The 71,163-nt window shown below is 35.1% G+C and overlaps 4 protein-coding genes and 3 long non-coding RNA genes across 12 annotated transcripts; 5 read left to right on the forward strand and 2 right to left on the reverse strand.

Annotated features, from left to right (window-relative positions):
* The first annotated feature begins 22,792 nt into the window (after positions 1 to 22,792).
* On the forward strand, positions 22,793 to 27,206 carry LOC149391843 (uncharacterized). Of its 3 annotated transcripts, XR_016300110.1 has the most exons (8): positions 22,793 to 23,073; positions 23,708 to 23,805; positions 23,884 to 24,011; positions 24,374 to 24,492; positions 25,141 to 25,475; positions 25,779 to 25,824; positions 25,904 to 26,159; positions 26,955 to 27,206. It is a non-coding gene; the product is annotated as an uncharacterized LOC149391843 (long non-coding RNA). The 3 variants fall into 3 exon arrangements; XR_016300109.1 differs by lacking the exon at positions 26,955 to 27,206 and having other exon boundaries at positions 24,354 to 24,492; positions 25,904 to 26,179; XR_016300108.1 differs by lacking the exon at positions 26,955 to 27,206 and having other exon boundaries at positions 25,904 to 26,179.
* LOC149391844 (beta-fructofuranosidase, insoluble isoenzyme CWINV1-like) lies at positions 26,695 to 30,712 on the reverse strand. The gene is made up of 7 exons (XM_089619249.1): positions 30,419 to 30,712; positions 30,306 to 30,314; positions 28,515 to 29,374; positions 27,896 to 28,054; positions 27,565 to 27,803; positions 27,216 to 27,306; positions 26,695 to 27,134 (listed from the first exon to the last, which is right to left on the reverse strand). Exons 1-7 carry the CDS (start codon positions 30,573 to 30,575, stop codon positions 26,922 to 26,924), a joined length of 1,728 nt encoding a protein of 575 aa, XP_089475375.1. The 5' UTR covers positions 30,576 to 30,712; the 3' UTR covers positions 26,695 to 26,921.
* A 1,948-nt stretch (positions 30,713 to 32,660) lies between these two features.
* LOC149391845 (sulfate transporter 1.3-like) lies at positions 32,661 to 43,578 on the reverse strand. Its single transcript, XM_089619432.1, has 14 exons — positions 43,502 to 43,578; positions 43,039 to 43,395; positions 42,639 to 42,687; positions 42,342 to 42,543; positions 42,084 to 42,258; positions 41,912 to 41,977; positions 41,711 to 41,824; positions 41,504 to 41,620; positions 41,250 to 41,376; positions 40,298 to 40,584; positions 39,685 to 39,875; positions 39,259 to 39,341; positions 39,070 to 39,146; positions 32,661 to 33,002 (listed from the first exon to the last, which is right to left on the reverse strand). The coding sequence occupies exons 1-14, from the start codon at positions 43,559 to 43,561 to the stop codon at positions 32,856 to 32,858; spliced, it is 2,052 nt and encodes a 683-aa protein (XP_089475558.1). The 5' UTR covers positions 43,562 to 43,578; the 3' UTR covers positions 32,661 to 32,855.
* Positions 43,579 to 54,508: 10,930 nt separating this feature from the next.
* Positions 54,509 to 56,490, forward strand: LOC149391846 (uncharacterized). Its single transcript, XR_016300037.1, has 5 exons — positions 54,509 to 54,778; positions 54,879 to 55,230; positions 55,324 to 55,493; positions 55,642 to 55,721; positions 55,796 to 56,490. It is a non-coding gene; the product is annotated as an uncharacterized LOC149391846 (long non-coding RNA).
* A 75-nt stretch (positions 56,491 to 56,565) lies between these two features.
* On the forward strand, positions 56,566 to 59,073 carry LOC149391847 (uncharacterized). Of its 4 annotated transcripts, none has more exons than XR_016300039.1 (5): positions 56,566 to 56,979; positions 57,124 to 57,157; positions 57,900 to 58,018; positions 58,100 to 58,204; positions 58,296 to 59,073. It is a non-coding gene; the product is annotated as an uncharacterized LOC149391847 (long non-coding RNA). The 4 variants fall into 4 exon arrangements; XR_016300040.1 differs by having other exon boundaries at positions 57,949 to 58,018; XR_016300041.1 differs by lacking the exon at positions 57,124 to 57,157.
* A 3,295-nt stretch (positions 59,074 to 62,368) lies between these two features.
* LOC149391848 (protein indeterminate-domain 7-like) lies at positions 62,369 to 65,915 on the forward strand. The gene is made up of 4 exons (XM_089620633.1): positions 62,369 to 62,726; positions 62,904 to 63,468; positions 63,561 to 63,960; positions 64,698 to 65,915. Exons 2-4 carry the CDS (start codon positions 63,237 to 63,239, stop codon positions 65,587 to 65,589), a joined length of 1,524 nt encoding a protein of 507 aa, XP_089476759.1. The 5' UTR covers positions 62,369 to 62,726; positions 62,904 to 63,236; the 3' UTR covers positions 65,590 to 65,915.
* Positions 65,916 to 66,278: 363 nt separating this feature from the next.
* Positions 66,279 to 67,144, forward strand: LOC149391849 (uncharacterized). Its single transcript, XM_089620063.1, has 5 exons — positions 66,279 to 66,415; positions 66,504 to 66,611; positions 66,686 to 66,725; positions 66,786 to 66,884; positions 66,962 to 67,144. Exons 1-5 carry the CDS (start codon positions 66,279 to 66,281, stop codon positions 67,142 to 67,144), a joined length of 567 nt encoding a protein of 188 aa, XP_089476189.1.
* Positions 67,145 to 71,163: the final 4,019 nt, after the last annotated feature.

The following is a 71,163-nucleotide window of genomic DNA, read 5'->3' on the forward strand; positions in this document are numbered from 1 at the left end:
AAGGTCGGGTCCACAATTGGAAATGGCCTAAACTAGATCTCAGAGAGCCAAACTAAAATCATTTCTAAATGAAAATATAGATTTTAAACATATAAAAATATATATTTTTTTTAATTTTAAAGTGTTCGACCCGAACCATGCCTAAACATGGAACATGGCCTGAGTCTCGCTCCGGTTGGGCTTTTTTGAAAGCTTGGGTTTGAGGGCATATACCCTAACCCAATCCCTTCAACGGACTAGGTTCGGCCCGACCTTTTGCCGCAAATGACGTTGTCGAACTAAACGATAGAGAAATCAAAAGAAACGACACCTTGGTTATCAGGTTCGACGATAACAATAACAATCCGACTGAACTCACCGTCCCGGTACGGTTCTCATGATCACTTTAAAATAAAATAAAATAATTAATAAAAAAAGTTTCGATTTGTACTCCTTTTCTATTTTAAGATTATAGTTTGAGTTTTTTTAAGGTCCCGTCTAAGCTCTTTTTAAGCCGGAATCTAGCCCTAAAGGTCGAGGGCTTGATTTTGGGTTGAGCCTAAAATCTTATTCCTTATGCACGACCCTATCCTACCCTCTAATAAAAAGGTTTGGCCGGGTCCGGATCTCTTTTGGGCTTGAAAAAAAGGCCCAGCCCAACCTATAAATATCTAATTATTGCCGGAAAATAAATGATAATGAACTACATTAGTTCTTTGATAAATGTTGCTTCTTGTTTGATATGGACCTAAAACTTCTATCATGTGTATAAGTATTTTTTATTCAATTCATCAATAATACCTAAAATAATATATGTTTTGGATTAAATAATCTATTACATAAATCACAAAGACTGTCCATATTACAAACTGTGGGAAAATGTCTACTCTACTCCGACTCCGAGGGTAACCTCCACAAAGTCAAGCCTAAACTTTCCTTTTAGAGGTTTACCATTCTAGAAAGGGAAAAAGAGAACTCGGGTCTTCAAATATAGCGATGAAAATTCCATTCTATCTGCAAGAAGTGAAGTAAAAAATAAATAAATAAACTTTCAAAAATTAATATCCAAACTATGGAAAGATAAATCCTTTACTTACTTTCGAACAAATGTTCGAAGTTATTTTTTAATAAAATAAAATTCTGACTATTTTTTACAAAGAGCGAAGATTATTGAAATATTGACCTAATTGTCCTTATAATTAACAATTGTGCTCAAAATTCTCAGGTATCGAACACTTGCTCTTTAAGAAGAAAATAATCATAAACAAGCAATTGAGCTTCTTTGTATTCTATTTTAATAAATATGTTAGTAATTTTGGAAAGTTAATTACAGCCTTCAATCGCCAGCTAATGAAATTGTCAATACCGTATAGTAACAACATTCATTCCTTCAAAAAAAAAAAAAAAGTAACAGCATTCAATTGCCAGCTAATAACTCCACGTCTTAAGCTTGCTCTCCAAGAAGTAGAAAAGGAAGGTCATGTGAAGATACTATCATCGTTCCTGATTCGTTCGATCAAAAACTCCAACTCTAAATCCAACGGCCTAGCACACCCCAAAATAGAAAGCAACGGTAATATTTCGAACATCACATCACATCATACTACATATAAAGAACTCGAAGTCTTTTAGCGCACAACTCACCCGCCTTTCTCTCAGTCTCTCTCTAATTGCGATTTTTAGGGTTTCCTCCAAAATTCTCCTCATCTAGGGCTTCTTCTCCGCCGTCGCACTCGCTAGCCGCCCCGCCGAGGAGCCTTGACGCCATCGTCAGTATCTCGCGGCCGATCTTCCAAGCCGGTCCCTCTCAGAAGCCAGGGTTGCGAGTTTACTCGTCCGTAGAGCTAATGTTTGGGATCGGCGGCGGTGACGTTCGAGAGAAACACCCCGGAATAGAGGTCTTCCGGCGAGGACAAGGCTGGAGAGAATAGACTGGTATCTTTTTCTTCTGAAATCGTTTCCAATAGTGAGATTCGTAACAAGACAAGATCATTCGCACATAACAACCAGGTTTTTTTTCAATCTCTCTCTAATCGCGGGTTTTAGGGTTTCGTCGAGAAAAATCTTGATTTAGGTTTCTCTGACTCGCCACCGTCGGCCCGCCGTCGCTCCTTCCTTGCCGGTCATTCTGCGCTGATCCCTCTCAAAAGCCAGGGTTGCGGGTTTACTCGTCCGTAGAGCCAATGTTTGGGATTGGTGGCTGTGACGCTTGCCGACTTCCGGCATGGGAAGAACGATGCTCGGGTGGAGAGAAGAGACTAGATTAGTATCTTTTTCTTCTAAAATCGTCTCTAATTGTAAGATTTGTAACATCATATAAAAAGTCAAGACCGTTCACATATAACAACCGCGTTTCTCTTCTCAATCTCTCTTTAATCCCGATCTAGGTTTCTCTGACTCGTCTCTCTAATCCTGATCTAGGTTTCTCTGACTCTCCACTGTCGGCCCGCCGTCGTTCCCTCCCGCCAGGAATCCTCGACGCCTTTGTCATTATCTCGCGGCCGATCTGTGAGCCGATCCCTCTCAGCAGCCAGGGTAGCGGGTTTACTCGTCCGTAGAGCCGCTGTTTGGGATTGGTGGCAGAGACTCCCGAGAGAACCATGTTGGCCTAGTGGTCTTCCGGTGAGGGCAAGAATAACGCTCGGGTGGAGAGAAGAGACTAGACAACTAATCATTTCTAATAGTAGAAATGTCGGTGTTTCGGGGTTAGGGTTTCATGGGGTTTGACTCTGCCTTTCAATGATTTAAAATAAACTTCTGGTGTTAATTTGAAAGTCATGAGCGTTGAAGGAGACATAATGGGTAATTTTACGAAGTGCGTATGCAAAGTGTGGAATATGCCCTTCCACGAAATGAAATACCTTTCTGCTGTATTGGGTGCCAGGTGAATGATTGGAGTCTATTTAAGAATTTATTTTTTCTCTTTTATGTTTATTCTTACCTTCTTAACTATTTCCCTTTGTTTTAGGAACCTGTGTACGCTGCAAGAAATTTTGGCGACGATGCAATCAAGGAGGCCCCAAAACGGAACTCGTGTACGCTGCGCAGGTCATGATTTCTTTAGTGCGTACAACTCTTTTGTGCTATATAGTTAATCATTTGATCTCTTTGTGTGTTGTTGCTTCACTTTCTTAGGAACTTGGTTTTGATTGCTTACTACATGGTTGGGGCAAAACTACAGGATTGCTGAACATTGGCAGATATTCAAACTGGTTTCATCTTCTATTTTCTTTGTTACGCATTCTTTTGCAATTTGCTTAGTTCATTCATTAGTGTTTGAATGGTGTTGAATGTGTACAGATAATTGGAGGTGTAGTGCTTCATGATAGTCTCTATGCAGAGATGATAGGAAAGAGGAAATCATATGGATGCTTCCTGTGTATCTCATGTGAAACTGACAGCAACTAAGAGGAAGGTATTTTGACCAATTTTTGTATATTTCTGAAACTGCTTTTGGATAAATTTTTGGAAGTGATGTTTATGCCAAATTAGCTAATAGTTATTTTTTTCGGGATTTTATTTTCATGAGGCTGCTGTGAGGAAGGAAATGGCCGATGAAACTGACTGTGAGATGGGTTGCAGGGCAAATTAAATATCTAAAATTCCTATCCATCTCAGTAATATGATCCTGACGGTACATAATATGTTCTCTTGCAATCATTTACCTCGTTATTTAAGACTTATTGCGTTGATAGATATGTAGTGTAGGTGTAAATTCAAGCACTGATTCATTAATGTGCTTTTATTGTTTTTTACCTTGGCAGTTGTGAACTTAACACTGTTGATCTTCCTGGATTTACAAAAGTAGATGTTGATGAGTGTAATCTCAAAACCTTTGGAATTCGAAATCCTAGTTTGGCATTAATGTTTTCAAAACTAAAAAATCTTATGTTTGATTTTATTGATTTTTATAGGGTCAACTTGATAGCATTGTGCGGAACATTGATAATATGGATGAATAATTCATTGAGAAGGTAGTTCGTTTTCAAAATTTATTTGACTCCTTTCAATTATGAAACTGTATCACTTGAGTTGAGCATAGCAATTCGGAACAAATTAAATCTCTTTCTCAGGTCAGTAAGTCGGATCTCAAACCCACAAGTCGCTGGTTCCTCCTCATCGATTTCCTTTGTTTTTATTTTACTCTACGAAATCTTAATCTAAATTCGAAATTCATCAGTTTATGACTCCTTAAAATCAGGCATTCATTTTCCTTTTGACTTCTCTCTCCAAACAAACTCTGCTGATATGTTAATCAACAAATAATGTCACAAATTTTTCAATTTTATTTTATTTTATTTTTTTTTGTTATTTTTTTTAAATTTGTTCAAACCGAATTAACTATGTATCATTGACATTTTTTTATCTGAAATATTATAGAAGCATTTGATGCTTTTCTATTGAAGTATTGATGTGCAGGTATCCCAATTTGGGCTTCGCCAGACGAAATGAAGAAGTTTGCCAGCTCAGGCTTAAAACTAATCTCACAGTCAAATAGATGCATTATTTCTATTGAGGTTCAGTGCTTCTGATTTGCTTTTTTTTTTCCCTGTTGTGCGCCTGTACTTTTTCAGTTTTTTTTTTTGACAGACAAATGAATACGAGCATTTGGTTGAGATTTGTGATGAACAAGACAAGAAGATCGAGGCGCTTAAGATAAAGGTAACATCTGTGCTCTTTCACTTCAATCTTACTTTAATAAATCACGAATGCTCGAGGCAAAGTTAACACCTCTCTCTCTCTCTCTCTCTCTCTCTCTCTATATATATATATATATATATATCTACACTCACATACAACTGACATGGATTATGCGTCGCAGGTTGAGGAGTTGCAGAAGAGGAAGCTTGAGAAGCAGACATGTTCACACAGCAGTAAATAAAAATGTTTTATTTAATCTCAATTAATTGACGATACAATTTTGTTTAAATAAAATAAATAAACATCTCTTTTAACTCTGTGACCATAAAGTCTTTAATGGTTTTAAATATTTGAACTTCTGAGGTTAATTTGAAAGGCATGAACGTTGAAGGAAAGAGAATGGGTAATTTTATGAAATTCAGTGACTAAGAAGGTAAACAGAATAATAAAAATCAGAGTTAAATCTCTCTCTCTCTCTCTCTCTCTCTATATATATATATATATATATATATATATATATATATATATATATATATATATATATATATATATATATGCGAAGTGCGGGATATGCTCCACGAAATGAACTACCTTTCTGTTGCATTGGGTGCCAGGTGAACGATTGGAGTCTCTTTATGAATTTCTTTCCTTTCATGTATTTTTTTTTGTCTTTCTCAACTATTTCCCTTTGTTTCAGGAACCTATGTACACTGCAAGAAATTTCAAAGAAGATGCAATCAAGGAAGCCCCAAGTCGAAGCAGGTGATGAACTCTTTTGTGCATACAACTCTTCTGTGCTATGAAGTTGATCATTTGAACTCTTCGCCTGCGTAGGAACTTAGGTTTTGCTTGTTTACTACATGGTTGAGACAAAGCTACAGGATTTCTAAGCATTGGTAGATATTCAAACTAGTTTAATCTTCTACTCTTTTTGTTCTGCAAAGATTCTCCTATTTCAGTGTGCAGATCTCTCTCTCTCTCTCTCTCTCTCTGAGTATTATTTTTTCATTCATTTGTTTATGAATTTTTTTTTCATGCTTGATTTACAGATCGTTGGAGGTGTAATAAAGCCCAAAGGATGGTCTAGAGGTATGGACTAGTTGACACCCTCTTTTTACTCTATGATCAAATTATAGGTTATTATCAAAGCCAGGGTTGCGGGTTTACTCGTCCGTAGAGCCAATGTTTGGGATCGGCGGCCGTGACGCTCACCGACTTCCGGCGAGGGAAGAACGATGTCGCTCGGGTGGAGAGAAGAGTATTAGTATCTTTTTCTTCTAAAATCGTCTCTAATTGTAAGATTCGTAACATCATATAAAAAGTCAAGACCGTTCACATATAACACCCGTGTTTCTCTTCTCAATCTCTCTCTAATCCTGATCTAGGTTTCTCTGACTCTCCACCATCGGCCCGCCGTCGTTCCCTCCCGCCAGGAATCCTCGACGCCTTTGTCATTATCTCGCGGCCGATCTGTGAGCCGATCCCTCTATCCGCAGCCAGGGTAGCGGGTTTACTTGTCCGTAGAGCCGCTTTTTGGGATTGGTGGCAGTGACTCCCGAGAGAACCACGCTGGCCTAGCGGTCTTCCATCGAGGGCAAGAATAACGCTCGGTTGGAGAGAAGAGACTAGACAAGTAATCCTTTCTAATAGTAGAAATAGGGTTTCATGGGGTTTGACTCCGCCTTTCAATGATTTAAAATAAACTTCTGGTGTTAATTTGAAAGCCTTGAACGTTGGAGACAGAATAGGTAATTTTACAAAATTCTGTGACCAAGAAGGTAAAGAAAATAATCAAAATCAGAGTTAAATCTCTCTCTCTCTCTCTCTCTCTCTCTCTCTCTCTCTCTCTCTCTCCGTATGCAAAGTGCGGGATATGCATTGGGTGCCAGGTGAACGATTGGAGTGTTTAAGAATTTCTTTTTCTCTTTAATGTTTATTCTTCCTTCTCAACTATTTCCCTATGTTTTAGGACGCCATTTACGCTGCAAGAACTTTCAAAGAAGATGCAATTAAGGAAGCCCCAAATGGAAGCAGGTCATGAATTCTTTTGTGCATACAACTCTTTTGTGCTATAAAATTAAAAATTTGAACTCTTTGTATGTTGCTTCACTTTCTTAGGAACTTGGTTGTGATTAATTACTACATGGTTGGGGCAAAGCTACAGGATTGCTGAACATTGGCAGATATTCAAACTGGTTTCATCTTCTATTTTCTTTGTTATGCACTCTTTTGCAATTTGCTTAGTTCATTCATTAGTGTTTGAATGGTGTTGAATGTTTACAAATTATTGGAGGTGTGTTGCTTCATGATAGTCTCGGTGCATATAGATGATGGGACAGAGGAGATCATTTGGATGCTTCCTGTGTATCTTGTATGAAACTGACAGCAACTAAGAGGAAGGTATTTTGACTAATTTTGGTATAATTCTGAAACTGGTTTTGAATAAAATTTTTAAAGTGATGTTTATGCCAAATTAGCCAATATTTATTTATTTTTTTTCGGGATTTTATTTTTATGAAGCTGCTGTGAGGAAGGAAATGGCTGATGATGCGGAAGTTCCAATCCATCTCAGGTTTATGCTCTTGACGGTACACAATATGTTCTCTTGCAATCATTTACATTGTTATTTAAGACTTATTGCGTTGATAGATATGAAGTTTGGGTGTAAATACAAGCCTGATTTATTAATGTGCTTTTATTGTTTTTTACCTTGGCAGTTGTGAACTTAACACCTTTGATGATCTTCCTGGGCTTACAAAAGTATCTGTTGACGAATGTAATCTCAAATCCTTTGAAAATCGATATCCTAGTTTGGCACAAATGTTTTCAGAACTAAAGAATCTTATTATGTTCGATTTTATTGATTTTTATAGGGCCAGCTTGATAGCATTGGACAGAGCATCGAGAATATGGTTAAATCATTCATTGAGAAAGTAGTTTGTTTTCAAAATTTATGTGATTTCTTTCAATTATGAAACGGTATCACTTGAGCATAGCAAGTTGGAACAAATTAAATCTCCTTCGCAGTCAGTAAGTCGGATATCAAACCCATAAGTCTCTCTGCTGCTTCCTCCTCAACGATTTCCTTTGTTTTTATTTTACTGTTCAAAGTCTTAATCTAAATTCGAAATTTGACAGTCTATGACTCCTTAAAATCAGGCGAACATTTCCTTTTTCACTTCTCTCTCCAAACAAACTCTGCTGATATGTAAATCAACAAATAATCTCACAAATTTTTCATTTTTTATTTTTTGGAATTTGTTTCGAAGAGAAAGAACAATGCATCTTTGAATTTTTTTATCTGATATATTATAGAAGCATTTGCTGCTTTTCTATTGATGTGCAAGTATCCCAATTTGGGCTTCGCCAGAGGAAGTGGAAAAGCTTGCCAGCTCAGGCATAAAACTAGTCATGAGGTTCAGTTCTTCTGATGTGCTCTTTGTTTTGTTGTGCGCCTGTACTTTTTCAGATTTTTTTTTTCCTTTGCAGACAAATGAATACGATCACTTGGTTGAGATTTGTGATGAACAAGACAAGAAGATCAAGGCGTTTAATAAAAGATAACACCTGTGCTCTTTCACTTCAATCTTACTTTAATAAATCACGAATGCTTGAGGCAAAGTTAACGGTTTTCTCTCCCTCTCTCTCTCTCTCTCTATATATATATATATATATATATATATATATATATGCATATATACACACATACAACTGACATGGATTACACGTCGCAGGTTGAGGAGTAGCAGAAGAGGAAGCTTGAGAAGCATACAAGTTCACAACAGTGGTGACGACATGTAAATTGATTTCAATTAATTTGCGATACAATTTTTTTATAAATAAAAAAATAAACATCTCATTTAGCTCTGTCCCGTAAGTTTCTGTTTTCTTTTCATCCCCTGACGAAATACATATGTGTTGAACTTCAGTATATTGATGGGTCCGAGAAGAAGAGAAAGGGGCAACTTGATGCTTAAAATTGTAATGGAGTAAATCCAACACGCTGATTTACTGTTTAGTAATGGAGTTGCCAAACTTAGGCGTAAAGTTGTTGACGCCGAAGTAGCCAACTTACCAGCCCAACTTGATGCTTCTGAGAGGTTTGTTCCCTGCCTTTACGAGAAGCTCGACACTTATATTTGTATTTTTTTTTTTGGAAATGAAAGAGGCCATCAAAATGACTGAGGTGGAAGCAGTAGCATAAATCTCTGAAATCGGGAACTTTGTTGCTGTTTAACTTCCGCAAGTTATCCTTTTATATTCTTTTTTTTTTCTATCCACTTCAGATATGAGTGTAAATTTTTTTTCATGATGTGCTAGATGATTGGTTAAGCGTACGAGGATATGCAGACACAGAACCAACATCACTTGTTGCAAGTGACGGCGAGGGATTATTACAATCCCTAAAAGTGTTTTTTTTTTTTTTTAATTTAAAGAAATTTATTTACTGTTGGATGTCTTATTCATATTCGATAAGGAAAAAAAATATTGTCTATATAATCCTTTTTTTTAAAAAATTTTGTTCTTTGAATTAATGCCAGCTTAGTTATGAAAGTGAAAAGAGGAAACCGGCCCCAACGGCTTTAGGAGCCGAGAAGCAGGTAATGGTGAATCAGCCAGCTTCAACACACAAGCTTGTTACTCAAATCTTCAAGAACGAGAATCGCGCGTGAGGAAAAGCAGGTATGCATATATATGAATACGAGTGCTGAAGAAGACAAGTGCTGTGAATGGGAGGGAATCGTGTGGGACAACGTAACCGGTCATGTCACACACCTCCAGCTCGGTGATGCGTCATTATTATCAGGCAACATGTCTCCTTCCTTGCTCAATCTTAAACATCTTACTCACTTGGATTTGAGCTACTATAACTACTCATTTGAACTCTTTGTATGTTGTTGCTTCACTTTCTTAGTAACTTGGTTTTGATTGCTTATTACATGGTTGGGGCAAAGCTACAGGATTGCTAAACATTGGCCGATATTCAAATTTTTAGCTTCTGTTCTCTCTGTTCTACACTCTTTTTGTAGTTTGATTAGTTCATTCATTAGTGTATTGAATGGTGTTTTACAGATTATTAGAGGTGAACTGCTTCATGACAGTTTCGGTGCAGAGATGATGGGACAAAGGATATCATTCGGATGCTTCCTGTGTATCTCGTATGAAACTGACAGCAACCAAGAGGAAGATACTTTGACCCCTTTTGGTAAAACTTTGAAACAACTAAGAGGAAGGTATTTTTTACCAATTTTGGTATAAATCGGAAACTGGTTTTGAATAAGTTTGTGAAAGTTTATAGCCAATATTTATTTTTGTTTCCAGGATTTATTTCCATGAAGCTTCTGTGAGGAAGGAAATATCCGATGAAACTGACTGTGAGACGGGTCCCAGCGAAATTGAACCTCTAGAGTTCCGATACATCTCTGTATTATGCTCCTAATGGTACACAATATGTTCTTTTGTAATTATTTACCTGGTTATTCAAGACTTACTGCGTTGATAGATGTGTAGTGTAGGTGTAAATACAAGCCATGACTCATTAATGTGCTTTTAATGTTTTTGACCTTTGCAGTTGTGACCTTGACACACTTGATTTTCCTGGACTTACAAAAGCAGCTGTTGATGAGTGCAATCTCAAAACCTTCGAAAATTGAAATCCTAGTTTGGCAATAATGTTTTCAAAACTAAAGAATCCTATGTTCAAGTTTATTGAATTTATAGGGTCAGCTAGATAGCATTGTCCAGGACTCTCATTTTGGTTCGATCATTCATTGAGAAGGTAGCTTGTTTTCAAAATTTATGTGATTCCTTCAATTATGAAACGCTATCACTGGAGCGTGGAACAAATTAAATCTCCTTTTCAGGTCAGTAAGTCAAATCTCAAACCCACAAGTGTCTCTCTGCTATTTTCCCCTCACCTGGGGGCCGGGTCAGCTTGCTAAGTGTCAAGTGTGCCGTAGATCCTCATCCGGATCCGCGTGGTGGCTGGAGAGCAAAACGAAGGTGTAAGTATCTGCGTATAAAAGTGCCATGGAGTCAAAACGAAGGTGTAAGTATCTGCGTATAAAAGTGCCATGGAGTCCAGATTGCTTAATTTCTTATTCTTTATTTTTTATGTCTGGCATAAACTTGCATTTTGTTAACATCTTATACCACTTTGCAAGGCAACAGAGCTCACTGATTTAAGATGATCTACCTTCCTTCCTTGTGACTTTGAGTGTAGTAAATGTTAGGGCTCTCATTTTAGCCAGCCCAAGTCATGGTTTAGGACTTACATAATTGTAAAATTTTCAGTTGGTAAAATAATGGGGAAAATAAGGTTTTAAGAGAAATAATAATGATGAAGGATCAGATATCAAGGTCTCAACTATATTTATCTTTCCATGCGCTTCGGACTTTTAAAATGAAATTGTTTTTGTTTCGCTGTTTGCATGGGGGATATGGTCACGCGGGGATGGTTAGCAATGGTTGTTGTGGGAGAGACTCACTGTGGAGTAGTGGGTGTGTTGAGCACCAACCATGGTGTAGCCTATTTCTTCTCTATCTATCTTTTCTTTTTCTCTTTTTGGTTGCCCATTTTGTGTATTGTTCTAATGTCCTCTTTGGAAATACTGTTTTATTCATGTTAATTGCTGCCTGCTATTTTGTGGCTTGGGAGATCCTGGTCTGTAGCTGTGTCTTTAATGCTAGCCGAAATATCTAATGGTATCCATTGAGCATAGCAAGTTGGAACAAACTAAATCTACTTCTCAGGTCAGTAAGTTGAATCTCAAACCCACAAGTCTCTCTGCTGCTTTCTCCCATCGATTTCCTTTGTTTTTATTTTTATTCAAAACCTTTGAAATTCGAAATCTTTGTTAGGCAGTTATAATTGTAAATTGAAGAGTCTTATGTTCAATATTATTGAGTTTTGTAAGGTCAGTTTGATAGCATTGTGCAGGACATCGAGAATATGGTTCGATCATTCATTGAAAAAAGGTAGTTCGTATTCAAAATTTATGTAAGTCCTTTCAATTATGAAACGGTATCACTTGAGCATAGCAAGTTGGAACAAATTAATTCTCCTTCTCAGCTAAGTAAGTCAGATCTCAAACCCACAAGTCTCTCTGCTGCTGTCTCCCCATCCATTTCCTTTGTTTTTATTGTACGAAGTCTTGCTCTAAATTAAAATTCGACAGTTTATGACTCCTTTAAATCAGGCATTCATTTGCTTTTTAACTTCTCTCATCAGACAAACTTTGCTGCTTGTTAAACAACAAATAATGTCACAGATTTTTCTCTTTTTTTTTTTGGAACTATGTATCTTTGACATTTTTTTAATCTGAAATATTATAGAAGCATTTGATGCTTTTATATTGATGTGCAGGTATCCCAATTTGGGCTTTTCCACATCCTAAATCCTATCTCTTCCATGCGAGGCATGCGACAAAGGCGAAGAAGAGATCTATATTGGGTGTTGTGACACAAGTCATGAGGTTCAGACACAAGTCATGAGTTTCAGTGTCTTTGATTTGCTCTTTGTTTTGTGCGCCTAGCTTTTTTCCTTTTTAGATTCTTCTTTTTTTCCCTGGCAGACAAATGAACACGAGCATTTGGTTGAGACTTGTGATGAACAAGACAAGAAGATCAAGGTGCTTCGGTTAACAGTAACACATGTGTTCTTTCACTTCAATATTACCTTAATAAATCATGAACGCTAGAGGAAAAGGTAACACCTCTCTCTCTCTCTCTCTCTCTCTCTCTCTCCACAACTGACTTGGATTACACGTTGCAGGTTTAGAAGTGGCAGAAGAGGAAGCTTGAGAAGCAAGTAACTATAAACACGGTCATACAGCAATGGCGATGACATGTAAATCGATTTCAATGAATTGACTATACTAACTTAAAAAAAAAAAAACCCCCTCTCTTTAGCTACGTTCTGTAGGTTTCTGTTTTTCTTTTCATCCCCTGACGATAGATGTATGTGTGTTGAATTTCAAGACATTGATCGGTCCGAGATGCAGAGCAAAGGGCAAGCCATCAACCTGATTTACTTTTAAATAATGGAGTTGATAGTTAAGCAGCCAGAGGAACTGAAGAAGCCTGTCAACTCAGGACTGTTGACGCCGAAGTAGCCGAAGAAGCCTATATATATATATATATATATGCATATATACACATATACAACTGACATAGATCACACGTCGCAGGTTGAGGAGTTGCAGAAGAGGAAGCTTGAGAAGCAGACAAGTTCACACAACAGTGGTGACGACATGTAAATTGATTTCAATTAATTAGCGATACAATTTTTTTATAAATAAAATAAATAAACATCTCATCTAGCTCTGTCCCGTAAGTTTCTGTTTTATTTTCATCCACTGACGACATACATATGTGTTGAACTTCAGTATATTGATGGGTCCAAGAAGAAGAGAAAAGGGCAACTTGATGCTTAAAATTGTAATGGAGTAAATCCAACACGCTGATTTACTGTTTAGTAATGGAGTTGCCAAACTCAGGTTTAAAGTTGTTGACGCCGAAGTAGCCGACTTACCAGCCCAACTTGATGCTTCTGAGAGGTTTGTTCCCTGCTTTTACGAGAAGCTCGACACTTATATTTGTAATTTTTTTTTTTTTTTTGGAAATGAAAGAGGTGGATCCGTAGCATAAATCTCTGGAATCGTGAACTTTGTTGCTGTTTAACTTCCGCAAGTTATCCTTTTATATACTTTTTTTTTCTATCCACTTCAGATATGAGTGTAATTTCTTTTCATGATGTGCCAGATGTATGGTTAAGTGTACGAGGATATGCAGACACAGAACCAACATCACTTGCTGCAAGTGAGGGCCAGGGATTATTACAATCCTTAAAAGTGGTATTTTTTTTTTTTTAATTTAAAGAAATTTATTTACTGTTGAAAATGTCACATTCATATTCGATAAGGAAAAATATTGTTGTCTGTATAATCCTTTTTATATTATTTTATTTTTAAATTTTGTTCTTTGAATGAATGCCAGCTTACGAAGGTTTCGTTTCAGACTGCTCCGTTTTCTGGTTTTTCTTTTGGACCCGGGGGTCAGGATGTAAACGTCTCATCTTTTTGTTAAGTGGCTTTTGCCTTTTTCAATATATATACTAAGAGGTTACTGTTTCAAAAAAAAAAATGAATGCCAGCTTAGTTATGAAAGTGAAAAGAGGAAACCGGTCCCAAAGGCTTTAGGAGCCGAGAAGCAGGTAATGGTGGATCAGCCAGCTTCAACACATAAGTTTGTTACTCAAATCTTCAAGAACGAGAATCGCGCGTGAGGAAAAGCAGGTATGCATATATATTTTCAACAGCCTATACATGTAGTCTTAATTTCTCTTTTTAAGATATTTGATAGTGCAGATGATGGGTTTCCTGGCTGAAACAAGCAAATCAGCGGAAGAATAGAGACAGCTCGAGGTGGGCCTCAGGAACGCAAAGCTCCAATTAGCCGACTCCAAGTAGGAATTCAAGGTCACCGACTTCCAGTTCTCTCTTCTCTTCTCTTTTCTTGTTTGTTTTAAATAAAACAATGGTCGACCCAAAATTGATACAACCACATTTTGTCTACAATCCGGAACACAACCTTCTCGCTCTCCCCACAACAGGTATCAATTTGGAGTTAAGATGATGATGATCAAAGCATAGCATTAACTCAAACCCCTATGTGATAAACCAGTCACTTACTCACTTGTGAATTTAACTTAATAGAAAGTTGTGATTCACGACTTGTGAGCTAGTAGAGAAGCAAAGTTGATAGAATACACGAATATCTGATGGAGCAATATCGTGCCTCTGTTAATGTTTCTGGAAAGGTAAAAGAAAGGATCACTAGACGCGTGTTGGAGAAGTTGAGGAAGGCAGATATAGAAGCCCACTACAAGAACCGGCCATGACTCTTCAACACGTGAAGCTACTGCAACCGCTTACATACATAATACAACCTCATATCTTACAATGTTAACTTAATAATCCAATCTTCTTCTTCTATAATCCCAATAATGCAAAGATTATCCGATTTCAGTGTGCAGATCTATCTCTCTCTCTCTCTGTTTTATTTTTTCACTCATTTATACATGAAATTTTTTGTCCATGCTTGATTTGCAGATTGTTTGAGGTGTAATAAAACCCTAAGGATGGTCTAGAGGTATGGACTAGTGGACACTCTTTTTTACCAATGTTCAAATTCTGGGCTATTATCAAAGCCCCATACTCAAACGCACTCTGATTTGCAGATTGTTTGAGGTGTAATAAAGCCCAAAGGATGGTCTAGAGGTATGGACTAGTTGACACTCTTTGTTTACCAATGTTCAAATTCTGGGTTATTATCAAAGCCCCATACTCAAACACACTCTCATCTTAAACAGAAATCTATATTATTGTTCGACATGAATCATTTCTTAGGTTGCGAAAGATCCTTCTGGGAAGGAAATCACTGCTATGGAATGGCATATCAAGAACATTTTATCCGAGGCACCCCTTCAGCCTCCGTGAGGGCATTCATACGGCTATCTCCCAGAGCCTGTGGCTCAACATCCCCTACTACGGCGCTCTCACTTAGCTCGTAAAGCCTACTGAGAGACACACAAGTTACATTTTTTTTTTTGCGAAAAAACTATTCATTGATTAGTTTAATTGTTCAAACATTCATGCCCTTTATGTTTGTATTTTAGGTATGTTGATGTTGTGATGACCATTTTCCAAGGGCACTCTTCCTATGTGCAGTATGAATCTCACATAGAATTCAGTCATGTCTCCCAGAACCGCTTTTAGGGAGAAGCTTGTCACTTTTACGAAATCTCGCAGCCGATCGTCTGCACTGACTCCACGTCTTTGAGTGTCGTCGACCAACGGAATTTTTCCAGGAGGGAAGGTCGCGACACTTCCAGGTTTTTTGTGCTTTTGGGTGATCCCGTGAGCAACTTTTGTGGCAATGTGGCAGATGGTGGCGCCCGAGAACCCGGCGCCATTGATCAATGATGGGAAATTGTTACCATAAAGCCTTTTAATGGTTTCAGATATCTGAACTTCTGGGGTAAATTTGAAAGGCTTGAACGTTGAAGTGACTAAGAAGGTAAAGCGAATAATCAAAATCAGAGTTAAGTCTCTCTCTCTCTCTCTCTCTCTCTCTCTCTCTCTATCTATCTATCTATCTATCTATCTATATATATATATATATATATATATATATATATATATATATATATATATACGAAGTGCGGGATATGCTCCACGAAATGAACTATCTTTCTGCTGCATTGGGTCCCAGGTGAACGATTGGAGTCTCTTTAGTAATTTCTTTCCTCTTATGTTTTTTTTGTCTTTCTCAACTATTTTCCTTTGTTTTAGGAAGCCATTTACGCTGCAAGAACTTTCAAAGAAGATGCAATCAAGGAAGCCCCAAATGGAAGCAGGTCATGAATTCTTGGTTTTGCTTGTTTATGACATGGTTGAGACAAAGCTACAAGATTGCTAAATATTGGTAGATATTTAAACTGGTTTCATCTTCTATTCTCTTTGTTCTGCACTCGTTGGCAGTTTGATTAGCTCATTCATTGTGTATTAAATGGTTTGATTGTTTACATATTATTGGAGGTGTAGTGCTTCATGACAGTTTCGGTGCAGAGATGATGGGACACAGGAAATCATTTGGATGCTTCTTGTGTATCTCGTAGGAAATTGACTGCAACTAAGAGGAGGATACTTTGACCTAGTTTGGTAAATTTCTTAAACTAACAGCAACTAAGAGGAAGATATTTTGACCCATTTTTGTAATAATTCTGAAAGTGGTTTTGAATAAATACTTGAAAGTGATGTTTATGCCCAATTAGCCAATTTTTTTTTTTTTTTGGAATTATATTTTCATGAAGCTTCCGTGAGGTAGTAGCCGATGAAACTGACTGTGAGATGGTGGCACATAGTCGATTAAATATCTAGAGCTACAATCCATCTCAGTCTTTATTCTCCTAATGGTACACAATATGTTTTCTTGCAATTATTTACCTTGTTATCTAAGACTGATTGCGTTGATCGATGTGTAGCGTAGGCGTAAATAGAAGCCCTGACTCATTAATGTGCTTTTATTATTTAAAAAAAAAAATATTTTTGACCTAGGCAGTTGTGAACTTAACACTGTTTTCTTCCTGGACTTGCAAAAGTAGCTGCTGATGAGTGCGATCTCAAAACCTTTGAAATTCGAAATCTTAGTTTGGCAGTAATCTTTTTAAATCTAAAGAATCTTATGTTCAATTTTATTTAAGTTTATAGGGTCAGCTGGATAGCATTGTGCAGGACATCGAGAATATGGTTCGATCATTCATTGAATAGGTAGTTCGTTTTCAAATTTATGGGATTACTTTCAATCATGAAATGGTATCACTGGAGCAGAACAAATTGGAACAAATTAAGTCTTCTTCTCAGGTCAGTAAGTCAAATCTGAAACCCACAAATCTCTCAGCTGCTTTCTCTTCATCGATATGCTTTGTTTTTATTTTATTTTATATTACAACGTACTCTTAATTGAATTCGAAAGTTTGTGACTCCTTAAATTCAGGGATATACTTGCATTTTGCACTTCTCTCTCCAAACAATCTCCACCCCCTTCTATGTAAATCAACAAATAATGTCAAACAGATTTTTCATATTTTTTAATTTGTTTCTTGTGCTGTATTATTGTACTCTTCCAGTCTTATACCCTCGGCTATCAAGTAATTTAACAATTCAACTTATAACATACCTCTATTGTATTACGTGCTTGAGCAGGACAGGATAATATGGAAATATGTAATTTTTGCTGAACACGTCACATCTTCTTTGTTCTTCAATGAGTTTTTTTTTTTTTTTTTTTTTTTTTTTTTTTTTTTTTTTTTACTTTTGATTTATTTGATTATTGTTAGGGCTTCAGAAACCTTATTTACACTGAGAGCAAAATGAAGGTTTAAGTATCTGCTTTTATAAGTGCCATGGAGTTGAAATTGCTTATTTTTTATTGTTTATTTTTTATGGATGGCATAAACTTGCAACTATTTTAAAGGTACCATTTTATGTACATGTTCTGCTAACATGTTACACATTTTTGCAGGGCTACAGATCTCATTTTCTTTTTCTTCTGAATTTGACAAACACATAGGTGAAGGTACTCTACTCTCAGAGTCTGGGTTTAAGATGATCTATCTTCCTTCCGTGTATGAACATTTTGTTAAGCTGACTTTGAGTGTAGTAAATGTTAGGGCTCTCATTTTAGCCACAGCCCGAGTCATGGTTTAGGACTTACAAAATTGTAAAAATTTCAGCTGGTAAGATAATGGGGAACACAACAAGGTTGCAAGAGACATCATGATGGAGGATCTGATATCAAGGTTTCAACTTTATATAGCTTTCCACACGCTTTAGAATTTTAAAATGACATTGTTTTATGTTTCGGAGTTTGGTGGATTCAATACATGGTGGATATGGTCACGCGGGGATGGTTAGCTATGGTTGTCATGGGAGACTAACTGTGGAGTAGTGGGCGTGTTAACAACCAACCATGGTGTTGCCTATTTCGTCTCTATCTTTCTTTTCTTTTTCTCTTTTTGTTTTCGCTTTTTGTGTATTGTTCTAATGTCCTCTCCTGAAATACTTCTTTATTCATGTTAATTGTTGCCTGCTATTTTGTTGCTTGGGAGATCCTGGTCTGTGGTTGTGTCTTCAATGCCAGCCGGGAAGGTCAAATGGATGAAGAGAGAATTCTTGTTTTGTTTGCTATCTTGGATTTCAACGATTTATCCACATCCATCCATATAATATGTATGTGCATGAAAATTGTTGAATTAAATGTATATAATATGTTTGTGCTGGAGAGTTAGGTAACTTTTTAACTCGTTTTTGTTTGAAAATTGCTTAGGAATTTAAACGAGGTTTTCTTTATTTTATTTCTTCCAAAAATTTGTCTGTTTAATGGTTATTGAATATTTCAATATTTGCTGCTTTCTATTTATTTCATATTCTCTTGCATCCAAAGCTCTATATCATTTCTGTTTTGTATATTTTTTTTTATATCTATAAGCTTTTTGAACATATGTTTTTGCTATTTTGAAAGCACCAGTATCTATACTTTTCTTGTTTTGACTGTTGTGTTGATTAATTCTACGATCTTTAGCCACCAAATTTTGTATATACTTGGTATAGTTCCTTTGACCAGTGATTTGAGATTTTGCAAAAACCAAATCATTTTATTGCTCTGCTTCTATCCTTGGAAATTGAAGTTCCTTTTGGTGTAATTAGTATCCAAATTAATAGTAGGTTTTATTGTGAAATTATTTCTAAGGCTAGTGGGGTTCGCTGATATCTTTTCTGTTAATTTGTAGATATACTGAACCAAGAAAAAATAATACAATATCTTTGAACTGTTTTCTAATGTTGTCTTATGACTTGCTTTATGGTGGTTATACATTCGAGAAAGCTTTTTCAGTTTCATGTTTTTCGAGAAAAAAGAAGCAAGAAGCAAATGATCGAAGATAAACCCTAGTCAATGACATCCATAAGCACTTGATTTAAACATTAAGTTTGAGTTCTTTGCGCTGCTGGCTTCACTTTGCTGAATCCGGTCGTTGCTTCATATCTGAGGATTATTGCTCCCTTCCGCTCGCGGTGCGTTGTTTAATATGTCAGTTTATGTTCTGTTGCTTTTTGTTGGGTTTGCTTTAAATTCCTCATAACTTTGTTCCTCGTTTATAGATTTGTGTTTTTATCAGTTTATGTTTTGTTGCTTTTTTTGTTAGGTTTGCTTTAGATTCCTCGTAATGTTGTTCCTCGTTCATGAATTCGTTTTTTTCAGTTTAGGAATCTGGTTTTACAACGGCCTGCGTTGATTCTGTTTGCTGCAATCGTAGCTTCTCACATGAGGTTTTGCTATCCTGTATATGAGTTACTGCACCTTTTTTTTCTTCGCTTGCCATGTGCTCAGCATTCTAGAGTGAATGAAGCCTTTCGACACGAAACACCAAGCATTTTTTTTTCTTATTTGGTTTTGTGTTTGCATGATATGCTTATTATTACTTTCAAGTTTTGTTCCTTGTTTACGATATTGCTCAGGGTCTTGACTACCTTACCACTTATTGAGTAATTTGAAATCACCATTTCAGCAGTCGATTCGCGCACCAGCTCCAAGGGTCGATATTATCTGAGGCGAACAACCACGCCACCATGGAGTAGAATGAATAGAGAAACTCCATGTTTGGAGTTTTTCTATTTACTCACTTCATAATTGAGTGAGAAATGGGGTTGGGTTTGAGCAAATCCAACCTCATTTTATGAGCCAAATATGATTAATAATATAATATACGATAAAAATATTTTAAAAAAATGAATATATATACACTAAATTAAAGGGGTCAAAAGGACTGGTCCGGTCTAACTCGACCCTTTCAAGCTTAAGAGAGGCATGACCCGGATCTGATCCTAATATTTTAATTGGAAGGTCGGGTCCAGACTTGGAAATGGCCTAAACTAGACCTCAGCGAACCAAACTAAAATCATTTCTAAATGAAAATATAGATTTTAAACTCATAAAAATATATATATATTTTTTTTAATTTTAAAGTGTTCGACCCGAACCATGCCTAAACATGGAACATGGCCTGAGTCGTGCTCCGGTTGGGCTTTTTTGAAAGCTCGGGTTTGAGGGCATATACCCTAGCCCAATCCCTTCAACGGACTAGGTTCGGCCCGACCTTTTGTCGCAAATGACGTTGTCGAACTAAACGATAGAGAAAGCAAAAGAAATGACACCTTGGTTATCGGGTTCGACGATAACAATAACAATCCGAATGAACTCACCGTCCCGGTACGGTTCTCATGATCACTTTAAAATAAAATAAAATAATTAATAAAAAAAGTTTCGATTTGTACTCCTTTTCTATTTTAAGTTAGTAATTGTCAGTAAAATAAATAAACTTTCAAAATCTAATATTCAAACTATGAAAGAGAAATCTTCTACTTACTTTCAAACAGATCCCGAAAAACTTCACCGGCGGCGAGCTTTTTGCAGTGGATAAGTGATCCAATCACCGGAGCCACGTTGATCGCCTTGCAAACCAAGCCTTCCAAGAGCATGACTCCGAGTTGCAAAACACCTTGTGATGATGACAAAGACCTTCTGATAAGTGAACGTTCAAAGCCTTAAACGCTCCGTTCGAAATAATATAATGAATCACACTATATTATAAACCAAGCAAACTTTAGCTAGTTGCTTATGAAATTTGTACCTTATTAATGCGTACATTATGGGTAAAAATGTATTTCAAAACATTATATTCTCTATATATTTCTCCTTTTGGTTCACCATACCCCCGAACTTTAATTTTCCTATTAACGAGCATTGTGTTTTCCTAAAATACTATTAAATTCATTTCCTACTCCCAAAAAATATATAAATAGGCCATTTTTAAGTTTGGGTTTCGTAAAATAGCACAACTTTCAAAAATTAAGGCAAAATTACCTAAATCTTTTTTTTTTTTTAAATTCAAAAATACCAACACATCGCTAGGTATCCAAACTTGGCTCTGCGCGTCATATCTCGGCAGTCGCGGATCGCCGCATCAACAACAGACTCGATCGAGGATGAGAAGTTTATGATCTTACCGCGGGAGATTTTGACCATGAGACGGAGGATCGACTCAAGATCGGAGCTCGGCAGCGGATCAAAGGCTTCCACGGCGGCGAGTCACGCTGCAGAAGAGTCGAATCGCTAGTCGACCGAGGAGAGCGTTTTGGGTGTGGAGTTTCTAACTTAGGGTTATGGTGACTATCGCCCTAGCGACGGTCAAGGCGAGGAGGATAACAGCGGAGATCGCGATGGGACGGTGTTTCTTCGCTGGATAGGGTTTTTGGAGCGATTAGTAATTGTTGACATCAGATTTCAACAGTTGACGTCAACAGTTGATGTCAACTGTAGACACTATACATCAACAATATATGTCAACAGATGACATCAACTGTTGACATAAGATGTCAACAATTGATTTCAACTGTTGACGTCAATTGTTGACGTCAACTGTTGACATCTGACGAAACTTACGAACTTCGCTGAACAACTTCAAAGATTACCTAGAATCACGAAAACCTTATTTTTGCCCCAAATTTAAACATACACCGAATAAACATACACAAAAACGAAATAAATGGTAAGAAAAAACATTAAAACTAACCAAGTAGAGTCTTTGGCAAAGAGATTCGCTGAAACTAACAAAGTAGAATCCGGGCAAGGAGAAGAGATTCGTGGAGAAGAAAAATGGTTTCGTTCGCTGAAATGTTTGGGCAATGATTTCGATCGTGGTTCAAAGAAGAAGAAGAGTTTTGATTTTGGATGAGTTTGAGTGACGAGATTTTGGAGAGGTATCAGACGTTAGGGAGAGAAGGAGAAGGAATTAAATGATAAAATGTAAAGAATAATTTTTTTAAGGGTATTTAGGGTTTTACACATAGAGGCAAGTGGTGTATTTGGCCAAAATTATTGTTTGGTGGATTATTGGAAATTGTTATTGAGTTGGTGGTAGTTACGGCAATTCCTCTTTTTTAAAACTAAAAGTTAAACATTAATATATATATATGTCATTTTCCTCGGAAAAAAAAAGAGAAATTGCCTAATTTGCCACCAATTTCATAACATTTTCCCACTTTCCACCAAAACGATAATTTTTCCCAAAATGTCACCTCTATGTCAACAATATTAACATCTAATAATGAACGGCAAACATAGATGTCAACATTGTTGACATAGATGGTGGTATTTTGAGAAAAATTAGTATTTTGGTGGAAAGTGAGAAAATGTTATGAAATTAATGACAAATTAAGCAATTTCTCAAAAAAAAAATGAAAGAGAGAGAGAGAGAGTCCCATCCTATTACTTCTCTCCATCCCATAAAATAAACGTAACAAAGATATAGAGAAACTTACATAAAAACTCAATGTAGCTTTATTGTAGTGGGCCCGTGCGAAGAAGGAGAGAGAGAGAGAGAGAGAGAGAGAGAGAGAGAGAGAGAGAGAGAGAGAGAGAGAGAGAACGAATAAGAAATCCCAAATCGAAAACGTGGCACTAAAAAACGCGTGAAATGTTGCGTGATCCCTTCGACATAAGAAAATTAGGACCTATTTGTAATAAAAGAAAGTTGATTGCTGATAAAAAATAGAGGCAGAAAGATGAGGGACTCTGTCAAAATTTGTTTTGAGCTTATTCAAACACCATCTGAATTCTGAACTCAAGTCCTCTTCATCTCTGCCATTCCAAAAGCGAGCACCGAACGAAAGGAAGAAAAATTCGAGCAAAAAGAAAACGAAAGAAAGAAAAAAGAAATGAGAGAGAGAAGAGACGAGAGAGAAAGGCCGAGAGTGCGAGAGAGCGAGGATTTCAGCAAGAACAAGAATCGCCTGGAAGGAGGAAGAGAGTGGCCGAATTCTATCTCACAAGGTTAGCCTCGTGGGTTTCATTCCCCTCTTCTACGAAAATCAAAAACGAATTCTAGGGTTTAGTTTGGATTTTGGATTTTTAATATAAAGCTGTAATCTTGCACTGAGAGCTTGGGTCTTGATTATTAGTTTTTGATTGATTGATGTCCCCTTCTAAATTCTTATTTATCGTTCGAATTGCTGTTTAGTCCGAATTTGGGGTTTTGGATTATGAAAGGGTTTGCTTCGATTATATGAATTTAAAGTTTGAATATTTGGGTTGTTTGCTCTTGGTGCCGTGAGTTTGCCGTGCTTTACATTTTCATGGAACTGAGTTCTTAAGGTTGTCAAAAGATTATTAGCAGTACATCACTTGGACATTGTGAACTTCTCTGTTTAACGATCTTGACTACACATATAATTAGCTATATGCTTTGTAGATTTGTTTTCTGATTTGTGGATTTATATTAGTTACTGATTGGTGAGACATAGAGACTTAGAGAGAGTTGTGTTAATATTAAAAAGTAGTCTTACATATATGTTCTTTTAAACTGACCCTTACACCGATTTGGCCCGTTTCACACACCCCTCTCAGCTTCAGTCTCATTCCATCGTCTTCTTCGTACTTTCGTTTTTTTTTTTTTTTGAAAGTTCAGACTCCAAATTCCCCGGAGAGGAAAAAAAAATGTTTGGCAAAATCTTCACAATGGCCACTCAAAGACGAAGCAGAAGCACAAATGTTCTGCTTCAAAAGGTTTGAAATTCGTCCTAATTTTTTGATATACACCCTTACGATCATAATTTGACGTTATCGCCCCATTTTTATTTCCAGAGAGAAGTTCACAGTAGGAACAAAAATCCATGGAGTACCTAGGCAGAGGCTGGAGTGCTTTACAAGAAGTTGACCGAGTGATTGACTATGCCGACCTTCACGATCAACGCCTTATTCCTCTTCTTAGGGTACTGGTTGATCTTGATTCTGAATTGCATTTTATGATGTTCTTTATTTTATTTCATTTCATGAGTTTAGATAGAAATGTGATGAGCTTTGATAGTTTTTAATTTAGACAATGGTTTTTTTTTTTTTTTTTTTTTTTTTTTTTTTTTTTTTTTTTTTTTTTTAATAATTACATTATTATATGAGGATCGGTTATACTATGCGTAGCATTTGAGAATTGTTCTGATTAAGCTTTTTGATCCCGTGTTCGTGATTGATTGTTTCTTTTTTGGTCGCGATTGATCTTATATTGGTGAAAGAAAGAGCTTGAATTGAATCTATTTTTTGATATGTCAAATTGTCAGTTTTTTCGTGTGAAAATCAGGCTGCGAGAGAGAATTTCGAGTTGGCTTTATCGGCGGACAGCACGAATGTGCATGCGAGATATTGGTTGGGAAGGTTGCATATGAGATATGAGGATACCCCTCTGGCTTGTAAGGCAGTGTAAGTACTCTCATCTTGCTATTTGAGGCATGAGAAAGAAACAGTTTGATTAGCCCTGTCTTTTTTTTTTTTTTTTTTCTATCCAAAGGGTTTTAGAGCAAAAAACTGGCTGTCTCTTTATCTATGACAAATTTTATATTTTCTTTAATGTGGATAATAAATACCATTTTCCGAAAATATCACTGCTTAGAAAAATGCCATATTATGTTAGATGTTATTTTGAAAAGAAAAAAAAAAGTGACTTTGGGGTTGGGTTCACCTAGAGGTGTCAAAAGAGCCCGGAAAGGCTTGGCTTGGGCTAGGCCTGAAGACAAGCACCTCGGGCCCAGCCCTGGACCAAGTTTATTTGTGAAAAAGTGTTGTTACATATAATTGCTACTCTTTTCTATTCTTTTAAGTTATGTGGGACTTACAATTAATTGTTCAATAACCTGAAAAAGAATTACTCATACACTGCTATCCGCATCAGAATTATAGTTTTTCAATAAATTGCTCATGAACATTCTTTTCTCCTTTTGGTATTGGTTGGAGCCAGTTGCTTTTTTATTTTATTTTATTTTATTTTATGAGATCTGTATCTGTTTTTACTATTTTAAGATCTGTATCTGTTTACTTTCTCGACTTCGTGCTGAAAAAAAAAAAAAAAAGGTTTTGACGATCGCTGGAGAATGTGGATATTAGAGGCTGCTCCGCATGGGTCTCCTTCTCAGTTCTGATGAATGGGAAGTCGCTCGAGAGATTCTGTGGCTCGAGAGGTATCCGACAGGGGGATTCCTTGTCCTCTTTCTTCTTCGTTCTCGTGGCATACGCTCTTTCGCGACGCATGTCTCGGGGAGTGCATGTTCAAGCTTGGGAAGCTTGTCGCTTCCCAAAAGATAAATGGGGGATTGGGCTTTGGGAGTCTCGTGGATAGGAACACCGCCCTTCTTGCAAAGTGGTTGTGGCGTTTTCCTCTCGAAGAAGAAGACGCTTTGTGGCATAAGGTCATTAGATCCATTTATGGGCTTCATCAAAACGGGTGGGACCCGGGAATCAAAACGGGCTTCATCAAATGTATATACTTGATGTTTTTCTAAAATTAGTGAAATGGCCAACTTCAAAAAAGAAATATGAACACACTTGATACTTGCAGATTTTTGTAAAATTTGGCTATTTCACTAATTTTAGAAAAACCTTGGCTATCGTAACGGATTTAGTGACTGTGTAAATTGCAAATATTCCAAGCTGAAAGTTAGCTTAATTTGAATTTTTTTTGTGGACTCACAATCCCTTTCGAAAACATGCAGAATCATGCCGGTGCTGCGATAGCATGTGGGGCTCTTCTTCTCAAAGGTTAGTTGTTTCTGTTCGATGCATACTTCACAAGCATAAAAAAAATATATTACATCGATCTAATAGCAAAGAAGCTCAGGCGTCAAAATACCCGAGTCCATACTAAGATTAAGCACAGAGAAAGCTCCAATTACCCAAAGATTGAGACACAGAGATGAAAGCCGTCCAAAGGATCGAAGAGAGATGACAAAAGAGCAGTTCGAGATTGCGGCAAGAGCGGGGTGTGATCTGGGACTGAAATGGTTGGAAATACTCAAAGAGGAAAAAATGCTCGTAGAGTAAAAAAAACTGAGTCTTGATGATATCCTTAACTGGTTATATTTTATATGGGAGAAGTAAGTATTCTTTTGTGCCATGGTTTTGATCCTTAGATGTTGGCTTTACGTTTTTCGCCGACGCCTAATTTAGTTTCTTAAATAATTTTTATATGTATAAATTGCGTAGTAAAATGAGTTTAGGAGAAATGTCTTGCTTGGAGAAGCTTAATTTATGAGGGTGGTCTATTTTGGAGAGTATTTCATCCATGGATCACAATATTCCGCTCTCAGATTCCTCTTTTTTTAATTTGTTTATTTCAATGTTCGGTATCGTATCGTGAGCTAATAATTAAAAGCCCGCATAAATAATCCTCCTATTAGTGAAGAAATAAAGGGAAGCAAGACTGCAAAACTTTTTGTGAAAACCCTTGAGCCAAGTACGAGTGTATGACCATAAAGAAGATTTATGAGCTCGGAGATGGAAATATGGAAGGGTTTTTTTTTTTTTTTTTTAGTGATAGAATTACTATTTTTTTTTCATGGAAATAATGTAAATAAATAAGGTGGTTGTGAAATTATTTTGCTTTTTTTGAGCATTTTGTTTTGGGAAGCATTATTAAGTGATGTGGTATTAACTTGAATATAATTTTTAGTCATTTGACCCTCGTGATTCCTGTGCCAAACTTTAGCCAAATTTTTTAGATGAAATATCAAGTGTCCGAATATTTCCTCAAATTCAATTATCCTCAATTCAAATATTTCCCTATATACATGCAGCTCAATTATTAAAGCAAATTTTAAACACGCATACAGTTTGATCCTAAAAGATATCTAATGCTCCTAATCCATTTTTGGTCGTCTTCTCTTATCCAGGGAGAAGATTTTAGCATTCTTCATGGTCCAAGCGTTAAGCTCAGAGATTTCAACGCTTTTAGTCCCGTAATTGAACGCATACAAATGAGCTTCTCTGCCAATCGCCAGCTTCGGATAAACCCTAGACGTCATGCAAGTCCTTCCTTCCCCGCCAAAGCTCTCAACGATTGATCGATCGATCTGCGCAAAAAGAACATATTTGTTTTGCTTTTTCTAGAGTTTAAATTAGACAACTATATCTCTTTTGATGCATCAACGTACCAAACTTCTTAATGTTATTTTCTCCTTTAGGGGGTCCAAGTCCACAAAAGCCCCGAAGGTGGATTTATCAGGCCCTTCCCTTAATGAAGACCTAATCACTCCAACAAAGAAGGTAAACAAAAAATCAAAATTAATAGCTTCATATAAAAAGGAAAAGAAATAAGATCATCGGTTAACTTTCTGATCGTCAATTAATTTAGAGAATTAACGAGATGAAACGTCATAATACTTCATATGATGTCGAGGCCCGTGAAACTCAAATAAGCACCAATCTAATCTAATGTCGCAGATTTTCTAAGCGTCAATTGGTTTTGAGATGAAACTCTGAAATAGTTAAACAGTGAGTCACCTGCTTTGGTCGCTGCACATGAGAACGACGTACTTGTCACTGCTTTTCAGTATGCGAAAGAATATTGCAGTCTGTTCGGTCAAGCCTTTAGACGCTAAGACCAACAAACCAAACGGTCCAAATTTGCCTCTCCAAGTAGTATTTTTCTGGCTGCACAGCACTTGAGGATCGTCCCAACCCGCCTCCATTAAATCCGCTTCTTCTAGCCCCACCGCATCGAATGAAACTTCCACGTCAGCCTATAAAGAAACCAATCATCCAATGGAAGATAAATTATCAATAGAATAGCTACAAAACTATTTCATATAATATGGTCGTTTTCCTTTTCTACCTGCGAAGCCACAGGCACGGAGATTTCAACTACAGACCCGCCTTCGAGTTTCTTCTTTCGAAGACTTACTTTATCACTTCTTAGTGTTTCTATTTCTTGGATTGGCCACTGTACTAATTGCCTCCCAGAGCTACTAAGAACAATGCTTCTAGGAATAGACTGCACACAAATTACATATAACCTATAAGATTCATGAATACAGATACAATACCGAGACACGCCATCACTTTTTTTTCTGTTATTTTATTGAAAGACACATACCATAAAATCAAAAAAAAAAAAAAAAAAAAAGGAAAATAGTCAATTTAAACGTTTGATATTGCTAAATAGCCAACGTTTCGTAAATCTTAGATAAATAGCCATAAATGATGATGTAGCTTAATATATGGCAATGACTATTTACTTAAGATTTACGTTTATAAATATATGAAAATTATTATTTACCTAATATTTACCAATCGTTGACTACTATTAGCAATATCAAACGTTTAAATTGGCTATTTTCCTAATGAACCCGAGTCAGGTAGAGATCAAGATGCGTATATATGACATGCATTATTTCATATTTGCTCCTGTATTAAAAAATAAAATAAAAATTCAAAATTTTATATTTTTATACCTGAAGGCCAGACCAGCCTTCCGACACGTCATCGGACGGCTGATCAGACTCCCGAATCCAACCCCAGAGAACCCTCCTCCGCTTCTGAGGATCATAAAACGACTTGGACGCGTAAAAAGCCTTGCCGTAATCGTACCTCAGATCAGAACCGGCGTCCAAGAAGTCAGTCTCGGGGACAAAACCGTCCGTCTCGGCCACGTATCTCCCGAGAATATAGTAATCCCGGTCCTTCAAGCTCGCCTTCAGAACGTGCTTCGCCGCGGCCGCGTTCGCGGGGTAATAAGACTCCGACCCCTCCGATCCGCCGACGACCACGGGGTAAAAATCCGGGCACTCCCACATCCCGGTCCGGGCCGAGGAGTGAAGCGGAGACTCGGCTCTCCACCACGTCACGAAGTCCCCGCTCTTGTAGAGAAGCGCGGCTCCGCTTCCTCGGACCTCGGCTCCGACGAGGACTCGCCAGAGAGCGTCGCGGCCGAGCCAGGCGGTGGTGGGGTCGCGGAAGCTTTTCGGGCCGGTGTCGTTCGCGGGGCTCATCAGAGGGTTGTTCGGGGATTTCGTCCACTCGCGGAGGAGCGGGTCGGAGAGGTTTTTGGGGACGGCGAGGTTTTGGAGTTGGTGGAACTGGGCGTCGCTTCCGGTGTATAAGACGGCGAGCTTGTTCCCCGGGAGTGACGTGGCGGAGCCGGACCAACAGCCGTTGATGTCGTACGGCTCGGTGGGGCTGAGGGCGATCTCGAGGTGGACCCAGTTCACGAGGTCGTACGACACCGAATGTGCCCATGAAATGTTGCCCCAAACTGCGCTGTATGGGTTGTATTGGTAGAACAAGTGGTACACTCCATTGTAGTACAGTGGTCCTGTAAAACCCATACGTCCAATTTCAACGTTCACTTTTTTTTTTTTTTTTTTTTTTTAATATATGGCTAGTTTTGCTAACAAAACGGGAATGATATGGAGCAACATATATTGGCACACAAGATGTTATTCATGTATCAAAAAATATGTACGAATCATATGTTATGTTATGGTGAATTTGTGTGTTTGTTACATGCGGAGTTGCAGTACATGTTAGATTTTGTCCAGACTTAATTGGTGATGTGTGTTTTTTTTTTTTTTTGGTTACTTTTTTTGTTAAACCTCAATATATTTTATTTGCTCACGATTTTAGGACATGATTTGACGATCTACCTCAAAAATAAAATCCACATGATCAGGCACGAAGCCACGTTACAATGAGGGGGGGCTATAGCCCCCCCTGAAAAAAAAAAATTTGCACTTTTTACCCACTTTTTATTTTATTTTTACAATTTTTTACCCTCAAAATTTACAAATTAGCCCCCCCTGAATTTTTTTTACAAATTAGCCCCCCCTAAAGTAAAATGCTGGCTTCGTCCCTGCACATGATTGGTGTACGCTTGAGATTTATGGGTCCATTACGCTTGAGATTTAAATATGTGTGTGTGTGTGTGTGTGCAGTATATATAATACCCTTCAATCCTTTATTGTCTTTCTTTCTCCTCGATCTAGTTTGATTCGTATGCTACTATAAACTAATTACGACGTTACTTAAAACAATCGTACTTGTTATGATTAAAAAAATGGAAACAATAAAAGAGCCTTAAAATGGGCAGAGATTGGATCAAGGGATATGTGAAATCGTAGATGAACTTTGACTAACATATGTAAAATCGTAATAAAATACTGTTTTATTAGAACCGTTGTGCGTTAATTAAGATAGAGGCAAATAGAACAATAATCTTGGACAAGCTCAGTTGAGGAAGCACATACCGTTAGGATCTGCACGTCGTCGTCGCGGGAAAGCCAATCGTTAAAAAAAAAAAAAGTTATTTTTGTACGAAAAGTTTGTAAGAAGTTGAGAGAGGAATTGGAAAAAGACAAACCGTTCATCCAGTTCTTAGGAGGTTGAAAGTGAAAGGCAGTTCTGTATGGCTGTTCTTCTGAAGGCAACTGAAACGAGGCTTCACTTCCATGGTTGACCAAAACAACACTCAATAAAACAATTGCCCGAAGCAAACAAACATCTGATCTACACGGCATTTTCTTGATCTGGTCCCAGATTCAATCTAAACCTGGATCTTGAAAAGAAAGATTAGATTTTAGTTTTTTGGCATAAAAAAACCATGATTAGAAAAGTCACTTGACTTTTCTTTTTGGTTTAGCTTGACCTGAAGGCTGAAGACTATATAATAAAGTACTAATGAATATTCAAAGCAAAAAAATAAAAATAAAGTACTCATGACTAATTTGAAAGAAGAAAAAAAAAATAAAAGAAATAAGTTATATACTGTGTTTAATATATTTCACAAAAGTCTAGGAACCAATCAAAGTGGCGCCTTTTTTTGTTAGATTTTGGCGTAACAGACTGTCGTATAGCATGTCGGCATTTAAATATGGCAACGACAAAACGACACATACTCTCATATCCTTATTAAAAAATATTAGGAAAATACTCGATAATTGTTTGTAAAGGAACCATACACTCTGCTTGAGAAGCCCATGAAACCAATTTTAGAGTTGGGACTAAAAAAAAACCGAAAATCAGGTAAATAGCCAATCAAAACATTTGAAATTCTTATATAGTCAACGTTTCGTAAATGTTAAATAAATAACCATAAAAATGACGTGACTTAATAAATGCAAGTGACTATTTACCTAAGATTATGAAAGTGACTATTTACCTAAGATTTACGAAATGTTGGTTATTTAGCAATATCAAACTGTAAATATGACTATTTATTTAATGGACTATAGAAAAGGAGCAAATAGGTTTGTCTTTGACAATACGTTCTCTAAAGAGATGTACAAATAATGGCAGGTAAAAAAAAATTAAAGCCTAACGCTGAGTAGTAGGCGTCGTAAAGCTCCTTGTAGTCGGACTTCACAACAAGCCACGGGAGAGAGGTTTTTTTTTTTAAATTTTATTTTAGGTACGAAGGAGCTTCTTGGTGTAATTTTTTTTAATGGTAGATAAATTCTGGTGTTATGGTATATTAAAAATGGGAAATTTTAATAATATTAGGATAAATTACATGAATGCCCATAAACACTTACACGTGTAACAAATTATCTATCGACTTATTTTTGTTTTGTATAAACGTTTTTATCTGTAACTAATGAATGGTTACAACTCTAATCCTTCTATTAATTTTATCATAAAATCTTGTTTTCTACACGAGATTGTTACGTGGATGATCAATGAGAAATTATCAAATTGCCCTTACTCGAGTATTCTCTTATCATCCCTAAATTGAATCTTTGGTAAACCCTACAAAATGATCTCGTCTGAACCAAAACACGATTTGAAGAATATGGGCAGCAGGAGCACAGGAGATTCTTGGGGTAGGAGTCGAGGATTCGGAAGCACAAGAAAGACATTGAAGGCCGTTGTATTTTGGAGGACTAGTGTCGTTTGAGTGCACTTCTTGGACCAACGATAATCTTGGAAGAAGGATTTATGGTAATCCGAATGATAAGGTATGTTGTTACACTATGTAACAAAATATTACCCAAAAACTTACTTCATTACATAATTATTGATACAAAACATTACCCAAGAAAAAAAGTTGTCCCAAAACAGTCTCCATTCCTTCATTGCTTGATCGTTGATTGATCCTTTATGTCACATCTTGAACAACGTCCTAAACGGGAGATTATATTGCTTGCTTGGATCATGAATAGTCTTGAATCTTAGACTTCTCTATTTCAAGATGAGTAAGAACATTTTTAGTGACTATATTAGCAATTGGAAACCGTTGTGAATGAATTATGTACGAACCCTGATTTGTTGAGCTGGATGTGAAGTTCATTGGCCTTGACTTGGCTGTGAGCTTCTTTGGCCTTGACTTGGGTGTGAGATTCCATTAATTAACTTTCTTGTTTTGTCTATGTTTACCTCAAGTGCGACATTTTTGTTGCCTAACTTCTGACATTTTTTTGTTGTGATCTTAAAAGCAACATACCTGATTTTATTTTTAGAATATTTGCACTTATTATACCTAGCTCTAGTTATGTCCTATGTCTTATAACATTTTGATCGTTTAGGGTCAGCTATAGGTACACCGTAGTCAAGCCATCACCGAATATTTTGGCCGAATTCGGTTTAAAATTTTTCAGACTCAATAAAATGCAAAATATATAAAATATGTATATAATTCATTTGAAGTATTTTGAGACAATTTTATTTACATTTGGTATTATTGAGAACGACAAATAAACTACTAGGGAAAAACGGATTTCTTTCATACAAAACCAGAAAACAATGTGGAATTGACAAACTAAAAGTGCATAATTTACAAACTTGAATGAATGGCAATTCAATTAAGGCTCTTCATTAGTGATTTTGGGAGAAAACGTATGAATTGCATCTGCAACGGAAAGAAAGATATTGTTCTCTCCAATAACGTCTGCGAAATGTGATGCATGAAGTTTGTCCATCACAATCGGTCCAGGATTCGCCAGACCAAGCTGTCATTAAACGGAGAATTAAAATAAATCAATAAATACTTTTCTTAACTAAACTACATACTTGTGCTCAAGCAAGGTATATTATCATTATGGGCTCACATGTTGTACATTACATGGCTTGATAATTACCTATTAATTGTCTTTAAATACTCTAGAATGGTCTTTTTATTGTACAAAATCATATATTCACTTTTGAAATTTCCATAAACTTTTATCATACAATTTGACTATATAAGGATATAATATTATTTTAGTTTAACTTCATGTTTTTTTTTAATGAGAAAGTTTAACTTCATACTTGACCTGATGTTTGAATGTTTTCGGAATAGATTCATTTATCATGAAGTAAAATGATAGAATATGATGTAATTTCCAGAAATTTGAAATCGTGCAAGTTTTCACAATTTAAAATGAATGTAATGTTTTACAAATATTTAAAATATTAGCTCACTGTAAGAAAATAATAAGTGTATTATTAAAAACAAAATTGAAGGTCGTGAGATTAAATAACTATTTTTTTTTTTTGGAAAATCGGGGTAACGAGTGCAATTTTCTTGTTTTCATGAGCATTAATTCCCTTAATTTTGTGCAATTAATTACCTTTTGAAAATTTTCTTGTTTTCATTCAGGGAGTACTACTTTTTCATGTGATATAATCACATGACAAAACAAAGTAGCTATGAAATCATTGCCGAATTTGTGCAATTTTCTTGTTTTACAAATATTTAAAATATTAGCTCACTGTAAGAAAATAATAAGTGTATTATTAAAAACAAAATTGAAGGTCGTGAGATTAAATAACTATTTTTTTTTTTTTTGGAAAATCGGGGTAACGTACGAGTGCAATTTTCTTGTTTTCATGAGCATTAATTCCCTTAATTTTGTGCAATTAATTACCTTTTGAAAATTTTCTTGTTTTCATTCAGGGAGTACTACTTTTTCATGTGATATAATCACATGACAAAACAAAGTAGCTATGAAATCATTGCCGAATTTGTGCAATTTTCTTGTTTACAAATATTTAAAATATTAGCTCACTGTAAGAAAATAATAAGTGTATTATTAAAAACAAAATTGAAGGTCGTGAGATTAAATAACTAATTTTTTTTTTTGGAAAATCGGGGTAACGTACGAGTGCAATTTTCTTGTTTTCATGAGCATTAATTCCCTTAATTTTGTGGAATTAATTACCTTTTGAAAATTTTCTTGTTTTCATTCAGGGAGTACTACTTTTTCATGTGATATAATCACATGACAAAACAAAGTAGCTATGAAATCATTGCCGAATTTGTACAATTTTCTTGTTTTACAAATATTTAAAATATTAGCTCACTGTAAGAAAATAATAAGTGTATTATTAAAAACAAAATTGAAGGTCGTGAGATTAAATAACTATTTTTTTTTTTTGGAAAATCGGGGTAACGTACGAGTGCAATTTTCTTGTTTTCATGAGCATTAATTCCCTTAATTTTGTGCAATTAATTACCTTTTGAAAATTTTCTTGTTTTCATTCAGGGAGTACTACTTTTTCATGTGATATAATCACATGACAAAACAAAGTAGCTATGAAATCATTGCCGAATTTGTGCAATTTTCTTGTTTTACAAATATTTAAAATATTAGCTCACTGTAAGAAAATAATAAGTGTATTATTAAAAACAAAATTGAAGGTCGTGAGATTAAATAACTATTTTTTTTTTTTTTTTGGAAAATCGGGGTAACGTACGAGTGCAATTTTCTTGTTTTCATGAGCATTAATTCCCTTAATTTTGTGCAATTAATTACCTTTTGAAAATTTTCTTGTTTTCATTCAGGGAGTACTACTTTTTCATGTGATATAATCACATGACAAAACAAAGTAGCTATGAAATCATTGCCGAATTTGTGCAATTTTCTTGTTTTACAAATATTTAAAATATTAGCTCACTGTAAGAAAATAATAAGTGTATTATTAAAAACAAAATTGAAGGTCGTGAGATTAAATAACTATTTTTTTTTTTTTTTGGAAAATCGGGGTAACGTACGAGTGCAATTTTCTTGTTTTCATGAGCATTAATTCCCTTAATTTTGTGCAATTAATTACCTTTTGAAAATTTTCTTGTTTTCATTCAGGGAGTACTACTTTTTCATGTGATATAATCACATGACAAAACAAAGTAGCTATGAAATCATTGCCGAATTTGTGCAATTTTCTTGTTTACAAATATTTAAAATATTAGCTCACTGTAAGAAAATAATAAGTGTATTATTAAAAACAAAATTGAAGGTCGTGAGATTAAATAACTAATTTTTTTTTTTGGAAAATCGGGGTAACGTACGAGTGCAATTTTCTTGTTTTCATGAGCATTAATTCCCTTAATTTTGTGGAATTAATTACCTTTTGAAAATTTTCTTGTTTTCATTCAGGGAGTACTACTTTTTCATGTGATATAATCACATGACAAAACAAAGTAGCTATGAAATCATTGCCGAATTTGTACAATTTTCTTGTTTTACAAATATTTAAAATATTAGCTCACTGTAAGAAAATAATAAGTGTATTATTAAAAACAAAATTGAAGGTCGTGAGATTAAATAACTATTTTTTTTTTTTGGAAAATCGGGGTAACGTACGAGTGCAATTTTCTTGTTTTCATGAGCATTAATTCCCTTAATTTTGTGCAATTAATTACCTTTTGAAAATTTTCTTGTTTTCATTCAGGGAGTACTACTTTTTCATGTGATATAATCACATGACAAAACAAAGTAGCTATGAAATCATTGCCGAATTTGTGCAATTTTCTTGTTTTACAAATATTTAAAATATTAGCTCACTGTAAGAAAATAATAAGTGTATTATTAAAAACAAAATTGAAGGTCGTGAGATTAAATAACTATTTTTTTTTTTTTTGGAAAATCGGGGTAACGTACGAGTGCAATTTTCTTGTTTTCATGAGCATTAATTCCCTTAATTTTGTGCAATTAATTACCTTTTGAAAATTTTCTTGTTTTCATTCAGGGAGTACTACTTTTTCATGTGATATAATCACATGACAAAACAAAGTAGCTATGAAATCATTGCCGAATTTGTGCAATTTTCTTGTTTTACAAATATTTAAAATATTAGCTCACTGTAAGAAAATAATAAGTGTATTATTAAAAACAAAATTGAAGGTCGTGAGATTAAATAACTATTTTTTTTTTTTTTTGGAAAATCGGGGTAACGTACGAGTGCAATTTTCTTGTTTTCATGAGCATTAATTCCCTTAATTTTGTGCAATTAATTACCTTTTGAAAATTTTCTTGTTTTCATTCAGGGAGTACTACTTTTTCATGTGATATAATCACATGACAAAACAAAGTAGCTATGAAATCATTGCCGAATTTGTGCAATTTTCTTGTTTACAAATATTTAAAATATTAGCTCACTGTAAGAAAATAATAAGTGTATTATTAAAAACAAAATTGAAGGTCGTGAGATTAAATAACTAATTTTTTTTTTTGGAAAATCGGGGTAACGTACGAGTGCAATTTTCTTGTTTTCATGAGCATTAATTCCCTTAATTTTGTGGAATTAATTACCTTTTGAAAATTTTCTTGTTTTCATTCAGGGAGTACTACTTTTTCATGTGATATAATCACATGACAAAACAAAGTAGCTATGAAATCATTGCCGAATTTGTACAATTTTCTTGTTTTACAAATATTTAAAATATTAGCTCACTGTAAGAAAATAATAAGTGTATTATTAAAAACAAAATTGAAGGTCGTGAGATTAAATAACTATTTTTTTTTTTTGAAAATCGGGGTAACGTACGAGTGCAATTTTCTTGTTTTCATGAGCATTAATTCCCTTAATTTTGTGCAATTAATTACCTTTTGAAAATTTTCTTGTTTTCATTCAGGGAGTACTACTTTTTCATGTGATATAATCACATGACAAAACAAAGTAGCTATGAAATCATTGCCGAATTTGTGCAATTTTCTTGTTTTACAAATATTTAAAATATTAGCTCACTGTAAGAAAATAATAAGTGTATTATTAAAAACAAAATTGAAGGTCGTGAGATTAAATAACTATTTTTTTTTTTTTTTGGAAAATCGGGGTAACGTACGAGTGCAATTTTCTTGTTTTCATGAGCATTAATTCCCTTAATTTTGTGCAATTAATTACCTTTTGAAAATTTTCTTGTTTTCATTCAGGGAGTACTACTTTTTCATGTGATATAATCACATGACAAAACAAAGTAGCTATGAAATCATTGCCGAATTTGTGCAATTTTCTTGTTTTACAAATATTTAAAATATTAGCTCACTGTAAGAAAATAATAAGTGTATTATTAAAAACAAAATTGAAGGTCGTGAGATTAAATAACTATTTTTTTTTTTTTTTGGAAAATCGGGGTAACGTACGAGTGCAATTTTCTTGTTTTCATGAGCATTAATTCCCTTAATTTTGTGCAATTAATTACCTTTTGAAAATTTTCTTGTTTTCATTCAGGGAGTACTACTTTTTCATGTGATATAATCACATGACAAAACAAAGTAGCTATGAAATCATTGCCGAATTTGTACAATTTTCTTGTTTTACAAATATTTAAAATATTAGCTCACTGTAAGAAAATAATAAGTGTATTATTAAAAACAAAATTGAAGGTCGTGAGATTAAATAACTATTTTTTTTTTTGGAAAATCGGGGTAACGTACGAGTGCAATTTTCTTGTTTTCATGAGCATTAATTCCCTTAATTTTGTGCAATTAATTACCTTTTGAAAATTTTCTTGTTTTCATTCAGGGAGTACTACTTTTTCATGTGATATAATCACATGACAAAACAAAGTAGCTATGAAATCATTGCCGAATTTGTGCAATTTTCTTGTTTTACAAATATTTAAAATATTAGCTCACTGTAAGAAAATAATAAGTGTATTATTAAAAACAAAATTGAAGGTCGTGAGATTAAATAACTATTTTTTTTTTTTTTTGGAAAATCGGGGTAACGTACGAGTGCAATTTTCTTGTTTTCATGAGCATTAATTCCCTTAATTTTGTGCAATTAATTACCTTTTGAAAATTTTCTTGTTTTCATTCAGGGAGTACTACTTTTTCATGTGATATAATCACATGACAAAACAAAGTAGCTATGAAATCATTGCCGAATTTGTGCAATTTTCTTGTTTTACAAATATTTAAAATATTAGCTCACTGTAAGAAAATAATAAGTGTATTATTAAAAACAAAATTGAAGGTCGTGAGATTAAATAACTATTTTTTTTTTTTTGGAAAATCGGGGTAACGTACGAGTGCAATTTTCTTGTTTTCATGAGCATTAATTCCCTTAATTTTGTGCAATTAATTACCTTTTGAAAATTTTCTTGTTTTCATTCAGGGAGTACTACTTTTTCATGTGATATAATCACATGACAAAACAAAGTAGCTATGAAATCATTGCCGAATTTGTGCAATTTTCTTGTTTACAAATATTTAAAATATTAGCTCACTGTAAGAAAATAATAAGTGTATTATTAAAAACAAAATTGAAGGTCGTGAGATTAAATAACTAATTTTTTTTTTTGGAAAATCGGGGTAACGTACGAGTGCAATTTTCTTGTTTTCATGAGCATTAATTCCCTTAATTTTGTGGAATTAATTACCTTTTGAAAATTTTCTTGTTTTCATTCAGGGAGTACTACTTTTTCATGTGATATAATCACATGACAAAACAAAGTAGCTATGAAATCATTGCCGAATTTGTACAATTTTCTTGTTTTACAAATATTTAAAATATTAGCTCACTGTAAGAAAATAATAAGTGTATTATTAAAAACAAAATTGAAGGTCGTGAGATTAAATAACTATTTTTTTTTTTTTGGAAAATCGGGGTAACGTACGAGTGCAATTTTCTTGTTTTCATGAGCATTAATTCCCTTAATTTTGTGCAATTAATTACCTTTTGAAAATTTTCTTGTTTTCATTCAGGGAGTACTACTTTTTCATGTGATATAATCACATGACAAAACAAAGTAGCTATGAAATCATTGCCGAATTTGTGCAATTTTCTTGTTTAATTTCATGATCAACTAATTACCTGAATGTCTTTTTTCTGAAGGCTTCTGTACAATTCTTCCAACGCATGAATACCACTAGTATCAATGTCGGTAACAGCTGTAGAAATATCGATTTATCAGAATTTCATTTTTTTTTTATTCCGGATTTCGAATTTGCAAAATCGAAGTAAATAGGATATATATATAAGAGATTATTGATGGCTTCTTACGTGACATCTCCAAAATCAGATGTTGGATTCTGGCCATCTTATCGCTCAATAGCTCTTCTTCCTCAGTTACCCACCTCAAAATTCTGCAAGCATTATATAAAAGATTGATCAATCTGATCGGATTGTATTTAACCAATTTTATGATCACAATGTATTATATATTTGACAATATTGTTGGGACAATATTACCGAGAAAAAAATAAATATATTATTGTGTTCAAGTACGTACATAGGTTTTTACATTGTACATAGTATTCTTAAATTTGCAAATTCAGTCCTTGAGAGAAAATAAGAATCCACACACTATTTTACAAACAAAAAAAATTTAAAAGTGAAATTATAATTATCACATTATCGTCAAGTTGCAGGAGCAACTTTTTTAATTGATTATGAAATTTTTTTAATTAAATAAATAATTAATCATACCTCTCTCTAATGTAGTTGGAATTGGAGAAGTAAATGGCAGAGTCCACTCTGATGATGACAACTCCAGGAACCTTGGTGGCTTCAGGGTAGTGTAGAATGTTCCTGTACACGCTAGTCCTCGGTAGCTTTCCCAGCACCGCAGTTCTTGGCCTTGTCACTTGCAGCAGAATCTTCCCAAACGATAGGGAAACCTGTCGTATATGTACATAATTTATATTATTTAGCTCAAATTTGATTCAATTATTATTATTATTATTTTTCGTGGAGATGAGTGGTGCATGTGAAAGTCAAAGTCGTCACCATCTATAATTGGTGTTCACGCAATTATTATTTTTAAACAATAAATATTTTTAATTCACACCTAAAACTAAAATTCTATCTTGGAAAAACTTCATAACGCTATTTAAAACTCTATCCCTTTCCGATGAAATTATTTAATAAAAAAAATGTAGACTTTTAGTATTTCTTCTCTAAAATGCTGAAAAAATCATAGAAATTATAATAAAACAAAATAAACGGCGTTCGATTGGAGGACGACATCAAATAAATAATTGACAAACAAAAAATAAATAAAAATAAGGCATCTCAATAATTGATTCTTATGAAGAGTTACCGCGACAAGAAGGCCGATCTCGACAGAAACGAAAATGACCCCAAAGAAAGCACCGATGCATGCAGCAAAGTCGAATTTGTCGATCTTCCAGATAAGCGCAACCGCCTCGAAATCAATCAAACCCGACACAGCGGCGATGATGATCGAGGCCAAGATGGCATTGGGAGTGTATTTAAATAGTGGAGTGATGACCATGAGAGTTAAAAAAACGACTCCCGACATCACGATGTTCGACACCGCTGTCTGACATCCTGCCATATAATTCACAGCAGAGCGCGAAAACGAGCCTGCAAAAGAAATAAATAAATAAATAAAAAGTTATTATTGGAGACTGATTTAAAAATTTCGCCGAAACTTCTTAAATTAAACTCTCTTTCCACAAATAGTTGGTTACCAAAAGAAAATCCATAAAAAAAAATAATAATAATAAAAAATTGATCTCAACTCAACTTTTCTAAATTTTAAACCTTGCGGGTAATTTCCACTCAAATTAAAAGGGAGAAAGAAATTTAGAATATAAAAGCTTCTTTTTTTTTCTCGTAAAATAAATATATTGATGCATCCGCTACACTCCATATAAGTAAGACCCAATAATTATATAAATGATTATACTTTTCTTATCTTTTATTTTATTATATTTAAGTCAACTACCAAGAGAATATAAACTTAAATAGTTATCAGGCCATGTGCGAAATATTAAAACTCATATGCGATATTTAGACAGAGTATAACTTCAATGATGCTGACTAAATAATCATACATTTGCAATTTAAATGTTAAATAATTAAGCAGGACAGGAGCGCTGGTTATATGCAGCTCAACGATAAGAAGGCCATTTAAATTTTTTTTTTTTTATCTTAAAAACTTAAATACAAGACAAGTTCTTTTTACAATCATTCTTTTTATTTTCAAATATATATATATATATATATATATATATTTGTTGACTCACCAGTAGCTACATAACAAGATGTCATGGAACCAGCGATGTTCATTGTTCCTAATGCCACCATTTCTTTGTTACCATCAATCTTGTAGTCCTTCATCGCTGCAAATGTTCTTGCAATGGCTACAGCTTCCTTGTACCATTATAAAAGAAGAAAAAAATAAATTTACAATTAGTTAAGAGAGGCCAAAGACTAATTAAGGCCTCGTTTAATAACTTTTTATTATATCAATTTTTGTGAAATACGAAATTGTTTGTACCGTTAATGCGATGATACCGGCAACGACACCAATCCTGAAACCTTTGGCCAGAAACTCTCCGCTGAAGAAGATTAGATCGGCTGATGGAGGATTGATTCCTTTCTCGATATGATTCACCTGAGGACATCAATATTGTTACTTATCTGATATACCAAACAATTTAAGCAATGAACACAAAATAAATAAATAAATAAAATACTAGCTTACAATTTGGACTCCGTCGTTGTTAGCTTTTGTTATGTAGACGAAGAAAGTGGAGACAATAACAGAGATCATAGGCGCGATCGCCGGCACCCAGAAGAATTTCTTGTTTCGTTTGCCCTGATTAACAATAAACCAAAAAGTAATTTAGTTTTTGTTATGGGACTAATTTATAACTTTACGATGAAAATTAAAGGGATGTCTTACTATGTATTTCGCAAGCATCAGGAAGGCCAAGAAAGTCACTCCTATGACTATAGTCTGCCAATTCCACTACAAATAAAAAAAAAAAAAAAAAAATTAAGACGCGTCAATAGGAGACAAATTAAATCTATAGTTCGTAAAATTAGATTTTCATATATAGCAACAAGATTGGTACCCCGTGATGGGCTGCTTTCAAAACGGAGCTCATAACAGAGATAATATCAGTCTTCTTTGTGAATTTCTTAACGCCGAGCAACCCTTTGAGTTGTTGGAGGGCAATAGTGACGGCAGCGCCGCCCATGAACCCCACTATTGCGGCGTGAGACAAAAAGTCTATCAAGAACCCTAACCTATTGCAAATTGATAAACTCGAGAGTCAAGACACAAGTACTAGCTGGGTGCCTTGTTTCCCAAGAAACCATGTAGTTCATACCTGAAGAAGCCGAGTGACAATTGGGTGATTCCGGCGAAGAAGGTGGCGGTGAAGGCGAGACGTTTATAGTTTGGGTCTTCGGGTTCGAGCTCTTTCCGAAGCAAATCCCCGAGCAAGAGTGACACCACAGCCACCGGACCTATGGCTATGTCTCTTGAGCTTCCCATGAAGGCATACACTAGTGGTGGAACAAAGCTACTATCTGAAAATAAATTCCTACACGTCATTTTATTTTACTACCGATGACATAATCATGAGATAGAGAGAGAGAGAGAGAGAGAGAGAGAGAGAGCTCACATAACCCGTTTTCGGCGGGAAGATTCGCAAGTTTTGCGTACCCAATATCCTGAAATTTATCATCACGTTATTTATTAGGGTCTCAAATCAAATGAAATACTAGTCTATTTTTATAAGGTGATATAGCTAAATAGTAAATTCAAAGTTATAAATTTGCAAAATAGTTTAGGTATGTCTTAATATGCATTAATCTGATTTCAATTTGTTTTTTTTACTCCAAGAGTAATTTTTTTGAAAGTGATAAATTGTTTATAATAATTCGTCAAAATTTTTAATATCTGTAAAAAATATTTTGAAAACGTAAATTGGCTACTTTGCTGAAAAGTTGAAATTTCGACTGTTTTGCTAATTAATAAGTTTCAAATGACTATTTTGTATAATTTTCCATTTTTATGTGTACCTGAGGGATACAAAGGCTAGCGATAGTGAGTCCACTGATGAGATCGCCTTTGAACTTGGAGAGAGAGTAGTCTTGAATCCAGCTGAAGATGGGAAAGATGGCTTGGATGGCGAGGATGAACTTCCTGTAAGGAGTTTGGTCCTTGAAAGGGCCGAGAGGGTCGTCGGAGAAGAGTGTTTCTCTTACCGTGAACGCGATTTCGTCCATCAACTTTTGCTTCGGAGGCTTCCGGACCTTGTGGATGTACCCATTATGTCTCGTCGATGGGTGACGCCACGACGAGTTCCCGCTCCTAATAACGTCATTAGCGGTCGCTGCATCGTCGTGAATTCGCCCGCTCATTGTCGTCGCCGAGATCTATATAGTAAAACAACAATTTATTTTTGTCATGTTTAATTCCTCTTTACTATTATGACTAAAAAGAAAGTGAAGCCTTTTTTAGACGAAGATTTTGATCATTTACCACGTAAGGAAAAGCGTTGATGAGTATTTTGTGTGGTGCAATAGTTGCTCCCAAAATCATTCTTTATATAACTTCTTTGAATGCCAAAGTCAAAGCCCCCATTGTGATCATAGCCTGACGTGGCTGGGAAAAGGTCAACTTCTTAATCCACTTGCTCACGTTATAAGCTAGGCCGTTTAATAATACTTTAGTCTCTGTGAGTTTCAAAATAAAAATTAATAGTTTTTGAATTTCCAATTGTATTGAAGATTAATAAGAGAAAATAATATGATACGTGGCCAATCAAGTAAATGTTTGGAGTCTTTGACTCTTCTACTATTAATATATATAAATGTATAAATTTGGATAAGAGGGTTAGCTTGTTTGGTAAGCACAACTCTCTCAGCTGAGAAAATAGTTTCATTCACCCCAAAAAAATAACAAATCAGAAAAACAAAGTTTAAACTTTCTGATTAAATATGATCTAATATATTACAGATTTGTTCTTACTAAATTGAATGTGTTATCTGTTGTAGATGAATTTAAAAAATCTTGCCAACATTATCACAAATATTTTTTTCTCCTTTGAGAGCCAAACAAGCTCGTAAATTTTATAGTTCGAGTCAAACTGTGAATTTATTCAATTACATAAACATAGTATAAACATAGTTGGTTTCGTTATAAATAATTTCTCTATCAGTTTTGGTATACTTTTGGTTTGATACCGTTGTTTTTCTTAAGAAAATCATATACAGCGGCATTTAAAACACATAGAATATACCAACTTCAATATAAAGAAAAAATAATAATTCTTAATTCCAATGAGTTTGTTATTATTCATATATATATATATATATATATATATTTACACATAAGTAACAAAACTCTTCCAACTTTGATTCAGAAGCCGCCAGTAACTTCATCTGTGATGACTTTTGGGTTTTTTTCTCTACCTCTTTATAATTTTTTCTTTTTTTCTTCTCTCTTTCCTTTTATGCTTTTATTTTACTTTCCCGAAAGCTCTATCTCCATTTCTTTCTCTCTTCCCGTGCGTGCGACTGCATTTTTTAAAGAATAAATGACAGGATTGCCCCCTGAATTATAGCACTTGAGACAACATGCCCCTCGGTCTTTAAAATATCGATATTTTCTCCTTAATCTTCATGTTTGTTACAGATTGGTCCTTCCGTCTATGTTGGGTCACGTTCCGTCAGTTATATTTTCACGTGTGAGTCACGTGTTACTAAGTAAAAGGGTATTGTAGTAAACTATCAAATAAATATTAAATTCATTGATAAAATAATTAATATAATCATTAAATAAAGAAAACAAATCAAGAATTATTCACGCTCGGCCACGCCGCTCTGGCTCTGCACTACGCGAACGTGGTCAAAGTGGTCGAGAGGCGTCGGAGCGGTCGCGCGCGCCGATAGGAGTCCCAGCCCGCGTCGGATCTGGCTCGCGCGCGCCGGGAGCATCTGGGCCAGACTCGTCGGACGACTTTCTCGTTGTGGGAGCTCTTCCCCTCGGCGCCCATGGCGTATCGGCCGGAGACCTAGTTTCTCCAAGTTCAGCGCTTGGTCGCCTCCACGGGGTCGAACCGCTTCCCTTCACTGTGGGCCGGTCCAGATCTGCGCTTTCGGCCGTCGTTCCACCTCGGGAAGAGTTCGTCGGCGGCGTCCATGGCGCGGTCGGGATGGAGGTTTCATCTCGCGGGCTCGGACTGGATTCTGGGGCCGAGCGCTGCCTTCTCTCCGTGGTGTCGGACCCGTCGTCGCTAGAACAGATCTCGCCCGAGACCAGCCCGGTGGACCTAGCACACGGTCGTCCCGAGGAGTGCGAGTCCCCGCGAGGGCCCTCACCGAGATTCATGGCGCCGAGGCCCCTGCGCGTGTTGGTCGAAGCTCCCGGGGGCGTCAGAACTGAGGCGCGGGCGCTGGGCTCGGCCGTGCCCCCAAGTGTTCGACGAAATGACCAAACCCAATTGTTGTTCGCTTCGTGTTTCTTGATGCTTGCAGAGGCGAGTCGAGAATCGACGAGTATCAGATGCAATTTCAGGGACAACCTCGTTCTGGTTTGTGCAATTTCAGGGACAACCTCGTTCTTCCCTAGCTCGAGTCAAAGAGACGAGAAAGAAGGTCACGACGCCGAAGAGGGCTTTGTCGCGATTTCTTGACGGAGACGTGGACGTTGGCGAGGCGAGGAAAAATTGAGATGTGGATCGAGTGCTTGGTGCAGAACGAGAGAGACTGTGTTTAAGAGAGAAACAGGCGAACTGAGATACTTTATCTATTACTTGCTCTTCATTCTTTTTCTCAGTTTTCCCTTATTGCCCATTTCTAATCGCTCAGTGGTAAAACCCCAAACCCAAAATATGCGTTGTTGTTTGTTTGTTTGTTTTTAGATATGAGAGAGAAAGAGAGGGCGTGCGTTTTAGAGAGATGAGCGGGAAAAGTGGAAGCAACAATGGAGCCAAGGTCAACAATGGAACTCAGTGCGAGGAAGATGGTTCTGTATTTCGATTGATTTTAAATTGTTTTTCTTTTCATTTTTATTTCATTATTTTATTAATTTGACCATAACACCTTTATACTGACCAACATCAACATGTGACAAGCACGCGATCTTGTCTCTAACGGTGTAACTTTGAATTCAAACAGAAGGAGTGTAATGAAACAAATTGTGATATTGAGGGGATAACATCGAGTTTTTATATTACAGGGGCAGATTGTCACAACTGTTGTAATTCAGGGGGCATTCTTGTCATTTATTCTTTTTTAAATTATATACATACTTGTAAAATACACATGTGATATGCACATGATATTGCGGTTAATGTTTCAAAGTATTTTCGGAATTATTTTTTAAAAAAAATGTCATTTTCATAATTTAATCTTATTTGTTAAGGAGGCAGAGGACGATGAAAGGTGAAATGGAGAATGGAGAATTAAACAAACATTTAGTTGGTCATATTTGATGATTATCATTTGGATTGGATTACGAATAAATAGGATAAAAATATTGTCACGTAAGCTTGGAGATATGACACAAGCAATCACATCTTTACATTGTAATGATTAATATGTTCTTTTTATAAAATATCTTTCTTTAGATAAATAGGAAAAATAACACATACATATTTTATGTCTTAGTGAAATGTCGAGTTCATGTCTTTTGTTTAATTAAAATGACAAAAGTATATCCTAAAATAGACAACAGAGCCACAAATTTTTTTTTTTTGTTAAACTTTTTATTGACTTTTGATTGACGTTGACTATAATATTTATATTAAATACCAATTATCTTTATTCATTCGCGTCATATATGTAATTTATTTAAAAACTAAAAAAATAAACAACAGTCTCTTAATCGTGAAGAACACAGAAAGAGATAAAGAGGTAGAAATCGACAGTTGATAATTATCAAAATCACAGATTCGAACAGAGAATCTAAGATTCAGAGTCGCAATTCGAACACGGAATGAAGTCATCTATTGGGAGATATGAATTTTATTATTTAAATTCAATTTAAGGTTATTTTTATTTCAAAATTGAGAATTTAGAAGTTAAGATACTAGTTTGGATTTGATTACGTTTTTCTTATACAATAGTTAATATAAATAAAAATAAAAAAAGAGATTTGTGACACTATTTATCAATTTTATGGTATATTTTTATTATTTTTTAATTAAACAAATGATATGAATTCGATATTTTTGAAAACAAAAAATTAAACTCAATATTTTACTAAAACACATACTATTTATGTGTTATTTTTCTGAACTCTTCTTTTCACAACCGAGCTGCAACAAATGAGTTTCAGGAAGCAGTATTATGCCGACTTAGTGTACTGCTTCATTTTTTAATGCAACAAAACTAATTGACCAATCGGTAACTTTTTTTTAATGCACATCAATATTTAATTTGGTGAGGCGGTGTATATATGTAAGCAGTGTTTTTTTTTTTTTGGTGAGGTGGAATATATATATATATATATATATATATATGTTATAAGAGTTAAAAAAATATTTTTTTTTACTCTATAAATGATATATATTTATATATAAGCAAGCATGTTGACCATCTCCAACTTGCTTATCCGTGCATATATGTAGATGTAAGCTATATATATAATAAGAGAATGAAGAATGGGTAACTATTCACTATGACACACCGGACTATCATTTATAGAGTAAAAAAAACAGTTTTTTAATTTTTGAATAAGCCAAAATTAATTACGTTCATAAATTGGACTGCACCACCGGTTTCTTAAACCATCATTCTGATATAAATCAACTTTCATGTACTCCGGTGCGGTTTTTTTATAAGCCTGTCTTTACGAATCCAATTCGATTTAAAAAATTAACGTCGTGATTTAGACCGGACTAGTCTTAAAGTTTAAACCTACTTATTTGGGTTCAACATCTTAATTAAAAGAATGTTTATGTTAGTACTTAAAAAATATAAGCTAATATTTTATTAAATTTATAAACAAGAAAAAAAAAATATTCAAAATAGTTTAAATTGCTTCAAATCGGACCAGGCTTGGCTGAATCTATCTTTATCCGGTTCGAAAACTTTTGTTAAACATTTTTAATTTTTCAAACTGTTTAAAATAGTTCGATCGAATTTAGGCCGGATTGGACTATACATACCCTGCTATTAAAGCTTGATGAAATTAAAAATGAGAGATAATTAACTAGAAGCAAACCCTTAAATCTAAGTCACGGGTTATACTTATATATAACCTGAAATGGGATAACGTAGTTTATTGATGTTCCTAATGCGAAGACTTGATAAACTTTAAATACGAGACATTATTGCTATGTCAAATGAAAACCTGACGTGTACGCTTTCCGTATTATAATGCTTTTACGTATTTTAAACTACAAATTGACCCGTATAATTTAATTTATGAAGCTCAAAAGCGTCTAGGTTCGATGAACCTAGAAAGAAGGTGAATGGCCTCTTTCTAATTATCCTCAACACTTATAATTAATTGCTTCTGTAATGTGGAGGCGACTAAGAATATGTACAATATAATAATATGTGTGCTGTACGTTACTAGCTAGCTTTTGGCATGAGATGAACAAGGGAAAATAAAGGAAGACTTTGTGTCCATTATTTGGAGCTATATTATTCTTCTGTAATTTGATACTAAATGATTCATCAACTATATCGGCTATAGTATAAGCTTTTAAATGGAAAGAAACCCGTTTTTAATAGAGTGAAACCAAGAATGATGTATTGTTGATTGCTACTCCTGAAGTAAAATGAGGCTTTGAACATATAGGGATTATAATAGCAATCCATATATGCTGAATATTATTTCGTGTGCAAGTGTTATTATATATCTTACTAAAAGTTTGACAAGCGATAGAAGAAGAAAGAATTGATGTTAAATTGTACAAAGTTGAGAGAGAAATTTGGAAAAAGACAAAACCGTTCATCCAGTTTTTACTTTAGGAGGTATGAAAGACAGTTCTGTACGGCTGTTCTTTCGAAGGCAAATGAAACGAGGCTTCATTTCCATGGCTCTGACCAAAAGAACACTCAACAAACCGATCTCCCAAATCAAACACATCTCTGATCTACACAACATTATTGATCTTGTCAAAGTTTCAAGGTACCCGAAAATGAAATTGAAAACTGAAGCTTAAGTTAGAACCAAGATTAGGTAAGTCACTGGACGTTTATTTTTGGTTTAGCTTGACCGGAAGACTATATAATAAAGTACTAAAAAATAATTTGAAAAAATAAAATAAAATGAGTAAGCATTTACTGTGTTAAATATTTCACAAAAGTCTAGGATCCAATCAAAATGGTGGGTTTGTTTTTGTTTTTATTTTTTTATTTTGGCCTGAAACACTGCGCCTGAAAACGCATGCTGGCTTTTAAATATTTGCCTATGTTTGTACAAGTTAAAAAAAAAAAACCCCTAATTGAGATGTGAATGCAATAATAAAAAATAAATCAATTCAAGAGTATGCCAGTTAAAAATAAACCCATTCATCAATATATATGCCAGTTAAAAATAAACATAAGCATCGGAACCTGAAGAAGTAAAAATATTTGACTCAGACGTCATATATTATGCCACCGGTGGTGGAGCGTAACGGTACTTCCAATTCCAGTCACGAACCAAAAGTACATGAAAATGATCGGAATGTCATTACCATTTAGGTTATCAAATTTTTTTCTTAATTCAACCCGTTGGATATTTTACCGTTGGAAATCCAACGACTCTTGAGATTGTGTACGTTTTTAACCGTTGCCTCCAACAATAATGCTTGAAACAAAATAATTTTTTTCAATATTGAAGTTGCACCTCTTTGATGTATTATTTTCTAATACAATTAAAAAGATTGACTCGGTTTCACTAGAATTGATTGCATTGGATAAAAGCCAAATGTCACATCCATCGTGTAACGATTTCTTAAACTATTATGTTTCTCTCTTCTAGTTCAAAACTGCTCACAAAGTACCTCGGTCATTATTCTATGATACGTTGGAAGAAATCAACACTTATTTCTCTTAATGTAGTAATCCAATTCTTCAACTATTTTATTTCTTAAACGAAGACTTTAAATTCGACTACGGTATGATTTTAGTGTTGTTTCTGCGTCTATTGATTTGATTTGATTTTGTTTTTTTGAACAGAAAGCATCCTCAAGGAGACTCTCCGTCATTCCCGGGCAGGAAGAGCAGTAGTGCGAGGAAGAGCAGTAGAGCGAGGAGGAGTCGAGACATTCATAGAACTAGCGAAATCCGCATCGAAAGCACCCCACACAAGGAGCGGAGCATCCCTTAAGTTACAAAAACCCGAGGCTTCCGAACTTACCGCCCATTGACACAAAGAGTGGGCAACTCGGTTAGAGTCTCTGCTAGTCCACAAGAATTCCACAATATCAAATGACTTACAAACATCCAGAATACTCTCGTATAGAGGAAACAAAAACCAAATTGGGCAATTTCTAGTGTTACCTAGGCTTTCCACTATGTTTTTGTTATCATTTTCAATTGAAATTTTTTTTCAAACCTCAAAATTTAGCCAACAACAGAGCGATGTGAATACCTTTCATCTCAGCTTCCTCTGCCGAGTCCGCCTGAATTGGACTCTTCCAAAGCCACATAGCAACACATTCTCCATTTCTCGAAATAATCCCCACAGTGGCTCTCTGATCTTCTCTGAAAGAAGCATCGGTATTGATCTTCACCATGTCGTGGAGGGGCCGAATCCATCTTCGAGGGATGACATCTCGGTGATTATCGGACTCTGTCTGACAAGCGAAAACATGCTCTCTCACTTTGGCTCTGATTTTGATCAGAGAAATCTTATCATCCTCAACACTCCCTTCGAAAGTCTAACTATTTCGACGATACCAAAGCTCTTCCAGAATGCACCAAGCCCTAATCGCAAACTCGTTCTTGAGGATTTCTTCTTTGTTGATCAACTGATTAAATTCCAGTACCGCCGAAATTAAACTTGGATCATCTGCATCATTGCCTCAATTCCAACTTATACCCATGTCTTCGATTCTCCAAAACTTCTTTGCAATATCACTCCTGAAGAAAATATGAGCAAGGGTTTCTGTTTCCGTCGCGCGGGTACGGCAAAGATCATTACCATAGATTCCTCAGCGGTATAGTAGTGAGCCCAAAGAGAAGTAGTTTCTAGCCACTCTCCAGAAGAAAAGCTTGGCTTACTCGTGGATTTTCAAATTCCATATTTTCCCCCATACTGGGTTGACTTGGTCATCAATTCTACCTTGGACAACTCTGACCGCAGACTTGACCGTGAATTCAGTGTTGGTAGTGTCTGTCCACTTGAGAAGATCATCTCTGGGAGCTTGTCGGGTCTTGATTTTTTTTAATAGTTTCGAGCTACTCTCCGCCACAAATGTCTATAATGCTCCCTGGGTCCCAACTGCGATTATCGTGGTTAAGGAGCAAATCAACACAAAGCCCTTTGGTGTCGATGTCTTCACTAGCGAGGATCTCTTGCCTCGAAAAAATCCAATTATCTTTGAAGATGTTGACTTCTCTTCCGCTTCCAATTAAGTAACAAGAGTTATTTTTAATAATGTTTCTTATAGCACCAATATCTCTCCAACTTTTGGAATGATGGCTCTTCACATCCGCCTCAAAGAAGGTATCTGAAGCACAATATTTCTTCGACAAAAACTCCACCCATATTAAATCCGGCCTCGCCGCCATATTCCACCCAAGTTTAGTAATGAGAGCTGTGTTGATATCTTCGAATTTTCTAAAACCAAGCCCTCCACACTTCCTCGGTTTGCAAATATCACTCCATCTTACCGATTCTAAATATCTATTATTCGTTCTCGCATCCTTCCACCAAAATTTTCTCGTCATTTTATCAAAACCTTGACAAAACGTTTTCGGGAGCTTGTACGTAATCATGGTGTCCACAGGGATGCTTTGGATCACTGACTTCACAAGCGTCGACCTACCGGCTTTAGATATCGTTCTCGCCATCCACCCTTCTAGGCGATCCGTAACTTTCTTTTTTAAGAACTCGAAGCTCTTCTTCTTGTTTTTTTCCAAGGAAGAGAGGATTCCATAGATGGATGATGTCTTCCGGTCATTCGATCATTCCAAGCGTGCTAGAGATTTCACTTTTACTCTCCTCCGATGAATTATTTGAGAAGATAAGCCCGGATTTTTTAATGTTGACTTTTTGGCTGGACTAATCTAGATATTTCTCAACACAACTCTACAAATTCTTCACATCATCAATCTCCGCCCTACAACAGAGGATCGTGTCGTCGGCGAACATGAGATGTGAGATGCTTGAAACATTTCTACCGATGCTTATTCGTTGAAAACTTCTCCAACCTTCATCTATCGCCAACAATCTACTAAGCACTTCCGAAGCAATGATATATAAGAACGGGGAAAGAGGATCTCCTTGACTATGAACTCTTTCGAGTTTCAAGCTCTCGAGTGGTCATCCGTTGAGAAGAATAGCGCTAGAAGCTTATGCCATACACTGTCCGATGAGTTTGATCATTTTTTCCGACATACCAAAGTTCCTAAGCACCTTGAAAATGAACCCCCACTCCATTCTATCGTAAGCTTTACTCATATCCATCTTGATCCCGATGAGGTCATTTTTTTCCTTTTGATTTTGTATCACAACATGTAAAACTTTCTGTTTATCAAACATTTCCGATAGTGAATTTACAAAAGGTTGGCTATCTAACAATTCTTATACTTTCGGTGGCTTATTTGGCTAATTTTTTAAAGATTTAATCCTAGTTATAATATGAGTAGTAACGATATATGTTCATATAAAGAACCATTTATTATTTATTTGATTTTTTGGACTCCCTCATACTAATCATGCTTATTTAATTTAAAAAAAAATTGCAATGAAAATAAATATTTAAGTTACATATCATTTTTTTGAATCTACAAATTATATATATTTGTTCACAAATTTTAAAAAATGGGATAGATAGAGTTAGTTGAAGAACAAGTATTTTTGTAGACATTTTTTTTTTTTTTCTCTATATATATATAAATATATATATATATATATATATATATATATATATATATATATATATATATATATCGAAATAACGCGTCTTATTGGATAACACGGGAAAATCACTCACAATTAATCATAGTTTTGGAATAATTCATTTAGCAATAATAATGCTAGTAAAAGATATAAGAAAAAAGATCAGATAGAAACTAAACACTCGTACGCCTAAGAGCTTGAGTTGTGTCCCTTTTCTTCCAGAGATCTTCCTCTTGTGCACAGACGACACGAACGCGAATTCATGTTAAAGTTTAAAGCTCAATGCTCAATGCTCAATCTAATTGATTGTGTACTATTCAAGATTTATAAATGAAAACAAAAAATCTAAGACAAAGTGCCAACAGAAGATGGTTTTTGAAAAATTGATAAAAAAAAAAAAAATGATATTGCAAAATTGATAATTAAGATGACGTATATACATGTATTTTATTTTTTTGAACTCTATAAAACATCACATCTTAATTTTGTGAAAATGCACTATGTTTACGAATATATCTGGTAATTAATAAGTTATGTGATCTTATAAGTGGATGTCTGAGTTCTCAATTGTTACGTATCCCAAATTGAAAATATTAATGAAAGGACTTAAAAATATATACAAGGTCATATTTTTAATAATATCCCATAAATCAAAGAAAAAGTATAGTCACCACCAATTTCAATTTTACTTGGTTTAAAAAAAATTCAATTTTACTTGTAAACAGTTATTATTTATATGTTGAAAACGAGTAGCAGTAACTTTTTAAGGGAAAGAGTGAATATTGTTGCAATCGATATCATTACATTTGTTGCATAAAAATATATAATAGAACACAACACAAGCTAAATGGTGTCTTCAAAGTTCAAGCCCAAGCACTTTTATGAGTAATATTTTTAATATTTTGTAATTTGGTTGTGTGTATTTTAACTTCAGAATGAAACAAAATCTTGCAATTTTTCTTTTTCATATAAGTGATGATTATTAATGACGGTATCGTGTTATGAGCAAGATTTTTATTCCTTGATTCAGCAGCGCTAGTTGTAGCTTATTATACAATTTTCTGATAGCTGGGACAACCAATTTCCCGCGTTGGAATGAACAATGCCACCGTAAATTCGATGCGGAGAGCTTAATGCTGGGTAATCATCGCATTTGATGGTTATTAATATTTTAATAATGTGTGTTGTAAAAAAGGAAACAAAAAGAAATATTTATGCGTATAAAAAAGATTTTATGAAAGATTTTTTATTTTGCTTTAAAATTAAGGTGTGATCTGGCTTCCGTACATACCGCAGATTATATAACCGTTGGTAATTGATTATTTTATTATTAGAGTAAAATCACCGTCGGATCAACATCTAATCTAACGGCGAGGAGAGAAAAGGGAAAGTTAATTGGACGCCAAGTTTCTTGTGCTATATAAAACATCACCGGCGTGAAATGACAATCTAGGGTTTTACGGCACCGTTTCAGCTCGTTCGTTCCCAGCCATTCCCTCTCTTCCCCGTCGCCAAACCTCGACGCGGTCGCCGGAATCGCCGTGACCTTAGCAAGAAGCTCGCCGCTCCTCAAATGTTCCGATAATGGGCACTTCAATCTTCTGCCGAGACTGGAGTTGGTGGTGTCGATCTGCGGTGTGTCCGGAGACCAGGTCGTGCCACCACCACCAGATCTCAACCCGTCCGGCGAGATTCTGGTCAGCGCTCTAGAGGCGGTTATCGGGCGGTGGAGAGCGAGATTGGCTATGAGTGGGTACAGCAAGTCCCTTGACCTGTCCCTTCGTATGTTTTTGCTAATTCTTTCTGAAATTCCTTCTAATCGTAGATTTGTTGTTGCGTGTTGATCCAGGGTTTAGATGTCTTTCTGTATTTGTATGAAAGGACAACGAGTAATGTTGAGATATAAGAACCATTGTCATCATCGAACAAAGGAAGTTGTAAATAGGGAGTACTTTTTTTTTTCTTTCTTTCTGTCGCATATTTAAATTCTTTTCTTTTTTGCTCTTTGTGTATTTGTTTCTAACCCGATATCCTTACACAGGCTTCGCGAGAGGAATCGAGTCATTTGGCTCGTTCTCTATGGCGACTGAGATCGATGTGCTTTGTAAGGAAGGTTGGAATTGAGAAAGAAGGCAATCTCGAACAAGAAATTGAAGCCTAGCCGAGGGACAGGGGTCTTTCAACACTCGAGAAGACCACTGGTATATGTGAACAATATCTTGTTTTATTTACTAATTTTTACAAGCGGCATTATTGTGAATGATTTTTTACTTACCTTTACCAATTGTCTCAAGGAAGGGCAAACTTGAACTCCCATTGCACAGAGCTGGAGCGCGTTATCGAAGAGGTCACCGGTCTCCCACAGTTGACTGCTCACTGAAGTTCGTCTGATTTGACGATCATACCCCGGAATCAACATCGCCAATGCACTCAAGAACCTAAATTGATCTTGGGTGACTCTCAGGTTAGTATATAAGACATTATCCAATCCATGACAATGTATCTATTATCATATGTAATTGACACTTTGCTGAACATCCCAGGCATAGGAATTGAGGCTTTTAATCCAAGTTTTTTATATATTAAAAGCTCCGTACTTTTTCGGTGTGTAGGTATATCGTGTAGAAGGAACACATTTGATGGTTTGAGAGACCTAGTCAAGAGCACTTATGGGAGCTGTGACCTGCAAAAGGTATGTGAAACAATCATAATGTCAGAACTGATGTGAAAATTTCTGTTTGTTTAGTGGGGGTTTTCTTGTTACAGATGAAAACAAGGCTTAGAGTTAACTACAAGGAGATGTCTATGCCTTCAATGATTCATGAAACTTTGAAATCTGTGGTTTCACAGTACAATGTCGGACAGCTTAATTACCGAGAGTGAGGTAATCTGCAAAAGATAAGAAGTATATACTTTTTATTAGAATTTTGAAACACAATGTAAGGAACAGTTGTTCATTGAGGGACAGAATGTTATCCATGCTGGCGGATTTTCTAATCTCTCTCAAGATTCAAATTTAATCAAAAGGTCGACTGTGCTTCTTGTAGATCATGGATAGGTCTTTTGAAAACGAAGGTCCAGTTTGACTAGGCCAGCCTCCTCAAGGACAGAGCGTGATTAGGAATCTCATTCAGATTTTGAGAAAGTTTGTTCATATATTTATGTGCTCGAACTCTGCTCGTTTAATAGCCAGGTCATGGTTCATCACACCAAGGGAAGAAATGTATTCTTCTCTTAACACTCTGTTTGTTGTCTTTGTTTACGCACTCATCTTCTTAACCCAATATATATGTTTTGTTGCATATTAAGATAAGAGATGACTATATAAAGCACTGAGCTTCACATATGCAGTTATTTTTTAAAAAAGTATTGTGCTTCATCTCACAAAAGGAGTTCACAAGCACTTTTCACTCCTCATTTCAAACAAAAATAGCTGCATTTTATTTTGGGGCCACAAATTCCTTCTGAGATTTTTCGTGAACTAACTTCTGAAAAAAAAAAAAAGTATTCGTTATAAATATGAATATCAAGCAAGACTATTCTCTTGTACTGTCTGTTTTTAATTATCTGATTATTTCTTTCATTTGTTGATATCTCAACGGACATGTATCACATAATTTACAAACATATTGGTAGATGTGTTAGATATTACATGGTTCAAATTTATGTACTATAAGGCCTAGGCTTTAGACCATTTGCCTGTTGCTAACATTGGATTATTTTATTTTTTTTTTGGAAAATTGCTAACATTGGAAGGAATCTTACTTTTACTGTTATCATTATGCCGAATAAATACCCGATATTATACTCTTGGACACTTTGTCTTTCTTTTCTAAACAATCTGTGTAGTCGTTGCGTGGTTAATTCATCACGGTGGTGGTGAAGACGCAATAGAGCAATTCTCTCGTGGCGGGAGATCTGGCCGGAATGGGAGATTCAGTGCAAAGCAGGTTGGAATCTCATCTGAAACTATCTTTTTGGTGTTCTCGCCAGCTTTTGCATGTCAATATATCTTTCAAAGCTTTCAGAGATTTATCAACTGTCTCACTAACTAACCTTAGAATAAGGATTAAGGATTTTAATTCCGCTGGCAGGATCACATCACTCAATTCCAAAAGGCCGAAATAGGTTAGATTTTCAACTCCTTCATCTTTGTAGATTTTTTTAACATATACAAATAACACTAAAGCTAGGTTGGATGTTTTCCCTTTTGATTGAGCCGAAGCAAATGTGTAGAATACAAATTTGTTGTGATCGCCTCTGCGTATGGGACAAATTCAAAGTCTATACATGAAGTTATATCGAAATAACACATATTAGAAAGAAGAAATAAAAAACATGAATGGGAACCAGGGTGATAGAAAATTGTGTTTCCTTTTCATAGAACAAGAAACTCTGGCCTCACTTAATTATCCATAAACATCTCTCCACACGGCAACATTTATAAAGTCATGGTTACATAGGTGTGTGTTGTGTGCTCAATATCTGAACATCCGTGTCTCTTGATTCTATTATGTTGTAGTTTATCTATACATATATATTTTGTTGCCTCTTTTTTAGTTTGAGCGCTTTGATCTGAGCTAAGTCCTTCTTGATCTCTAATTTATTTTTTTCTTCTTTCCTGGTGTTATTGTAGCACCAACTATAACTTTACATTGATGTGTTTCCAGCTACTTCATTTCTAGGAAGAATAAACTGCATCATTTCTCTTATGCCTTGATGACTCAGTTTCTTAATGTGCTTTAATACTTCTACTTTGAAGTGATTTTGGTGCCCTTTTACTTTTATATTTTGTTGCCTCTTTTTAGTCAGAGCGCTTTGATCTGTGTTAGTCCTAGTCGATCTCTGGTTCATTATGTCTTCTTTCCAGATGTTATTGTTGCATTCAATAATAGAATTCAACATCAATGCGTCTCCAGTTTTATTTTGAGCAAGATGTGTATAGTACTGAATTATTTCTCTTGTGCCTCGACAACTCAGTTTCTTCAGGTGCTTTGCTACTTCTACTTTGAAGTGATTTTATTGTCATTTTACTTCAAAATCTATAATACGATATGTTGTTTGTCACAGTAATTGGTTGTGCTGTGCTCAAAATAGATACACTGTTATCCGCATTCATGATTCATCAAGGATGAACACTGAGGATGGAAAGAATACACAACGAGGAGAAAAACTGTAAGTTCTAATAGCCCAAGGTCTCTCTATCTCAATTTGTTTCAAGTATTCTATATTTTTGAAGCTATGCGATGGTGTTGATTCTTCCAAGGCAAAGACCTGGACCTTTATGCCTCGAAAAAACTGATACGGGGCTCATCTGCTTCTGCTGCAATACTCACACATGATGATTTACGTGAGAAGCTCTCTCCGACCATCCGCTGAACTCGATGAGACGATGAACAAAAAAGACAAAAAGAGTATAAGGTCCATTATCTCTCGCTTCTTCACGAAAGCACCTTGGACGATCAAGATCGCATCCTCCAAATCCTTTGACTATATAATCTTATAGAGGCTCAAGCCGAGGCTAATCGGCTGATAGTCTCTGACATGCCTTGAACTAATCTTCTTTGAAATATAGGTTTCTTTGGAGATGTTATTGATAATCCCACTGTTCCGAAACTCTCTGAAAAAACTCAGATTAAGTCCTCTTATAACACCTCCCAGAATGATTGGTGGCATGCCATCGAAAAGGTATTGAGACCCAAAGACCGCTTCGAAGACCCAAACTAACTCCTCGGCCTTAGCCGCCGCGATGTGAATCAGTTCTGACATAAACAATTCCTTGTTGAACGAAGTGATCTCTGTTGTTGTGATCGACTCATCTTTTCTTTCTTTTCTTTTTTTTTAAGCTTCCAAATAGAATTACTCGCCTTCTCGACCCATATGTCAAAACCAATTCCTTAAATCCTGTGTTGGATTTCATGTGTAAGCTTGTGATGATGACTAAATATGTCCTAAAGGTGATCATGTCTAAGAAGAATGTCGTTGGATTTTGATTTAGAAGTCAATCTATATGTGTTTGTATTGATGTCATATTTATAATGAAATACTATAATAGTATTTGTGGTTGTTTTACGCAAGTTTTTTTAGGTCTTTTCTTATGGCTTGTTTTTTTCTTTTCTTTTCTCAATTGTGATATGTATCGGCTGCTAGTTTTGTTTTTCGTGATCTCAATATTTTACGGAGTGGCAGTTTGTTGGAGCACTTTACTTGCTAAATTTGTAGTCGAGTTAAAAAAAGTTGAAGTAGATCAAGGATTCGTTGCAAATCAAATCAGGGCCAATTATTATTATCATTGGTGGTTGATCTGTAATTTAGGAAATGGCCACCCGATGCATGGACTATAGCCCTCTAAAATACACGTGATGTTATTGTGACCATAGATTATTTTGCGAAAACAAAATTTATCAAAATAATATTCGACTCAAAAGTTAAAACTGAGATATAGAACAATGAATGAGCTTTGAAGAATATGGTGATTGAGAGTTGTGAGTAGTATCCATGGAAGGGTTGGTTTATGCATTGGGGGTCGTTCGAACAATTCATCTTTGCTTCAAACAGTTCAAAGGCTTCCCGACTTTAGAGATCACAATTTCGTACGTATTTCTCTAAGGAATGTGTTTCTTTTAAGATCAAATTCATAAGGCATGTCTTCATGACCGTTATGCCCTATGTTAAAGGCTCTGTTTGACATTGATTATTAAGCTAGTTTTTAATTTTTTCTAAAAGTTAAATTATATTTAATTATTTGATAAAATTATTTTATTTTTAATTAAAAATTTAAAAATTATATTTTGAAATTTTTTGGACGTGGTTTTTGCCTTGTATTTTTTTTCTTTCTTGACTTATTTATTCTCTTACTCTTAAGTTTTAATTCTAATTATCTTTAGATTTTTTTATCAAATAATTTTTTGATATGACAAAAATTTATAATTTAATTTTTACAATCTATAAACATCCACTTTAATATATTTTAATTATTACTTATATTTTATATAAATAATTATTACTAACAAATATTAATATATAAATTATCAAACAATAAATCTGCTTTTGCTAATAGTTATAAATATTTTACAACAGTTTATCAAACACTAATCTGCTTTTGAAACCAACAATTTTTTGTTACAATAGATCTATTTTTTTTTTTAAGTACTAGCCATAGATTGGTATGTTCCGATGAACTTGACCGTTGGGCATCTGTTTCCAAGGCCATTGCTGGTTGACATTGAAGGACATGCAGGCGGTTATATGGGCCTCTTCTAAGTATTAAGCCCATCGTGTGAAAATGGTCCATTAATATTTCTAAGAAAGGACTATTTATAATTAATTTGCAATCCTGCAATCTAAAAATGTCAACTTTGGGATTTTTTTTTTTTTTTTTTTTTGCTTTTTATATGTATCAGTCAGCTACTTGTGAGTTATAGTTTATATAACTCTCTTTGTTGTTTTAGTATTTATAAGAGGTGTGGGTTCCATCTAAAATCAAGCTTGGTAATTAGAGTAGTAATCCAGATTAAGATCGTAATACCCAGTCGATGTGAGACTATCATTGATAGTATTTAATTTCAAAAATACAACACATGCACTTGTCCCCATAACAAAGTCAAGCGTTCTAATTGTATAATTCTATCGATCTGATGCCTTCACAATATCTCTTTCATAAGCGATGGCTTAAATATTTCCATATTACATGCAAATTTTTAAATCATTCATGCATAACAAAGTCCTGATAGAATAATAAACCGAATTAAAAAAATGACGCCATCACAAGCTGGCAGCAACGTTTTCCTCGAGAAAAAATAAATGCCAAAAACAAATTTTAAGACCCACGGAAAGCTGAAAACGACAAGTGAAAGCAATTTTGTATTTCTATTTAACTAATTAATACTTCCCGAACCCAAATAGAGAAAGAAAGAAAAAATCCTCTCTCTCTCTCTCTCTCTCTCTCTCTCTCTCTCTCTCTCTCTCTCTCTCTCTCTATTCCGTTCAATGAGAAAGACAAACAATAATGTCGAGAAACATGAACAACTTATTCAAAAAAAAAAAAAATTGAACAACACTCCAATATTATATATACTTGGAGCAAAACAAAAAAAAAAAGCTAACAATATTATACATAAGTTGTTGATTTAGAATCGGTGTCTAGTATCTGCCACATGAAATAATATACTTTCAACATTGATATTTAGTTCCGTAAAAAAAATGATATTTAGTTACTATATGAGCTATAGGGTCATCGTTACGTTAGAAGAAGAAAAAAAAATACGAACGTAAATTTATGTTCGCGCATACCAGTATTATTTCATGCATGGTATACCACACTATTTAGAAAGATTCATTATATATGGAATGGAAACCGGTAAGATAACAAGTAAATTAAATTAATGCATTACTATATCAAATTATATTATTCTTTTGTCTCTCGTTATTTTTCCTATCAATATATACAAAATATGCCCCCTCACAGTCAATCTCTTTCTTTTGAATCTTGTCACAAGATCATATAGCCAGTAAAATTAGTATCTCGCTCTTACATAGAATAGAGATATCATATATAGTATAGAATATACAATAATGTCGATATATAACTCTATCTTTCTCTCTCTCACATGACAAAATAAAAATTAGTGATGATGGGTTGGGCAGCATTGGGGACCGACCAATTTCTTGTTGCTTTTTTCTATTTCAGAAACCAAGACGCAATGCCAGAATATCTAGGTAAAATAAGCAACAGTCTAAAAATTCCTATATTTTTTAATTATATGAAACCTAATTATTTAGCAGGAGAAAAAAAAAAGTATATGTCCACAGTCCACACACATGACACAACATCTATAAAAATATATTGAATTTGAATTATATTATAAGGAAGGAATATAAAGAACTGTTTTCTATAAAGTTTCTCTCTGCAAGATATTAATCACTGAAATGTGATCCAATTGCTAACTCAGTGGACAGATTGGAAAAGTTGTTTTTTTTTTTCCTTTTCTTTTTTGAAGAAAAATCTTTTATTTATTTTCCTCTTTCATCTAAGATGTTAAAAGGCCATAATCAACCTCTTATTATTATCATCTAGGCCATATCATATCTTTTTTTTTTCGATCTCTGTGTGGGAAATCTAGCTTTATTTCTACTTTTTATGGCATAGGAAAGGTGGTGGCCAATTGCAGATGGTGGTGCGATGATTTTAATAATATGCGCAGATAAATCAAGCAAAAAAATTCTACATGTGTACATATTTGATCTTATGTAGTTGATTGGTGTTACAATAATTATTACTGTTTTGAACAGTGGAAAAAAAAAAAAAAAAAGTTATATTGAAGGCATTGGAAAGAAACAAAGGAAAAGACAGAAAGTGAACATCAGAGCAAGCATGTTGGCTTAGGCTGTGGTGTAGGATGGATGGAGAGTTTGAAAGAAATCCTTTCCTCATCCACATCTCTCTCTCTCTCCTCTCTCTCTCTCTCCTATAAGCAAGCACACATACAAAGACTCATACATCTTATTACAAGTCTTCTCTTATATATGGATACAAAGACTCATACATCTTATTACAAGTCTTCTCTTATATATGGGAATTGAGATTGTCTATTAGTACGCTTTTTTATTTCCTTTTGAAGCTCCTTTGAGTTAAAATTGGCAATTAACAAGCTTCTAAGAGGTGTTGGCTCACTATCGGAACTATATATCCTAGAAGGTTTGGTATTATTCTCCTTAATTTGTATATATAGTTCTTAATATATTCCTTTATCATCTTTCCCTTTTAATTTATCTGTCTTTCACAAATTTATACATGTATATATATGCTCTTCCTTTCTAACCTTTTCCTCTTGTTTTTCTCTCCCTCTCTCTCTATTTTTTTTTCTTCTTAAAGGAAATTCGATTTCAAAGAACGTTGATGTGAAGGAACAGTACACGAAAATCGGGAACAAGCCATTGGATTCGAGCCAACAAAAAAAAAAAGAGAAAAGGAAACATATGGCTAGCTTAATTATCAGAACTTTTGAAGGCGCGAGTATTAATTAGGGTTTTCTCAGCAGCATAGTACAATCGTTCTCTGCCAGCTCATCAGTTTTGTGTCATCGACGAAGCACAGATCAAGAATTTCCTGATCCTGATCTGATCACATCAGTTCAGCACATACAAAGGAAGAGAATAATCATCATCATCAGAAGAAGAAGAAGGAAAGAAAGAGAGAGAAAACAAAATGATGAAGGGTTTGATAATAGACGACAACACGTCCAACTTGACTTTCGCGTCCGGTCATCATGATGAGATAATAAGCGCTTCTTCAAGCTCAAGAAACGACCTTTCCATGGCTCATCATCTCTACCCTCCTCTTCCTCAACACTCTTCAACTTCAACCACCACTCATCCCCCACCTCCGCCGCCAAATCCACCGCCTTCCAAAAAGAAACGAAACCTCCCAGGAAACCCAGGTCAGAATATATATACCCTAATTATACATATACATATATATACAGATAAGGTGGTGGTAGTGATGTATATATATATGTGGTGATGACATCAGACCCAGAAGCGGAAGTGATAGCTCTGTCTCCGAAAGCACTGTTGGCGACGAACAGGTTCGTGTGCGAAGTATGCAAAAAAGGGTTCCAGAGGGACCAGAACTTGCAGCTCCACCGGAGAGGGCACAACCTGCCGTGGAAGCTGAAGCAGAGGGCGAACAAGGAGGTGGTCAAGAAGAAGGTCTACGTGTGCCCCGAGGTCACGTGCGTCCACCACGACCCCTCACGTGCCCTGGGAGACCTCACGGGCATCAAGAAGCACTTCTTCCGAAAGCACGGCGACAAGAAGTGGAAGTGCGACAAATGCTCCAAGCGCTACGCCGTCCACTCCGACTGGAAAGCCCACTCCAAGATCTGCGGCACCCGAGAGTATCGCTGCGACTGTGGTACCCTCTTCTCCAGGTATGCCACGTGTCATCTACATAATCATCATGTTTGTGTATTATTAATACTGCATGCTCATCTTGAGTGCTTGGTTCTACTTCTTCTTCTTCTTCTTCTTCGCCAGCCATCTCAATCACTTCTCTTCACTACCTATATAAATTGTTGACCTCTTCCTCTTGTATGCTATATATGCACTAGTGTTCGGCTGGTTCTCATTTCTCTCTGAGAGAGAGAAGAATATTCCTGTGTTTTTATAAGGAGTATATATATATATATATATATATATATATATATATTGATGATCACATGATTTTTTTCTGTAGAGAGATTAGCTAGCTAGTCTTAAAGGAGGTAAATTGTAGATAGTGGGATAAAGAGAGCTTTTGATAAGCGGTAATAACACATATGGCTAACGACGTAAAGTGATTGTTGCGACACATGTGTTCATATGTATTGGTATTTTTTAATGGATTACACCTGCTATATAGCTCATATATATATATATACATAATATGTCTCATGTAGACGTGTCCACGACTTAGAAAGAAAATACAAAAAAAAGGTGGTCGACATGTGAGCGAGAGCCAGGAGGACAGAATAATGCTAACCCCACATTTTTTTTTTTTTCAATATGATGTGTCGTAACTCGTAAGTCACGAACATGATATAATTAAGTATAGATTTTTATTTTTGTGTTTGGAATATTGGAGATATTAAGTGTCTTTGTTTGCTTTTGTTTTTGGGAATACATACAGGAGGGACAGCTTCATAACTCACAGAGCCTTCTGTGACGCTTTGGCTCAAGAGACGACAAGTACGACCACCAATCTCACTGCCAGAGCAATCACTGCCTTTAACAACAACAGCAATCCACTTATCTTCTCATCATCCTCACCGTCACAGCAGCTAGTACTACAGTCACAGCTCGACAGCCAGCTGTACGGTCTCAGCTCGCTGGTCAAAAGAGAGCACCAAGACTCGGTAGTAGTCAACGCCGTTCCTCAGTGGCTAATGTCATCATCACAGCCACCATTATTCTCAACCCATCACAGCAACAGCAACAACAACAACAACAACACTAACGTTGGTCTAGTGGATCACCAATCGTTCATGCAAGGACTGACTCAAAAACCTAATAACCCTAGCTCATCACCTTCGGTCAACATGAACACTCCGATCGTCAACCAACAGTCGGCTTTCGCTTCGGCCACAGCGCTTCTCCAGAAAGCGGCTCAAATGGGCGCCACTATGAGCTCAAACAACAACAATCGATCTTCGTCTTCTTCATCATCGTCCCCGTTTCTCGGCACGAATTCCGCGGGAGTGATGACAAACTCTGGTGGCCAGAATAGTATGATTCTGATGGAGGATCCGAACGCTCTCGGCCTCCACTACGACGTGATGGGATCTTTTGGAGGGAGTCATGAAAACGGCTTTCTCGAGGCTCCTCCGGCGAAGTCTGCTCGTGACGATGGGTTGACCAGAGATTTCTTAGGGCTCAGGAGTTTTCCGAGGACGGAGTATTTCACCATGGCTGGCCTTGATCACCATCGTCAGTTGAACTCCTCGGCGAGTTTCGGAGATCATCATGATCAGCAGAAAAATCATGATTATGAAGATCCTCAGCAAACGCCTTGGCAAGGTTAGGTCAAAGATGGATCGCGAAGTACTGGATCTACGTTCAATTTGTTTATGGAATCATTAATGCTGATCTAATAATGGTCAATTTAGTATCAAAGAAACTAAACTGTGAACTATAAACTGTGGTAATCCACAGCTAGCATGTATGTAGTTTTTTTTTTTCTTCTCAAAATAGATACTAGTAAGTTCTTAATATGATCATTTTCAGGAAGCTTGTAAGTTGTAATGACTAAACAAGACTATTGAGGCATTTTTTTTTTATCATGGTAGAGCTGTATCGTCTCGTGTAATTTTTTTTTTTTCATTTTGAATGGTGTTGAAACGTGCATGTACACGTTCTTTACGTTAGATCAGTAATCACACCAAATTATTATATAACAGTGATAAATTCCGTTTTAGTGTTGATGTACGAAATTGTTAATCATTTGTTTTACTTTGAACCTGGTGTCTAGCATGCCTTTTTTTGGTGCAACTACTGTTATACAAAATTGTTTCATAGAATGTGATTTTCATGCTTCGTATAAGCAACTAGTGTCGTTGAATAAGTGTGTTGATATATATATATATATATATATATATATATATATATATATATATATATATTATAATGTGTTTTTTTTACATGAATTAGTAATTTATTCGATAAACTACGAGAAGAACATAAGACGACGAATTTTGCGTTTGTCGATCCGGATATGGTTTCTCCGGCGACTTTTGAAAGTAATGATGAAATAGAGCATTATGATGAACCGATAGGACGCGGGAAAAATATTTTGCATAGAGTTGAGGTTATGATTCCGAATCAATTGCTACTCATGCCTTTTATTCATTTGTAAGTTTTACTTTTACTATGTATAGTATATAAAGTCATGTTCTTGTATAGTCTTGACATGATATTTGTAAAATTATTTTTTTTATAGGTGTCATTGGACACTCGTGATGATTGATGCTTCAAATAAGATGGCGTTCTATTTAGATCAGTTGAATCTCAATAAAGTGCCAGATGATATAAAGACCATCTTTTTCTTGTAAGTATTAAGTAAAAAAAAATTCCATGCATAGGTAAAAAGATAATAACTATATTGTATTATATTATGTGTAGGGCGGAGTTGGACTTGGAGTATACGTGGAAGATAATAAGGGTACGTATTATAACTTAAAATTATATATTATTAAATGTGTAGAATTATAATTTCAATTAGGTACCGAAACAACCGTCGACCGTCGAGTGTGGATATTTCGTCCTTATGATGATGAGAGACATCATTAAATTCTCGAGTTTTCAAAATTGCATCAAACTTGTAAGTATTATAATATAAATATTTATATATAACTAAAATGCTAATTTCTAATATATTATTTTGTGTATATTTCTTAGTGGCGCAACCAAGACACATACAATCAAGTGGAAGTCGACGAGATTCGTGAAGAATGGTATCAAGTCGTTATGGATAACATTTCTAAGAGAAACAATGAAGCCATAGTTAGAACTTTTGAATTTGGTGATGGTGTGAGTCAAAGAACTTTTGTAGACTTTGGTGAACTTGTGAATCATACTTAGAAATGTGTTTGTCTAGCTTAGACACTTTGAAGAATTTATGGTATATGGATAATAAAACTATAATGGTTTTTTGTTGTTGTAGTTGATTTTTGTTGTTAAAAACTATATTTTGTTGTTATGTATTACAATAGATTAGTACTGTTTTTATGTCTCTTAGGTGCACGAAATAATCGGCTAAATTTTTTTTGGTATAATATTTTTAAATTAAAAAAAATATATTTGATGGCGTTTAATTGAAAACCGTCATCAAAGTGTAAATGGCGCGACTAAATGTCTCGTGCGAAAATTTGAATATTCGCGTTCGCGTGAAAAGTTGAATGTTCGCGCGACTGCTGACATGGCAACACTTTTAATGGCGTTTAAAAAATGAAGGTCATTAAATGTCCTAACTGCACGTCGTCACATTTAATCACGTTTTTTTTCGTTCAAACGACATCATAGACTTTTAATGGCGTCTCTTTTAATAGCGTTTATAAATTACCATTATATCTATTTAATGACGCATTTTAAATGCCATTACCATCTCCACTCCATCTCTATTTTTCATCTCTATTTTACATATTTACATCAGTGAACAATATTTTGTATCTGCACTCCATCTTTATTTTACATATTCTTCAAAGAATATTCTAAGTATATCATCTCCCACTATAATTTTTTATAATTGAGTTTTAACCCATTATTGTTTTTATATATTACAAATTTTACCAACACCATTAATTTTGTTCATATTAGTCCAAATACATAGATATTATTAATAATATATCAAAAAATTTAAAAGAAAAATATTCATTAATTAAACAAATATGATAATATATTAATTGAAAATATAGTACATAAATTAAAATATTACATTTCATTAATTATTCATTTAGATGACGACACATCTGGTGGTTCGTCAACTCGACCAATTGGGGTGAAAAAGGCAAAACTTAAGAGAAAATTGCACCACGAGGCTTCAGCTAGTGAAAAAATTACAAAGAGAACGCGATGACGAACTAAAAGAGTTATTGAAACAGAGCAACCATCAAAAGTAAACACAATTAGAAGCTTTGCAGCAACAGCTAGAAATTGGACGTCGTCGCTTGGAAATGAAAGCGAAAGACATGGAGCTCAGAAAGAAAGATATGGAGATCGAAATCATGATACAAGACTCAAATACTATTTCTGATTCACTTCGACGTGCTTATATTATTCAGGAACAAGCACGTATTACACATAAAATATATGAGGAACAACTACAACAATCTGATATTTATAATTCCACGAATGTGTTTGAGACAATATTTGATAATATTGGAGGTTCTGGAAGTAATTTTTCGAGCTGTTAGACTTTCATACAGGTTTAAGTAGTTTGCTTTTATTTATTGTGTCTTTAAGTTTTTATTTATGTCTTGATTTTTTTTTTTTTTTTGTCTATGTAGTATTGTGACTTAAGTTTTTCAATTATGTAATTTTTAATTGTCTTGATTTTTTAATTGTCTATGTAAAATATTGTTTGTTTTTAATATAATAATTTTTAGAATACACTAATTTACAAATAAATACATAATACATATAAAGTATTAAATTGTTGTTATAAATTAAATTTTGAGTTAATAATACAATTTTTAAAAATTTTGGGTAAATATAGAGATGAAATAGTGAAGAATATGAAGAAAAGAGATGTGTTTGAAGATGCATTATAATTTCATCTCTATCTCTATCTTCAATTTAGAGACACATTGTGGTTGCTTTTAAAAGTTTTTTTTACTAGTGATAGAGAAATATATTATATATATATATATATATATATATGTGTGTGCGTGTGTGTATATATTTTTAAAAGTTCGCATTGCGTGATAATTATATAGAACTTTGAACTTAATTTATTCCTTTATCGACTGATCAAGTATATAGAGCTGATCGCACTTTTGAGATTTACTTTTCACGGTTTGTCCACACGATCGTGGTTAGTAGCTAGGCTATCTAGGTTAGGATATGTTTATTTTTGTGTAACAATATACTAAAATAATAGTATATATGGTTCTTCGTTTTTCTCCTTTGCAATCATTTTTGGTCACTTTTTTGCACACGATTCAATATAGAAATAATATGCTAACGATCAATGAATATGATATTGCTCCACCTTGAACTTTTATTTTCCTCGTTAAATTAAAATTTTGAAGGACATTTAGAGCCAGAGAATATTTCGATAGGAGCGCATATCCTAATTCTAATTATTAAATTATTTACATGCGACAAAACCTTTTATATGTATCCATTTAAAAAAAAAAAAAAAAAAAAAGAGACTAAAAAGCACTATTGGACATGACTCTATTTAAAAATTAAGATTCGAGGAGAGTCGAGAGAATAATATAGGTAATAGTTCTAACACTTAGTATCGAATATCTATACGAATTTGTGACTTCACAAATAAAACAATGTGCGATACACAATTCTCACTTTCTCGTTACTCTCAAATTTGGGGTATTTAAATGATTGGACCGATGGATCTCGTTTTGTGCTGAAATTAGTTCTATCAATTAGTGATAAGAAAACGGTTAATATAGTTACGTGAATAGGCATCGTTCTCTGTATCCTTCATGGAATAGTCACGGTTATCACATAGCTCCGACTCTTGCCTTCTTGGATTCCGACATCGTTGAAGCTACGATAATCCTCAAAGATATCAAGGTGTCTCATTTGCACAACATTAAGATGTCTCAATCTTCTGTACATCTGCCTTTCGGTTTTGAATCTTATCATAAATTTGTTTTGTTAAACATACATTCAAGGTGATATTTATCACGGCTTGAAGAGTATAGATTCATAAAATAATATAAGATTAATACAAAGAAGATTTAGATTTTTGAACAAATTTTTTAAATTCAACATAAACAATTAGGGCTCTAGTTCGTAAATTTGAAGAAGAATAAGAAGATTTTGACATTGATAATAATAATTGCAACCGCTGGTTTAAAAAAAAACATACAATTAAAATACAAAATATTAATAAATCATATATTTAATCGGAAATGACACGTACACACGACTTTTGAAAATCCATCAAGACATCAATAGTAATAGAGACGGTAAGAGATGAAGTATTGAGATTATGAATCGACGCTTTATTATTAGAGAAGAGTAGTGTTTATACTACTTGGTACAAGGATGCAAATGTAATTAACTAATGATAAATAAATTACATTAATAATAATAATAATATTCCAATATGCCCCCTCAAGATGGTGTGACGCCAGATACACCAATCTTGGAACAAAGAAGATGTAATTGTGGGGGCGGAAGCGACTTCGTGAGAGCATCAGTGAGTTGATCGGTGCTCGGAATGTGCACAACACGTAATTGCTTGTATTAAACTAGATCTCGCACAAAATGATAATCTATTGCTAGATGTTTCATTCGGGTGTGGAATACTGGATTAGCACAAAGGTAGGTTGCGCCGAGATGTCGGAGTAGATTGTTGGCGTAGTGGACAAAGTGACTCCTAGATCATGTAGAAGTGATTTTATCTATTGAATTTCAGCAGCTTCACTTGCAATAGCTCGGTACTCCGCTTCGGTCGACGAACGAGCAACTGTACGTTGTTTTATGGAGCTCCAAGATACCGGGTTAGTACCAATAAAGATGACATAGGCTCCCGTCGATGTACGTTCATCCAAATTACCACCCCAATCAGCATCGGAGTAGCCATATAAGGTAAGATGAGTACCTGAACGAAGATGGATACCAAAGTCTCGAGTTCCATTCAAGTAGCGTATGAGACGTTTTGCTGCACCCCAGTGTGTGGCCGTGGGAGCATGCATAAATTGAGAGAGCTTGTTCACAGTAAATGCGATATCAGGACAAGTCATACGAAGATGTTGAAGCCCACCAATCACTTGACGAAAAAGTGTAGCATCAGCCGGAGGCGAGCCGTCGAACAACGAAAGCGGAGACCTAACAGCAAACGGTGTTGTGACAGCCTTTGACGAAGACATGTTGTGCCTTGCAAGAATGTCAGTAACATATTGTCGCTG

The sequence above is a fragment of the Urtica dioica genome, chromosome 7 (genome assembly GCF_054948205.1).
Source record: "Urtica dioica subsp. dioica isolate 48M chromosome 7, U.dioica_male_clone48M_v1_H2, whole genome shotgun sequence".
NCBI lineage: Eukaryota > Viridiplantae > Streptophyta > Magnoliopsida > Rosales > Urticaceae > Urtica > Urtica dioica.

What these genes read in the sequence shown, in the direction of transcription:
- LOC149391844 (XM_089619249.1), bottom strand. Translation starts at nt 30,575, where the DNA reads ATGCCGTGTAGATCAGATGTTTGTTTGCTTCGGGCAATTGTTTTATTG. An exon ending in CCGTGCCTGTGGCTTCGCAG is followed by an intron (nt 27,804 to 27,895) that starts GTAGAAAAGGAA and finishes GTTTCTTTATAG; the next exon opens with GCTGACGTGGAAGTTTCATT. An exon ending in AAATAACATTAAGAAGTTTG is followed by an intron (nt 27,135 to 27,215) that starts GTACGTTGATGC and finishes CTTTTTGCGCAG; the next exon opens with ATCGATCGATCAATCGTTGA.
- LOC149391845 (XM_089619432.1), bottom strand. Translation starts at nt 43,561, where the DNA reads ATGATTTTGGGAGCAACTATTGCACCACACAAAATACTCATCAACGCT. An exon ending in TGATGCTTGCGAAATACATA is followed by an intron (nt 41,825 to 41,911) that starts GTAAGACATCCC and finishes ATTGTTAATCAG; the next exon opens with GGCAAACGAAACAAGAAATT. An exon ending in AGATCGGCCTTCTTGTCGCG is followed by an intron (nt 39,876 to 40,297) that starts GTAACTCTTCAT and finishes CATATACGACAG; the next exon opens with GTTTCCCTATCGTTTGGGAA.
- LOC149391848 (XM_089620633.1), top strand. Translation starts at nt 63,237, where the DNA reads ATGATGAAGGGTTTGATAATAGACGACAACACGTCCAACTTGACTTTC. An exon ending in AAACCTCCCAGGAAACCCAG is followed by an intron (nt 63,469 to 63,560) that starts GTCAGAATATAT and finishes TGATGACATCAG; the next exon opens with ACCCAGAAGCGGAAGTGATA. An exon ending in TGTGGTACCCTCTTCTCCAG is followed by an intron (nt 63,961 to 64,697) that starts GTATGCCACGTG and finishes GAATACATACAG; the next exon opens with GAGGGACAGCTTCATAACTC.
- LOC149391849 (XM_089620063.1), top strand. Translation starts at nt 66,279, where the DNA reads ATGGTTTCTCCGGCGACTTTTGAAAGTAATGATGAAATAGAGCATTAT. An exon ending in CTCATGCCTTTTATTCATTT is followed by an intron (nt 66,416 to 66,503) that starts GTAAGTTTTACT and finishes TTTTTTTTATAG; the next exon opens with GTGTCATTGGACACTCGTGA. An exon ending in ATAAAGACCATCTTTTTCTT is followed by an intron (nt 66,612 to 66,685) that starts GTAAGTATTAAG and finishes TATTATGTGTAG; the next exon opens with GGCGGAGTTGGACTTGGAGT.